The sequence below is a fragment of the Sesamum indicum genome, linkage group LG9 (genome assembly GCF_026168435.1).
Source record: "Sesamum indicum cultivar Baizhima isolate 11 linkage group LG9, ASM2616843v1, whole genome shotgun sequence".
In the NCBI taxonomy this organism is placed as follows: domain Eukaryota; kingdom Viridiplantae; phylum Streptophyta; class Magnoliopsida; order Lamiales; family Pedaliaceae; genus Sesamum; species Sesamum indicum.
This window is the reverse complement of record NC_142665.1, coordinates 13,887,964-13,960,052: the sequence shown is the minus strand read 5'-3', so window position 1 is coordinate 13,960,052 and position 72,089 is coordinate 13,887,964. Positions and strand designations below refer to the sequence as shown.

Here is a 72,089-nt window from a genome sequence, read left to right as displayed (position 1 = left end):
CAACTGAAGAAGAATATAGGAGTATGGGGACAACCACATGTGAGCTCATATTGATTTTCAATTTGTTGAAGGATTTTAAGATCATTGCTGCTACACCTATCAAATTTCATTGTGACAATCAGATTGCTTCTAAAATTTAGCCGGCAGATGTATTTACAAAGACCTTACCAGGGCCCAGATTTATGTTCCTAATCTCCAAGTTGAGTCTTGTTAATATCACAACAAGCTCCACTTGAGGAGGGGATGTTAAAATGCATCAAGAAGATGAAGATGCTGACAACAGTTGCAGAACAAAGCTGAACAAGCAGGAGACTTGCAGCTGTGAAGAAGAAACGTAATGAGCAGATAGCAATTTTATTAGTTATTTCACGACTTTATTTTCTGCAACAGTGAAGAAATAGCATTTGTGCTTTATGTCGCTATAGCACTTTATTGGTGAGGTAGTTGTATCAATTAAGAGCCTGAAGCTCTATATATATGTGTACACTGGTTTGTTTACAAAACAACCAAGAAACAGAACTCATAAGCTCTGCAATACATTCAGTTTTTGCTTCAAGAATTTGTTTTCATTATTCAGTGAAAGTTTCTTTGTTTCTTCTATTCCAAATTTCACAACAAACCTGTATAAATCGGACTCCGAGTCTAATTTTTCCTCCAACTAGTTCTTTGACGTATATAGGACCATTCTTCATACTCAAGACGTTTGTAGGACACAGGTTTGCCAATCCATATCAAATATGGTGTCTGGATCACGACTTAAAGAAAACAACATATTTTACAACTTGACGGTTTTTCGAAAGTCCACATCTAGAAGGACCAACTAATTCAATGAAGTACCGATCGAACCATGTCCAATCAAGGTTCGATTTCTTCCTTACCAGAGACATTTCAACATCGTCTCTTTTAGAGGAATTTCACTGAATGAGAATTCTATTCACATTTCCGGATGTTTCAAGAACTTCTCACTAAATACGCACTACCTCAATCCCATCGAGGAATTTATCTCCATAACCAGTTTTGTTCTCCACCACAAAGTCTAATTTCTCCGAACTTTCCAGAAGTCCTTAGACTTGTGAATCCTCTACTAGTATTTATGTATTTAGTAACTTATAGATTTCTATTTTTGGAACCATTCCAATAGATCGGTTTTGACAAGCATTCTTTGCCCCACAAAGTGCTTTCATGGCTTTCTTCCTTCTTAGAAAGGATTCATAAGTTAGTAAACTCAAATCATCTGATGCTAGACTTTTTGAATCTACCAACCTACTCATCCTAACTAGAGTGATATTGCCTAGCTCATGCATGCCATTTTCTGTAAGCTATGTTCTTGACCATTCATTTAGTCATTTGTTTTGAGCATGCATAATCCAATTATGCAGTACGAAAATTTAATAACTCAACAGATTCAAAAGAATCTTTTATTGATCAAGTTTAGTGTCTAATTTGTCCAACAATTGACTAACAACTTGATCATGTTGGGTTACATAATCGTATACTATTTCAACATGAATACTATTAGCTAAGTTGATTTCGTCTTATTGCTTTTAATGGTCTAGCCATTCCTTAGCTTTGAGACTATTTTTCGTAGCGTTCTATTTCTCTTCATTTCAGCAAACCATTTGTAGAAATGCGTTTTGAGAGCAATTGTCCAACACTTGGGAATATGAATAGTAATCATGTTTTAGTTTGGGTGAAGGGGAGTTCACGATACTCCCTCTTGTAATTCCTTTCGGCAATTTTATGCAAACATCATAAGTAAATTTTGACTGCCGAACCATTATTCTATTTTTCCTTTCATCTTCGTCCATCAAGGCGATAGGAGCGCTCGGGGCGATTGCAACAACTAACTTTGCTTCATCATTCTTTCTCATTCGGCGTCTGGTTCCATTGCCTTTCGCCTTTGAGGTCAAAGCCTCCAAATCCAAGACCGACGGTGCAGATTCTTCAATCGTTGTCTCGTATAGGTCCAACCATTTTATCAACTTATGAAATGGTCTTCTCAAGCCCATTTAGAGTTTATGATAAGTAGGTCAAAGGAGGAATGAAGAGACCTGAAGGATTACGTCAATATACATCTTCCCTAAAGATCGACATTAAGGTCTTAGAGCTTCTCCATAGGGGATTGCGTCTTAGCCCAATGTTTGTGTACTAACGATCTTCAGTTTAAAAATGCTTTTGTCGCGGCATATCCAATATGCCGGTTCGATGCCGCATAAATTGATTTATGTGGAGCATTTATTGAACCAACAACGTCCAGCCTGTCATACCGTTCACGGGTGATAGAAGCAGGTATGACGTTGTGCTTGCTATTGTCCTTATGCTTTTTACCCCGAACTTCAAGCATTCCTTAAGCAAGGACTCCTTTCAAAAGACCAGTGGAAATGGTCTTTTAATGACATAAGCCTAAGTTCGAAAATCGAGGACAATCCTCCGATTTTTACAGTCAATTTTAATTGATTGTGTTCCATTAAATAAATCTCAAAATAAGAAAAATTAGAAAACAACATCCTAAACATAATTCAGACAATGTTTTAAGTATTTTTATCGAATTAATTTACAGCTTTGTTTTCATAGATCTAATTTGAAAATCTAATCAACTCTTAGACTTAATTAATTATTTCAATGAACTGGAAAGAAATTCGACTTAGTGGAAAAGATAATTCATGGTGTGAATTGAAGGATATGTAGGCAAACATAGAGTTGATTCATCTGATTACATATGTTTTTCACAAATCTTAATGCATTATTGTCACGAGTTTTAGATTGGAGAAATTCACTATTTTCTTGATAATAATAGATTTGATATAACTCGAGAGAGTATATTGAATTAACTTGCAAGAAACCTCAGTGTATGAAAGCATTGCTTGCTAGATTAATTTGTGAATTCTGCATTCATTGCATTTATTAGGTGGACCATTAACCTTAGCATCTTTTCTTATCTTTGAATATTCTCCAACACATTCGTTTCCTTTATTTTAGTTAATAATTGTTTTAGTAGTAGTAGTAGTTAACCTATCGCTTGTTTTACGTTCATCCAAATAATGGTAGATTAGTTATAGTTTTGGTAATTATTGCATTTAAATCCTCATGGGAATGATATCTATTATGTTACTTGATAGCTAGTGTACTTACTAGTGGTCTATTCATATTTTAACAGTCAGAGACAGATAGCCAGAGGCTGCATAATTAGCTTGTAATTAAGGGGGAAAATAAAGAAGAACTCTACCACTATGTTTGGAGTAATGTTTTGGATGTTTTTATTTTGGTGTTTTGGAGATAGAGAGAGAAAAATAAAGATAAGTAAGTATGTATTTTGATATAATATAAAATAATGTAAAATAAGTGGTGTAGGTTTGATGTTGGGATTTGGGAGACAGAAGTTACTGTTCATTGTCAAATCATGTCTTTTAATATATATATTTAGTAATATATATGTGTATGTATATATAGTATTTTGTTTGTTAGTAAAATATAACATATATATTTATGATAAGAGAAGAATAAAAAATAATAAAAAAAGTAATAAAAAAAAGTTAAATTACAATTGCAAACACCTAGTGAAGGTGTGCAAAACACAAAAACAAACAAGGTTTTGTGTTTTGGCCCATCTCTAAAATAGGCCAAAACACAAAACCAAACATTGTGTACATGTTCAAATAACTATGTGAAAAATCTATCTCTATGTTCAAATACACATCCTATAAAATAAGAACAATTCAAAGAAATCTATTTCAGATTTTGGAATACCTAAACATATAACTTATTTAATAAGGATTAAATGTGTATAATTTTAAAATGACAATAACTTACATTACCTCACCTTTTTTCTATTTTTCAAAACTTATGTCTTTTTTGTTAGCATAATTCTTCAAGTTTTTTGAATTTTCAACAAAACATCAGTAGCACAAAAAGTTCGATTCTTAAGCTGTTTTGTTTTGTTTTTGTTTTTTACAAAAACATTGATTACATATTAAGTCAATGTCAATAAACTGACAAATATATAGATTCAATCAATAAACTCATAGTATAATAAACTCACATTAAGTAAGACAAACATATACACATCTGGTAGGACTCGAATCCATAGCCGCCAATAATCTATTTTTATACTAATTTTCTATAGAACCTAATAATTTAGTAGTTAAGAAAAGGTCTCAGAGAATATTTTTAGGCCATTACTAGTTTGAGTTTAACTTGCTTCCACTTGTAGTTGGTCCCTTTGCCAGTGCCCTAGTCTATGAGTCCTTTATCTGTGTTTCTGTGTGTTAAACATGAAAGGTGTTTGTGTATAGTTATTTTGCTTCAGTTCAAGAAACTCTGCTTTAATTCATTTTCAGATCTTTGTTAACAGTTTTATGCTTGCAAGACTGCTCTTTCCAGGATGTTGATATGAATTTATTAGAATACATATGCATATGAGAAGGTATGAAATTTCTTGATTTTGCATTTTGTAACGCAGGGAAAAGTGGAGAAATTTTATGTCCTTGCAAGCAATGTGTTCATTGATTTTAATACAATGTGAATTGGAAGAGAAAACATAAATGAGAGGTTGTCTTAAACAATAGAGATAGATTTATATTTTGTGGGTTTTGTAGTAACATCAATTTTATGTGATCATTTGGTTTAGTTGAAGAAAAATGTTGATCATGTAAGAAAAGAACTCTATGGCGTTTGAAATGAATGATTTTCATTATCTTTTTAAGCCACAGGCTAATGATGAATTGCTCATTGAATTGCTTAAGAAGGGTCAGTGACAGGAGAAATGAAGGAAATTGAGAAGGAGGATCGGGATGAAATAAGAGAGCTGCAAGAGGATGTGAAGAGGATTACTCCATGTACGAGGAATGGTTGCAAGTTTACTAATTGGAATCATGTGTGATAGTAATGAAGCTCAATCTTACAATTGATCTTGTCCCAAACATAAATGTGCCAGCTGCTCTTCTTGCTTTTGTGTTTATTAGAACATGAACAAAGCTTCTCTAAAATACCAAGTTCATGACGACTCTATTTACGAGATAGGAAAATACAATTATTGAGACTTGTCCAGTTGCTTGCTATAGCATTGCTCTGGGAGGTTAGGAAAGTCGAAATGTTGAACCTACATTGTATGTGGGCTCTATTTTATTGAATATCACTTCTTGTGCAATTAGTTGTTGATTCCCATAATTTACTTAGTTTTCTTGGCTGACATGGTATTCTCAGGTGGTGCTGGGTCTTATCTTTTGGAATTGAATAAGAGGACATATGAAAAGGCAGGAGTTGACACAGAAGAGAATTCAACTAGGAGTTATAAAGAACTTGGGCTTGATTGGATGATTGACTTTCTTTTTGGAGTTAGCTTTATTGTCTTGTTAGCTCTGATTTCTCTCATAAAGTTAGCTTCATCAGGATATCCTTTCTTCATGAATATCTATGTCAGAAACTCTTAGTTCTAGTTCCTGTATTTCTTATCTTTTTGGCAGATTATAATCATAGATTATAAATTATGTTATCCAAGTGGAGTTGCAACTACTGTTCTGGTCAATAGGTTTCACACTATACCGAAGGAGAAAAGATGGAAAAGTAGGCACTTTTTAGTTTTTGTTATTACAAGTTGAATTCTTTCATAACTTTTAGTAGAATGACTAAGTTTGTTGTACACTTTAAACTTAAGGTAACAAGTTCGTTGATTCAGTCGCTCTTAAAAGAACATTGCCTATGAACGCAAGATCTGTATTTATTAATTTATGTGGTGTCATCAAGGAATTGTGCTCCAAGGATTCAGTGATTATTGTGAAGTGTTTGGTTTAGTTTGGTTTTTCTAACTAAATTCGGAGCTGATTACATTCTTTCAAGTAGTAAAGTTGAATATTGTATCTCGTTGTGAAGTGGTTTTGGGAATTAAGCTTTATCGTAAAGCTTGGTTTTTTAATTTTTATCATGGACTAAACTAGCTTTTTAAATTTTAAGTAGCAATAAAGAAAACAGAGTAAGAAATATAAACAATAATAGGAGTCTAATACACAGCAGATTCTAGCAATTTAATAAAGTTCGATATCATAATACAATATATCATTTGTATTATAGAAAAAATTATGAAAACTGACTTATATTCTTTTTGCAATTAGCATTTGTTAATCTTCAAGTGATCCGATCCAATTAGAATTGGTTATGCATCTTTGCGTGGATTCTCTTCTAACAAGTTGTTCGTTAAATACTTATTTTTGTTGTTCTTTTGAGTTGAGAAGATTTCAGTTCTTTTGTATATACTTATTCACTAGCCAGATTGTTGAGATCAATAAATCTTGGAATTAGCGGGCTTGGAAACATAGCAGTTGAGCCCTCCAAGTTCTTGCACTTCCCCTGCTCCATAGTTTGGGCTGAGAGTTGGGGGATTAGAACATCACTGGTTGCTTGATGACATTAGATTCCTGGAGAAATGAAGACCAAATCAATGGAAGATTTAAAAGGGACACACATAGATATGTGTCTCACTATTTTGTGAGGAGTTTTCCAGACAGCAACATAATATTAATTACTGCAATTATGTGTGTGGATGGAATAATGGAAACTTGACATAAGCTCAAACTTTAAAGTAGTGAAACACTAGTAGAAAGCACAAAAAGAACTTGCTATAACTTCAGGACAAAGTTCAACCTCCACCTTTGTACATGTACAAATTATCATAGCTAAGAACCCAAAACTAAAAGAGCCAAATGATATAGAAAAATTTTCAAATAATATACCTTCAAGTATTTTTTTTTCTACCTCAATTGATAGGGAAAATTCTTTTCCAAAAAATAGATAAATAGTGAATTGGTTTTGTTTGCTTGGTTTTTTCTAGCACCTCAATTTCGTAAGTTTTAATTCAATAAAGTTGGCCATTTTTTTTGTACTTTGATTTTCGAAATTACTAATTTGTTACTTTATAACATAACTCCAAATATTCTAGACAGAGAGGCCGCATCTAGTAATCCATGCTGAATTTAGCTATATGGAATGTACGGGGACTCAACAAGCGAGACCACCAACTTGCAGTCTCTACCCTGGTTGAGGATTATCACTTACACTTTCTCGGCTTCTTGGAAACATGGGTCCAAGCGACAAACGCGGTACGTATTCAACTTGCTACACTTCCTCGTTGGAAGTGATTTACTGATTATGTGAGTTTTGGGAATCGAATATGGCTTGCATGGAATGATGAATTACTTAATGTCCTTGTTATGGATATTGGTGCACAATATATCCACTGTCGTGTCCGTATGAGGAATGTGCATAATGTCTATACTATTACGATTGTCTATGGAGCGAACGATATTAATGCCCGCCGAGAGCTTTGGCAGGCACTTATTACACTTGTAGGGCACTGTTTTGAGGAAATGTGGTTGGTAGGAGGTGATTTCAATGTGGTGCGCGATTCTAGCAAAGTATGTGGCCAGGCGAGTGACAACCGACTAGCTAGTGATAAGTTTAATGATTGTATCGTGTATACTGGCTTGCTCTCTTTGCCTATGCAAGGGGAATGGCTTACGTGGCCCAATTGTAGTACTGATTCCCGTAGTTTATGGAAGCGATTGGACCGAATGCTAGTGAATGACATATGAGTGATGAGATTGCCGATGGCTTCCTACATAAGCCTCACACCACGTACTTTCGATCATTCCCCCCTTGTTCTTAGAGGGGACACCCAACAACAGTTGGGAGGTATGTTTCGTTTTGATAACTATCTTGCTTTATCCTCCCAATTTATTCCTAGTGTGCAGAATATTTGGCGGCACCATATTGTGGGAATTCCAATGTACTCGGTTATGCGTAAACTCAAAGCACTAAAGCCCGTGTTTCGACAACAGCGAAGGAATAAGGGGGATTTGTCACGTAATGTGCAGTTGGCCAAGGACTTTCATGATACGGCTCAACGGTTACTCAGCATGGATCGACATAATTCTCTGCTCTTGTCACTTGAGCATTATTGCAGATTGATATATGCACGAGCAGTGCAGCTTGAGCATGTTGTGCTTCAGCAGCGTGCCAAGATGCAATGGATGAAAAGAGGAGATCAATGCTCGCAAGTTTTTTTTCCAAAAAATTGCGCAACAGCGTACAAAACGACGAATTTTTCAAATTGATGATGAGCTTGGCCATACTCGTACGGATTACCAAGAGGTGATCCAAGAGTTTATTGGGTTCTATGGAAACTTGCTCGGGGGCGAGCGGAGTAGAAGGTTTCTAGACCTTCGGTACCTATGTCCGTGGGTACTCCACATTGTGACCAATGAAGAGGCTCGAGTGATGATGCATCGGTGTCAGATGATGAGGTTAAATTGGCTATATTTGATATTGCAGCTGATAAAGCCCTTGGGCCAGATGGGTATACCTCGGGATTTTATCAAACCGCATGGCCTATTATAGGTGCTGAAGTGACGCAGGCTTTTCGGGATTTCTTCACCACTGGCAGACTCTTGAGACAAGTGAATGCTACGGTTCTGGCACTCATCCCCAAGGAATTCAATCCTACAAGTGTATCTGACTTTAGACCGATTGCTTGTTGTAATGTTTTGTATAAAGTCATTACTAAAATCATTGTGCAAAGAATGAGTTTGGTGATGGATAAACTTATTAGTCCAGCGCAGACAGTTTTTGTTCCAGTTCGCTCTATTAGTGATAATATACTACTGGTGCATGAGCTTTTTACAGGGTATAATCAACAGCGCTTGCCACCTCACTATGCCCTTAAGGTAGATATACGTAAGGCATATGATACAGTTAAATGGGATTTCCTCATTGCTACCTTGCAGCTCTTTGGATTTCCTAACAGGCTTATTCATTGGGTGGAAGAATATATTACTACTACCTTGTTCTCTGTTGGATTAATAGAAAACCATATGATTTCTTTGCTGGTGCTCGGGGTCTTCGCTAAGGAGACCCCATGTCCCCATATTTATTTGTCTTGATTATGAAAGTTTTGAATCTTATTTTGCAGCAATTAATTAATCAAGACAGGAGGTTTGTTTTTCATTGGAAATGCGAGCCGTTGAGATTGGTTCAGCTTGGATTTGCTGATGACCTATAACTGTTCTATCGGGCTAAGCTAGAGTCCGTAAGAATGCTCAAGCAGGGACTTGACTTATTTGGGGATTTGTCCGGCCTTTGGATCAGGGCCCAAAAGAGTAACTTTATTATGTAACGGTCAGCTATGGGGATTCGGGATTTGCTTATTGACCAACTCCACTTCCAAGAGGGACTTCTGCCAATGAAGTATCTGGGACTTCCTCTTATCTCATCACGACTCACTATTTTGAATTGCCGGCCCTTACAGTTAAAACTGGATCAGCATATTAAAGGATGGGAGGGCACAACTTTATCTTATGCAGGACGAGTACAGATTATTAAATCTATTCTTACTGCCCTTAGTACCAATTGGGCGTATGCTTTTATTCTACCCAAAGGCATCATTCGAGATATAGAAAAAGGGTTGAGGACCTTCTTATGGAAGGGATCATCTGCTCGAGGTATGCAAAGGTGGCATGGGATTGCATATGTCGTCCTATTGATGAAGGTGGTCAAGGGATTCAAGATAATACTACTCTTAACCATGCACTTATGGGACTCAAATTGTGGCAGATTATCCGCGGCAACCGAGCTTCTATTTGGGTTGATTGGATACATCATACACGCTTGAGAAAGGTTACTATATGGACGGTCCCTGAGTGAGGGGGTTCTTGGGTTTGGAGGAAACTCCTTCGCTTACTGCCACTTCTCCGGCCTTTTATTCATTATTTCGTAGGGGATGGAACTACTTTTTTGCTATGGCACAATCCTTGACATGATCTAGGTACACTCATCCAGCAGTTTCCGCAGGGCCCTCGACTTACAAATACTATGGAGACGGACAAGGTTGCGGTTTTCCTTTTAGATGGGCAATGGTTTTGGCCCTCTATCATTAACACTCACTCCCTACAGCTCTTGCAGTCTCTTTCACCCATCCATGGAGGGGTTGATCGTATCCTTTAGCGATCAAGAGATACACAACTAACAGTTGCTATGATGATTCATTCACTACGGGTGAAGGGCCCAAGGTAGGCTGGTCTTCACTATTGATGGGCCGCTTCAAAACTCCTAGACATAATTTTGTATTATGGCTGGCAATCCTTGGTAGACTCTCTACTATGAATAAGCTTTGGTTGGCTCATATTAATAGTTCCTGTGTACTTTGTTCTGATGGTGCTGATGAGACCCATGATCATCTTTTTTTCGCTATACTTATTCAGGGTGGCTGCTTGATGGTGATTCGACGTACACTTCGATTTGATTGGCCCAACCGAGTTTGGATCGTTGACGTCTTATGGGCTGCTAGCATATGGAGAGGCAAACACTATGTTTCTACGGCCTACCGCGCTCTTTTGGCCTCGTGCGTGTACCATATCTGGCATGAGCGCAACATTAGGCGATTTGATGGAGTACGTAGAGATACGTGAACTGTGGGTGCGGATGGTTCGAGATGTGCAGCAGAGGATTCTTAGTGTAGAATTACCTACTGCTATTAGCACTTGTGCGCTTTACCGCTTATGTCGGATTCCTTGGCCTGTCGAGCAAACCGCTTAGATTAAGCAAGATGTATTGTACTATTATACTTTTTTTATTTAATGAAATTTACCTTTACCAAAAAAAATATTCTAGACATGAGTCTGTAAGCATCTACCAAATTCTTGCTACTAGAAAAGACCCGATTAATTAACAAAAAAAATGAATGTTGTGACTAGTACAACTAAAAGAATCCATTCCCAATGAGAAGGAAATCAAAAGTAAAACATCAATATTTAACGCACTTGATCTTGAGTGGTTTAAAATTTCAAGTAAAATTGATAATAAACATGGGCAGTATTCGAGAAGATGAAGGAAATAGTAAGCTATAAGTAAAAAAGATAACATTAAAATTCAAATTCCAAGTAATAGGGAGATAATTAATAAAATTTTATCGAGAGCTTCTAGGAAGTAAATGAAACCAAGCAAGAAGATTTATCCTACCAACAAGAAAATGAACGAAACTATATGTTTACACAGCAACCCATTTAGTTATATTGTTATTTAGCTTTTAAATTTTTCATTAAATAGAAAGCTTATACAATAATTTTAAAAAGTTCGAAATCATTAAGTTTAATAATAAATATGATCATTTTATTTATAAAATACTTATTAAATTGTAAAATAATATTTGAAATACTTTATATTTTTACTTAATTAAATTATTAAATAACATAATTATTTTAGCAAGGTAATAAAAGAAATTAAGAAAGAAACTTAATGCTGCAACTTAACTTATTGCAGTAAAAGATTGTGAGTCTAATCCTCATTATTCTTGCTTTGAGAGGTTCCCACAAAGTCAATAAAGCATTAAAAATTGCCAAAGGAACTTAATTTATTAGGAACCACTCCATAATATCTGCATTGCATAAGCCCATGCTCCAATTTATTTTTGCAATAAAAAGAAGGCACCTTTGTCACTCCTTTGTACATTTTAATCTATCAATATGAATTAACAAGTTGCTTTAGAATCATCAATCAGTAGAAGTTAACTTTCAGCAGCCTTTAGTTATGTAACCAAATTCTGTTAAACCCACTGATCGAAATTGAGAGAAAAATTAAAAGATTGACTTTAGGGTTTAGGGGTGTCTTTCGAAAAAAATTGTCGGGATACCCTATCTCTTCTAATATAAAAATAAAACATGTACAATTCAGCCCAATCCAAGAAAATTGATATAACAAATTGTTGTCCAAAGATAAATAAAATTCAAACAAAACCCTTAAGACTCAAATAAATAAAAAATCTTAGTCCAAAAAATAAAATCCACAATCAAAAAAAGAAATTAATAAAAAAATGAGCCCACAACTGATCAGCCCAAGCAAAAAATCAAAATGAACATATGGATAAAAACAAAAATAAAAACAAAAATTCAAACTCAACATAAAAAAGTAAAAATTCAATACAAGCATTCTCTTCTTTTACTCACTTCATTTCTCTCTTTTTCCTTCTTTGTTCACAGATGCAAGAAGGGGTTTTCTTGGTCGTCTTTCTCTCTCGCAAGAACCACCGATCCTCTCTTCCAGCCACTATGGCAATTGACCACCGCCGGCAACCATCTTCTGACATTCCGGCCACCGTTTGCTGTCCAACCCGTCATCTTCCGACGACCCACGCCCCCCCACGTGCGTCTTCAGCCTGCTTTGCAAACCCCCTTTTTTTCTCCCATTTGCTCACTTTCTCTCTGTCCTTCGCCGTCGCCGACGACCAGCGCCGACGTCGAACTGCCCTCACCCCCATGATTCTTTTCTAACCATCCCTCGGTCTTCGACCAGTCCCCATTTTTTTTCCTTTTGTCGATCTATACTCTTCTCTCCCCGATCTACCAATCTGCCGGTGCCGGTATTTTTTCAAGTCCTCTCTCACAGCCAATCATTTCCCCCTTATCAAGTTTCCGGATTACCAGGCCCTCTCAAAATGGGTTCCATCTTTTATGTTTCCTCACCGCGATGGGGAGCGTAATTTCATTGAGATGGGAAGCACCAGAGCCCTCATCTGCGATCCACACCCCAAGAATACCGTCCCTTGCTGCAAATGCTTAAACACAAAAGGGCGAACAAGGGCAATCCAAACTATTGATCGAAGAAGATCCAAGTTACTGGGCCTCTCAAAGGAAATACATTTCAAGAAATTCAGCAGAACAGTTTGCTCAGCAGTTGAGGATGTCGAAATCATTGGTGGCAGCTTAAATGGAGCTGTCTCACCTGTTCGTGATGGACTTGGTAAAGTAAAACCATTTTCTCAATTGATTTTGTTCGAGAAATATTTATGGCTTTCATCCTCTTTGTTTTGCTTGATCTTAGAGTAGATTTCTGGTTTTTTGGAAAAAGTTGGTAGTTAATTGCTGATACTGAGTGTAACTTAAGCTGTTGCCTGGTCATAAACATGAGTTTTTCATGTTTGTTTTTGTTAATAGTGAATTTGGTCATATATTTTGGTGTGTCGAGGATTCTGCCTTTCATCTATTTGTTGAAGATAAACACGGATATAGTAGTTTTATGATTGTGGTGGTGTTTTGTGGTATCCAGAGGTAAATGTAATGTTTGTTTTAGGTGGAAATAGTAAGTAAAGTTTGTGCAATGAAAAATGAAGCATAAACATTGAGTACATGCTAATTTTGAAGCTTGCGGGTAAATGCTTTGCTAAGCATAGTTGCAAATCTTATTTGATTTCGAAGAGAGATTTTCTTATTATGATAATTACAGTAGTTGAGCTCCAGCTTGGACTAAAAAACAAATATTTTTCAATAGCTCCTTTTTACTTGCTGGTGGTTAAGTATTTCCTTATTGATTTATGTTAAATGAACTGATTTTTTTTTTTTACTTTATTGTAGGCTTCTTATTGATAAACTTCACTGATTTTCTTCTTGTCCCCCAAGACCAATTTCCAGTGTTTCCTTATGTTCTTTTTAACTTATACAAGAGGAAATGTTTATTGCATTATGGTAATTGATCTTCCCCTATTGGTGAATGTTTTTATTAAGATTTTCTATGTTCTCATTCATTCAATTACCATGAATGCTATTTTAATACCACTTTGCACACATATGGTGTATAAATATGTGAATTAACTAGAATTGTTCCTCTTATCTCTGTTTTCCGATTTCTCTTAAAAGTAATAGTTTTTTGGCTCTTGTATCTAGTCCTGACAGTCTGAATCCTAGTTGTGTCTACTATTATCTTTTGATGTCGAATGACAAAGGATAAAGGGGAAGAACTCATTTAAGGCTCGTTTGGTTCCCGAAAAATTGGGCAGGAGAAAGAGGATGTGGGAGTGCATTTTCAGTGTTACCTGAAAAAATAGTTCTGTTTCCAAGGAAATACGTAAGTCACTAGGATTAGATAACAAATTAATGTAATTGTGCAGCTCTAGCTTAAGTAAGAGTTAACGTAGATTACGTGTTGAACCTCATGCATCGATTGTGCAACTCACATTCCATATTTCCAACTTTTTTGGGTAAATGAATTGCAGACTTCAATATGTTTAAATGGATTATTCTGCATAATTGATTTCTGTTGCTGCTGAAAGTCATTCTACAGAATTAGTGCACAAAAAATGTGCAGCAGAATCAAGTGAAATGCTGTAGTTTGCCTGTTTCGTTTGCTCCATACAATTTCTGCTACAGCAACGATTTTTTATAAGTGATAGGTTGTCTTACACTGACCTCTCTACTTTTCTCGTATTTTTTCAACAGATTTCTGAAGATGCCTTGGAGACAAGCACAAGAGAACTAGGAAGCAAATGAGGAAAAACAATATGGACAAAAGAAGAAAAAAGAAACGGAGAAAAAAAGAATATATGCGGAAAAAAAAAAGAAAGAGAAAAAAGCAATATACAGAAAAGAAAGAAGAAGAAAAAGAAACAGAAGAAAAAGGGAATATCCGCAAAAAAAAAAAGAAAAAGAAACAGAAAAAAAGCAATATATTCAAAAAAAAAAAGAGAAGCAAAAGAAACAAAAAAAAAAAAGCAACATCCACTCGCCAACTTGCAGTTGTTGCTGTTGATGCACATACAATTGAGTGCTTGGAAGACAATTTTTGGTGCTCGCAAGATGAAGACACAACTGCTACTGCATGCAAGGTACTTGGTTTGTAGTTTGCTGTTTAAGTGAGATGGCTCTTAGTTAATTTATTTTGGTTATAACAAGTAGTTTCCATTAATAATATGGGAAGTGGCTTGCATAGTTGTTGGTAGTCGTTTATCACCTCCACAAAGTTACTCATAATGCTTGAACAAACTAGATTTTCAAGCAAAAATAGAATCACTTTCTGTGTTTGAGCGGTTGGAACACCCCGAACACTTGTTCATGGAAACTAGTCTTATAATAACAGCGTTGCAATTGAGCACATCACAGCTGGAATTGCGTATAGTAGGCCATTTAGGCCAAAATGGAATGGAAAAGCTCGACTTATTTTTCTGTAATTCTCCACAGATATGTATTGCTTCCTAGGCTTCGAGTTTGTGTAATGCCTGGTGTAGAAACATTATTATTTACTTTATCACACGTGGAAATTATATAAATCTAAAGAGTCTCGTGCTAGTATTTCTTGAAATTCTGTTTGATAAGGATTTTATAGTATATGAAAGTTATGAGAATATGTGTTCTCCGTATGCTCGTTATTCCAATAATTGAGAGAATTCATTACCTCGTAGTCGTATTGTTTTGGAGGTTGCCCTAGAAGCTTCCATTCTAGGAGATTGGCTACGTCACGAAAACATTGCTGCCATCTTTTCAGTGACCATACTGAAATATGTGAGTAGTGGTGACATATTGATGGCAGCTAGGATATTTTTGGATCCTTTTGTATTCATTTGACATGCCTGTGACTCGTTTCTTTTTGTGCTATCCAAGAGAGAGAATTTTCATTGATAGGGCTTGACGCCATCTTATCACCTACCATACTAAAATATGTGAATTAATGTAAATTTATCCATTGTTTATTTTATAATCCTATTTAAATTGCTGAATTGATGATTCCTTAGGCATGTGAATACAAAGCCTGTACAATGGATTCTGTGGGTTAAATCGTCAGTCGACAAGAGAGAGATGGATGCTATACAAAAGAGAAAAAGAAGGCATATGAAACAATGAAACCAAAGAGAATATCAAAGGAGGAGATACTTCGTCTAATGGAGGAAAAGAAACAACTCAAAGAAGTAAGTCATTACTCAAAAACTGCATACTTCAGCTATATGAGTTGTTTGGCTTGTCATGTTTTTGCTCAAATGCAAGTTTTCATGATTAGCAAAAAAAGATTGCTAATTGTGTGTTATGATCTTTGTCATGAAAAATTAATATTGTAATGTTAATTTCATTATTGTAGCAAGTGGCAACTGAAGAAAAAACATATCTGTCGCGCTCGCTGGCATCTTTCAATTTCTTAAGAAAAAGTTCCATACAATAGAATCTTTCATGTTTGAACGGGCTTAGGCTTTGACTTTGGCCGTGGATGTTTAGGTTCCTTCTCTATGATTATGTATTCTCTATGTCGACAACAAGGTTTGTTGCTATTATTTAATAGACCGCGCAATTATATGTGCCTAGGCAAGTGATGCAGCATCATTTTTTAGGGTATTAGTGATATACTGGTGGTTGAGGCTTTTTCTTGATATGAAGGTGGTTGTCAATGATGAATAGGGAGCTATTCTAAGCAGGATGAAATCTGAACGCTTGATTGAAGACACAGCTTGATACTCAATAGAGTTCCTGCACAGTTTCTTGTAGAGAATTAGAAGGTAAAGGAATTACTCATAATATTCTTTGGGCATCACACATTCACAGGAAGTAATATGCGAAACTTAGTTAATGATCTCTAAAGCAAAGAAGGATTAGACTTTTATAATGAGCAAAAGAGAAAGCTGATTGAAAAAATGAGAGAGATAGCTGAAAAGTTGTGTCGAGAATCGAGATTGTTTCTGTAATTCTTTATTTTCCTAAAAATTCAGATATTTACAGGAGGAAGTGAGGGCATACATTATAGATGAAACCTACATTATAGTGAGCTGAAGTTGAAATGTTGTGGGAGTTTTCACTCTGATTCCATCAGTTTGGTGGGTTGAAGTGGGAAAGTCAAGGGGATAACGACCTGATACAAATTCAATTTACTCGATGAACTGGCTTAGTTGTGTTTTAACTTCCTTCACTATAAGATTTGTACAGCTTAAAAAGACTTGAAGTCGCAAATTATAACAGCAAATTATGGTTGAAGCCTCATTGGACAAGTTCCCTATGTGTAGTTACTACATGTTTCAACTCTACCACATCTTTGTGGCTGTTACTTAAATTGCCAATGCTTGGATAAAGTGTCCTCTGGATGGATCAAAGTTCTGAAGTATTTGTGTCTACAAATGAAGTAAATATAACTAATATTGGAGTCAATTAGGCTACTTCAGAAACCAATGTTCTTAACTGTAGCAGTTTTTCATGTCCTGCCAGTCCCCTTTATACTTGTTATAGTGCTTAAGTGCTTGGCCTATGTCTGACTTGTCTCCATATTTTGGTATCTCAATTTTTGAAGGAGTAAAAGGGGAGAAGGCAAGGGAAAATGCAGTCTTTTAGTCTTCTACTTTTCTGGTTGATTGTCTTCTTTCTTAATTTTCTTTTACGTTGCTCTTCTTTTCTTTTGCTGGTTTATTTACTCTGATAACTAGCTATCAATTTGCCTCACCAGTCCATCAGTTTCAGTTGTCGTAACTTAGAGTCATGCTGATCTGTGCACAAGAACTGTGATGAACATGATCTCATCTATCTTTGTCATTACTTCAGGTGACATTCACGGCCAATATAGTGATCTTTTAAGGCTTTTTTAGTATGGAGGTTTCCCTCGAATATGTTTATATATGGATGTGCTTGCATGTTTTTCATTCATCTCACACATTACTTAATCTACTTGATTCTTCTAAAATAGCAAGAGAAGAATTGATGTGTGAATTAATGTAGGTTGATACATTGTTTCTTATATAACCCTATTTAAATTGCTGTATTGATGATTCCTTAGGCATGTGAAGACAAAGCCTGTACAATGGATTCTGTGGGTCAAATCCTGAGTCGACAAGATAAAGATGGATGGTGTACTGAATAGAAAAAGAAGGCATATGAAACAATGAAACCAAAGAGAATATGAATCCTCACTTCGTCTTATGGAAGAAAAGAAACAACTGAAAGAAGTAAGTCATTACTTAAAAACTGCATATGAATATGTTTATATGTGGATGTGCTTGCATGTTTTTCATTTATCTAACACATTACTTTATCTACTTGATTTTTTCTAAAATAGCAAGGGAAGCTGTTTACAGCTGTTTCAAAAGCCGAAGGTGCTGAGATGAAAAAATATAAGAAGGAGATGAGAAGTGGGAAATGGGGAAATATACTCTAAAATCCATTGTAGGTGAAATTGACAAAAAAGTGGTTGAATTGGGATCAATTGGAGGTAGGATCTTTCGTTATTTGTGTTTCTTTCTTTCTTCTTCCTTTGGAATCCACTCACCGCCTTCAAGGCGCCTAAGCTAATTTTTCGCTTTCGTAGCTTAGGACATCTGGTCACAAGGTTTGCAGAAAAAGGGGTTACATATTGCACAACGTCAAACCCCATGGAAAGAACTATTGTATGGACTACGGTAGTTCCTAAAGAAACTTATGTGGTAATTGATCTTCCCCTATTGGTGAACGTTTTTGTGAAGATTCTCTATGTTCTCATTCATTCAATTACCATGAATGCTACTTTAATACCACTTTGCACACATATGGTGTATAAATATGTGAATTAACTAGAATTGTTCCTCTTATCTCTGCTTTCCGATTTCTCTTAAAAGTAATAGTTTTTTGGCTCTTGTATCTAGTCCTGACAGTCTGAATCCTAGTTGTGTCTACTATTATCTTTTGATGTCGAATGACAAAGGATAAAGGGGAAGAACTCATTTAAGGCTCGTTTGGTTCCCGAAAAATTGGGCAGGAGAAAGAGGATGTGGGAGTGCATTTTCAGTGTTACTTGAAAAAATAGTTCTGTTTCCAAGGAAATACGTAAGTCACTAGGATTAGATAACAGATTAATGTAATTGTGCAGCTCTAGCTTAAGTAAGAGTTAACGTAGATTACGTGTTGAACCTCATGCATCGATTGTGCAACTCACATTCCATATTTCCAACTTTTTTGGGTAAATGAATTGCAGACTTCAATATGTTTAAATGGATTATTCTGCATAATTGATTTATGTTGCTGCTGAAAGTCATTCTACAGAATTAGTGCACAAAAAATGTGCAGCAGAATCAAGTGAAATGCTGTAGTTTGCCTGTTTCGTTTGCTCCATACAATTTCTGCTACAGCAACGATTTTTTATAAGTGATAGGTTGTCTTACACTGACCTCTCTACTTTTCTCGTATTTTTTCAACAGATTTCTGAAGATGCCTTGGAGACAAGCACAAGAGAACTAGGAAGCAAATGAGGAAAAACAATATGGACAAAAGAAGAAAAAAGAAACGGAGAAAAAAAGAATATATGCGGAAAAAAAAAAGAAAGAGAAAAAAGCAATATACAGAAAAGAAAGAAGAAGAAAAAGAAACAGAAGAAAAAGGGAATATCCGCAAAAAAAAAAAAGAAAAAGAAACAGAAAAAAAGCAATATATTCCAAAAAAAAAAAGAGAAGCAAAAGAAACAAAAAAAAAAAAGCAACATCCACTCGCCAACTTGCAGTTGTTGCTGTTGATGCACATACAATTGAGTGCTTGGAAGACAATTTTTGGTGCTCGCAAGATGAAGACACAACTTCTACTGCGTGCAAGGTACTTGGTTTGTAGTTTGCTGTTTAAGTGAGATGGCTCTTAGTTAATTTATTTTGGTTATAACAAGTAGTTTCCATTAATAATATGGGAAGTGGCTTGCATAGTTATTGGTAGTCGTTTATCACCTCCACAAAGTTACTCATAATGCTTGAACAAACTAGATTTTCAAGCAAAAATAGAATCACTTTCTGTGTTTGAGCGGTTGGAACACCCCGAACACTTGTTCATGGAAACTAGTCTTATAATAACAGCGTTGCAATTGAGCACATCACAGCTGGAATTGCGTATAGTAGGCCATTTAGGCCAAAATGGAATGGAAAAGCTCGACTTATTTTTCTGTAATTCTCCACAGATATGTATTGCTTCCTAGGCTTCGAGTTTGTGTAATGCCTGGTGTAGAAACATTATTATTTACTTTATCACACGTGGAAATTATATAAATCTAAAGAGTCTCGTGCTAGTATTTCTTGAAATTCTGTTTGATAAGGATTTTATAGTATATGAAAGTTATGAGAATATGTGTTCTCCGTATGCTCGTTATTCCAATAATTGAGAGAATTCATTACCTCGTAGTCGTATTTTGTTTTGGAGGTTGCCCTAGAAGCTTCCATTCTAGGAGATTGGCTACGTCACGAAAACATTGCTGCCATCTTTTCAGTGACCATACTGAAATATGTGAGTAGTGGTGACATATTGATGGCAGCTAGGATATTTTTGGATCCTTTTGTATTCATTTGACATGCCTGTGACTCGTTTCTTTTTGTGCTATCCAAGAGAGAGAATTTTCATTGATAGGGCTTGACGCCATCTTATCACCTACCATACAAAAATATGTGAATTAATGTAAATTTATCCATTGTTTATTTTATAATCCTATTTAAATTGCTGAATTGATGATTCCTTAGGCATGTGAATACAAAGCCTGTACAATGGATTCTGTGGGTTAAATCGTCAGTCGACAAGAGAGAGATGGATGCTATACAAAAGAGAAAAAGAAGGCATATGAAACAATGAAACCAAAGAGAATATCAAAGGAGGAGATACTTCGTCTAATGGAGGAAAAGAAACAACTCAAAGAAGTAAGTCATTACTCAAAAACTGCATACTTCAGCTATATGAGTTGTTTGGCTTGTCATGTTTTTGCTCAAATGCAAGTTTTCATGATTAGCAAAAAAAGATTGCTAATTGTGTGTTATGATCTTTGTCATGAAAAATTAATATTGTAATGTTAATTTCATTATTGTGGCAAGTGGCAACTCAAGAAAAAACATATCTGTAGCGCTCGCTGGCATCTTTCAATTTCTTAAGAAAAAGTTCCATACAATAGAATCTTTCATGTTTGAACGGGCTTAGGCTTTGACTTTGGCCGTGGATGTTTAGGTTCCTTCTCTATGATTATGTATTCTCTATGTCGACAACAAGGTTTGTTGCTATTATTTAATAGACCGCGCAATTATATGTGCCTAGGCAAGTGATGCAGCATCATTTTAGGGTATTAGTGATATACTGGTGGTTGAGGCTTTTTCTTGATATGAAGGTGGTTGTCAATGATGAATAGGGAGCTATTCTAAGCAGGATGAAATCTAAACGCTTGATTGAAGACACAGCTTGATACTCAATAAAGTTCCTGCACAGTTTCTTGTAGAGAATTAGAAGGTAAAGGAATTACTCATAATATTCTTTGGGCATCACACATTCACAGGAAGTAATATGCGAAACTTAGTTAATGATCTCTAAAGCAAAGAAGGATTAGACTTTTATAATGAGCAAAAGAGAAAGCTGATTGAAAAAATGAGAGAGATAGCTGAAAAGTTGTGTCGAGAATCGAGATTGTTTCTGTAATTCTTTATTTTCCTAAAAATTCAGATATTTACAGGAGGAAGTGAGGGCATACATTATAGATGAAACCTACATTATAGTGAGCTGAAGTTGAAATGTTGTGGGAGTTTTCACTCTGATTCCATCAGTTTGGTGGGTTGAAGTGGGAAAGTCAAGGGGATAACGACCTGATACAAATTCAATTTACTCGATGAACTGGCTTAGTTGTGTTTTAACTTCCTTCACTATAAGATTTGTACAGCTTAAAAAGACTTGAAGTCGCAAATTATAACAGCAAATTATGGTTGAAGCCTCATTGGACAAGTTCCCTATGTGTAGTTACTACATGTTTCAACTCTACCACATCTTTGTGGCTGTTACTTAAATTGCCAATGCTTGGATAAAGTGTCCTCTGGATGGATCAAAGTTCTGAAGTATTTGTGTCTACAAATGAAGTAAATATAACTAATATTGGAGTCAATTAGGCTACTTCAGAAACCAATGTTCTTAACTGTAGCAGTTTTTCATGTCCTGCCAGTCCCCTTTATACTTGTTACAGTGCTTAAGTGCTTGGCCTATGTCTGACTTGTCTCCATATTTTGGTATCTCAATTTTTGAAGGAGTAAAAGGGGAGAAGGCAAGGGAAAATGCAGTCTTTTAGTCTTCTACTTTTCTGGTTGATTGTCTTCTTTCTTAATTTTCTTTTACGTTGCTCTTCTTTTCTTTTGCTGGTTTATTTACTCTGATAACTAGCTATCAATTTGCCTCACCAGTCCATCAGTTTCAGTTGTCGTAACTTAGAGTCATGCTGATCTGTGCACAAGAACTGTGATGAACATGATCTTATCTATCTTTGTCATTACTTCAGGTGACATTCACGGCCAATATAGTGATCTTTTAAGGCTTTTTTAGTATGGAGGTTTCCCTCGAATATGTTTATATATGGATGTGCTTGCATGTTTTCATTCATCTCACACATTACTTAATCTACTTGATTCTTCTAAAATAGCAAGAGAAGAATTAATGTGTGAATTAATGTAGGTTGATACATTGTTTATTATATAACTCTATTTAAATTGCTGTATTGATAATTTCTTAGGCATGTGAAGACAAAGCCTGTACAATGGATTCTGTGGGTCAAATCCTGAGTCGACAAGATAAAGATGGATGGTGTACTGAATAGAAAAAGAAGGCATATGAAACAATGAAACCAAAGAGAATATGAATCCTCACTTCGTCTTATGGAAGAAAAGAAACAACTGAAAGAAGTAAGTCATTACTTAAAAACTGCATATGAATATGTTTATATGTGGATGTGCTTGCATGTTTTTCATTTATCTAACACATTACTTTATCTACTTGATTTTTTCTAAAATAGCAAGGGAAGCTGTTTACAGCTGTTTCAAAAGCCGAAGGTGCTGAGATGAAAAAATATAAGCAGGAGATGAGAAGTGGGAAATGGGGAAATATACTCTAAAATCCATTGTAGGTGAAATTGACAAAAAAGTGGTTAATTGGGATCAATTGCATGTAGGATCTTTCGTTATTTGTGTTGCTTTCTTTCTTCTTCCTTTGGAATCCACTCACCGCCTTCAAGGCGCCTAAGCTAATTTTTCGCTTTCGTAGCTTAGGACATCTGGTCACAAGGTTTGCAGAAAAAGGGGTTACATATTGCACAACGTCAAACCCCATGGAAAGAACTATTGTATGGACTACGGTAGTTCCTAAAGAAACTTATGTGGTAATTGATCTTCCCCTATTGGTGAACGTTTTTGTGAAGATTCTCTATGTTCTCATTCATTCAATTACCATGAATGCTACTTTAATACCACTTTGCACACATATGGTGTATAAATATGTGAATTAACTAGAATTGTTCCTCTTATCTCTGTTTTCCGATTTCTCTTAAAAGTAATAGTTTTTTGGCTCTTGTATCTAGTCCTGACAGTCTGAATACTAGTTGTGTCTACTATTATCTTTTGATGTCGAATGACAAAGGATAAAGGGGAAGAACTCATTTAAGGCTCGTTTGGTTCCCGAAAAATTGGGCAGGAGAAAGAGGATGTGGGAGTGCATTTTCAGTGTTACTTGAAAAAATAGTTCTGTTTCCAAGGAAATACGTAAGTCACTAGGATTAGATAACAGATTAATGTAATTGTGCAGCTCTAGCTTAAGTAAGAGTTAACGTAGATTACGTGTTGAACCTCATGCATCGATTGTGCAACTCACATTCCATATTTCCAACTTTTTTGGGTAAATGAATTGCAGACTTCAATATGTTTAAATGGATTATTCTGCATAATTGATTTCTGTTGCTGCTGAAAGTCATTCTACAGAATTAGTGCACAAAAAATGTGCAGCAGAATCAAGTGAAATGCTGTAGTTTGCCTGTTTCGTTTGCTCCATACAATTTCTGCTACAGCAACGATTTTTTATAAGTGATAGGTTGTCTTACACTGACCTCTCTACTTTTCTCGTATTTTTTCAACAGATTTCTGAAGATGCCTTGGAGACAAGCACAAGAGAACTAGGAAGCAAATGAGGAAAAACAATATGGACAAAAGAAGAAAAAAGAAACGGAGAAAAAAAGAATATATGCGGAAAAAAAAAAGAAAGAGAAAAAAGCAATATACAGAAAAGAAAGAAGAAGAAAAAGAAACAGAAGAAAAAGGGAATATCCGCAAAAAAAAAAAAGAAAAAGAAACAGAAAAAAAGCAATATATTCCAAAAAAAAAAAGAGAAGCAAAAGAAACAAAAAAAAAAAAGCAACATCCACTCGCCAACTTGCAGTTGTTGCTGTTGATGCACATACAATTGAGTGCTTGGAAGACAATTTTTGGTGCTCGCAAGATGAAGACACAACTTCTACTGCGTGCAAGGTACTTGGTTTGTAGTTTGCTGTTTAAGTGAGATGGCTCTTAGTTAATTTATTTTGGTTATAACAAGTAGTTTCCATTAATAATATGGGAAGTGGCTTGCATAGTTATTGGTAGTCGTTTATCACCTCCACAAAGTTACTCATAATGCTTGAACAAACTAGATTTTCAAGCAAAAATAGAATCACTTTCTGTGTTTGAGCGGTTGGAACACCCCGAACACTTGTTCATGGAAACTAGTCTTATAATAACAGCGTTGCAATTGAGCACATCACAGCTGGAATTGCGTATAGTAGGCCATTTAGGCCAAAATGGAATGGAAAAGCTCGACTTATTTTTCTGTAATTCTCCACAGATATGTATTGCTTCCTAGGCTTCGAGTTTGTGTAATGCCTGGTGTAGAAACATTATTATTTACTTTATCACACGTGGAAATTATATAAATCTAAAGAGTCTCGTGCTAGTATTTCTTGAAATTCTGTTTGATAAGGATTTTATAGTATATGAAAGTTATGAGAATATGTGTTCTCCGTATGCTCGTTATTCCAATAATTGAGAGAATTCATTACCTCGTAGTCGTATTTTGTTTTGGAGGTTGCCCTAGAAGCTTCCATTCTAGGAGATTGGCTACGTCACGAAAACATTGCTGCCATCTTTTCAGTGACCATACTGAAATATGTGAGTAGTGGTGACATATTGATGGCAGCTAGGATATTTTTGGATCCTTTTGTATTCATTTGACATGCCTGTGACTCGTTTCTTTTTGTGCTATCCAAGAGAGAGAATTTTCATTGATAGGGCTTGACGCCATCTTATCACCTACCATACTAAAATATGTGAATTAATGTAAATTTATCCATTGTTTATTTTATAATCCTATTTAAATTGCTGAATTGATGATTCCTTAGGCATGTGAATACAAAGCCTGTACAATGGATTCTGTGGGTTAAATCGTCAGTCGACAAGAGAGAGATGGATGCTATACAAAAGAGAAAAAGAAGGCATATGAAACAATGAAACCAAAGAGAATATCAAAGGAGGAGATACTTCGTCTAATGGAGGAAAAGAAACAACTCAAAGAAGTAAGTCATTACTCAAAAACTGCATACTTCAGCTATATGAGTTGTTTGGCTTGTCATGTTTTTGCTCAAATGCAAGTTTTCATGATTAGCAAAAAAAGATTGCTAATTGTGTGTTATGATCTTTGTCATGAAAAATTAATATTGTAATGTTAATTTCATTATTGTGGCAAGTGGCAACTCAAGAAAAAACATATCTGTAGCGCTCGCTGGCATCTTTCAATTTCTTAAGAAAAAGTTCCATACAATAGAATCTTTCATGTTTGAACGGGCTTAGGCTTTGACTTTGGCCGTGGATGTTTAGGTTCCTTCTCTATGATTATGTATTCTCTATGTCGACAACAAGGTTTGTTGCTATTATTTAATAGACCGCGCAATTATATGTGCCTAGGCAAGTGATGCAGCATCATTTTTTAGGGTATTAGTGATATACTGGTGGTTGAGGCTTTTTCTTGATATGAAGGTGGTTGTCAATGATGAATAGGGAGCTATTCTAAGCAGGATGAAATCTGAACGCTTGATTGAAGACACAGCTTGATACTCAATAGAGTTCCTGCACAGTTTCTTGTAGAGAATTAGAAGGTAAAGGAATTACTCATAATATTCTTTGGGCATCACACATTCACAGGAAGTAATATGCGAAACTTAGTTAATGATCTCTAAAGCAAAGAAGGATTAGACTTTTATAATGAGCAAAAGAGAAAGCTGATTGAAAAAATGAGAGAGATAGCTGAAAAGTTGTGTCGAGAATCGAGATTGTTTCTGTAATTCTTTATTTTCCTAAAAATTCAGATATTTACAGGAGGAAGTGAGGGCATACATTATAGATGAAACCTACATTATAGTGAGCTGAAGTTGAAATGTTGTGGGAGTTTTCACTCTGATTCCATCAGTTTGGTGGGTTGAAGTGGGAAAGTCAAGGGGATAACGACCTGATACAAATTCAATTTACTCGATGAACTGGCTTAGTTGTGTTTTAACTTCCTTCACTATAAGATTTGTACAGCTTAAAAAGACTTGAAGTCGCAAATTATAACAGCAAATTATGGTTGAAGCCTCATTGGACAAGTTCCCTATGTGTAGTTACTACATGTTTCAACTCTACCACATCTTTGTGGCTGTTACTTAAATTGCCAATGCTTGGATAAAGTGTCCTCTGGATGGATCAAAGTTCTGAAGTATTTGTGTCTACAAATGAAGTAAATATAACTAATATTGGAGTCAATTAGGCTACTTCAGAAACCAATGTTCTTAACTGTAGCAGTTTTTCATGTCCTGCCAGTCCCCTTTATACTTGTTACAGTGCTTAAGTGCTTGGCCTATGTCTGACTTGTCTCCATATTTTGGTATCTCAATTTTTGAAGGAGTAAAAGGGGAGAAGGCAAGGGAAAATGCAGTCTTTTAGTCTTCTACTTTTCTGGTTGATTGTCTTCTTTCTTAATTTTCTTTTACGTTGCTCTTCTTTTCTTTTGCTGGTTTATTTACTCTGATAACTAGCTATCAATTTGCCTCACCAGTCCATCAGTTTCAGTTGTCGTAACTTAGAGTCATGCTGATCTGTGCACAAGAACTGTGATGAACATGATCTTATCTATCTTTGTCATTACTTCAGGTGACATTCACGGCCAATATAGTGATCTTTTAAGGCTTTTTTAGTATGGAGGTTTCCCTCGAATATGTTTATATATGGATGTGCTTGCATGTTTTTCATTCATCTCACACATTACTTAATCTACTTGATTCTTCTAAAATAGCAAGAGAAGAATTGATGTGTGAATTAATGTAGGTTGATACATTGTTTCTTATATAACCCTATTTAAATTGCTGTATTGATGATTCCTTAGGCATGTGAAGACAAAGCCTGTACAATGGATTCTGTGGGTCAAATCCTGAGTCGACAAGATAAAGATGGATGGTGTACTGAATAGAAAATGAAGGCATATGAAACAATGAAACCAAAGAGAATATGAATCCTCACTTCGTCTTATGGAAGAAAAGAAACAACTGAAAGAAGTAAGTCATTACTTAAAAACTGCATATGAATATGTTTATATGTGGATGTGCTTGCATGTTTTTCATTTATCTAACACATTACTTTATCTACTTGATTTTTTCTAAAATAGCAAGGGAAGCTGTTTACAGCTGTTTCAAAAGCCGAAGGTGCTGAGATGAAAAAATATAAGAAGGAGATGAGAAGTGGGAAATGGGGAAATATACTCTAAAATCCATTGTAGGTGAAATTGACAAAAAAGTGGTTGAATTGGGATCAATTGGAGGTAGGATCTTTCGTTATTTGTGTTTCTTTCTTTCTTCTTCCTTTGGAATCCACTCACCGCCTTCAAGGCGCCTAAGCTAATTTTTCGCTTTCGTAGCTTAGGACATCTGGTCACAAGGTTTGCAGAAAAAGGGGTTACATATTGCACAACGTCAAACCCCATGGAAAGAACTATTGTATGGACTACGGTAGTTCCTAAAGAAACTTATGTGGTAATTGATCTTCCCCTATTGGTGAACGTTTTTGTGAAGATTCTCTATGTTCTCATTCATTCAATTACCATGAATGCTACTTTAATACCACTTTGCACACATATGGTGTATAAATATGTGAATTAACTAGAATTGTTCCTCTTATCTCTGTTTTCCGATTTCTCTTAAAAGTAATAGTTTTTTGGCTCTTGTATCTAGTCCTGACAGTCTGAATACTAGTTGTGTCTACTATTATCTTTTGATGTCGAATGACAAAGGATAAAGGGGAAGAACTCATTTAAGGCTCGTTTGGTTCCCGAAAAATTGGGCAGGAGAAAGAGGATGTGGGAGTGCATTTTCAGTGTTACTTGAAAAAATAGTTCTGTTTCCAAGGAAATACGTAAGTCACTAGGATTAGATAACAAATTAATGTAATTGTGCAGCTCTAGCTTAAGTAAGAGTTAACGTAGATTACGTGTTGAACCTCATGCATCGATTGTGCAACTCACATTCCATATTTCCAACTTTTTTGGGTAAATGAATTGCAGACTTCAATATGTTTAAATGGATTATTCTGCATAATTGATTTCTGTTGCTGCTGAAAGTCATTCTACAGAATTAGTGCACAAAAAATGTGCAGCAGAATCAAGTGAAATGCTGTAGTTTGCCTGTTTCGTTTGCTCCATACAATTTCTGCTACAGCAACGATTTTTTATAAGTGATAGGTTGTCTTACACTGACCTCTCTACTTTTCTCGTATTTTTTCAACAGATTTCTGAAGATGCCTTGGAGACAAGCACAAGAGAACTAGGAAGCAAATGAGGAAAAACAATATGGACAAAAGAAGAAAAAAGAAACGGAGAAAAAAAGAATATATGCGGAAAAAAAAAAGAAAGAGAGAAAAGCAATATACAGAAAAGAAAGAAGAAGAAAAAGAAACAGAAGAAAAAGGGAATATCCGCAAAAAAAAAGAAAAAGAAACAGAAAAAAAGCAATATATTCAAAAAAAAAAAAAAGAGAAGCAAAAGAAACAAAAAAAATAAAGCAACATCCACTCGCCAACTTGCAGTTGTTGCTGTTGATGCACATACAATTGAGTGCTTGGAAGACAATTTTTGGTGCTCGCAAGATGAAGACACAACTGCTACTGCATGCAAGGTACTTGGTTTGTAGTTTGCTGTTTAAGTGAGATGGCTCTTAGTTAATTTATTTTGGTTATAACAAGTAGTTTCCATTAATAATATGGGAAGTGGCTTGCATAGTTGTTGGTAGTCGTTTATCACCTCCACAAAGTTACTCATAATGCTTGAACAAACTAGATTTTCAAGCAAAAATAGAATCACTTTCTGTGTTTGAGGGGTTGGAACACCCCGAACACTTGTTCATGGAAACTAGTCTTATAATAACAGCGTTGCAATTGAGCACATCACAGCTGGAATTGCGTATAGTAGGCCATTTAGGCCAAAATGGAATGGAAAAGCTCGACTTATTTTTCTGTAATTCTCCACAGATATGTATTGCTTCCTAGGCTTCGAGTTTGTGTAATGCCTGGTGTAGAAACATTATTATTTACTTTATCACACGTGGAAATTATATAAATCTAAAGAGTCTCGTGCTAGTATTTCTTGAAATTCTGTTTGATAAGGATTTTATAGTATATGAAAGCTATGAGAATATGTGTTCTCCGTATGCTCGTTATTCCAATAATTGAGAGAATTCATTACCTCGTAGTCGTATTTTGTTTTGGAGGTTGCCCTAGAAGCTTCCATTCTAGGAGATTGGCTACGTCACGAAAACATTGCTGCCATCTTTTCAGTGACCATACTGAAATATGTGAGTAGTGGTGACATATTGATGGCAGCTAGGATATTTTTGGATCCTTTTGTATTCATTTGACATGCCTGTGACTCGTTTCTTTTTGTGCTATCCAAGAGAGAGAATTTTCAGTGATAGGGCTTGACGCCATCTTATCACCTACCATACTAAAATATGTGAATTAATGTAAATTTATCCATTGTTTATTTTATAATCCTATTTAAATTGCTGAATTGATGATTCCTTAGGCATGTGAATACAAAGCCTGTACAATGGATTCTGTGGGTTAAATCGTCAGTCGACAAGAGAAAGATGGATGCTATACAAAAGAGAAAAAGAAGGCATATGAAACAATGAAACCAAAGAGAATATCAAAGGAGGAGATACTTCGTCTAATGGAGGAAAAGAAACAACTCAAAGAAGTAAGTAATTACTCAAAAACTGCATACTTCAGCTATATGAGTTGTTTGGCTTGTCATGTTTTTGCTCAAATGCAAGTTTTCATGATTAGCAAAAAAAGATTGCTAATTGTGTGTTATGATCTTTGTCATGAAAAATTAATATTGTAATGTTAATTTCATTATTGTGGCAAGTGGCAACTCAAGAAAAAACATATCTGTAGCGCTCGCTGGCATCTTTCAATTTCTTAAGAAAAAGTTCCATACAATAGAATCTTTCATGTTTGAACGGGCTTAGGCTTTGACTTTGGCCGTGGATGTTTAGGTTCCTTCTCTATGATTATGTATTCTCTATGTCGACAACAAGGTTTGTTGCTATTATTTAATAGACCGCGCAATTATATGTGCCTAGGCAAGTGATGCAGCATCATTTTAGGGTATTAGTGATATACTGGTGGTTGAGGCTTTTTCTTGATATGAAGGTGGTTGTCAATGATGAATAGGGAGCTATTCTAAGCAGGATGAAATCTGAACGCTTGATTGAAGACACAGCTTGATACTCAATAGAGTTCCTGCACAGTTTCTTGTAGAGAATTAGAAGGTAAAGGAATTACTCATAATATTCTTTGGGCATCACACATTCACAGGAAGTAATATGCGAAACTTAGTTAATGATCTCTAAAGCAAAGAAGGATTAGACTTTTATAATGAGCAAAAGAGAAAGCTGATTGAAAAAATGAGAGAGATAGCTGAAAAGTTGTGTCGAGAATCGAGATTGTTTCTGTAATTCTTTATTTTCCTAAAAATTCAGATATTTACAGGAGGAAGTGAGGGCATACATTATAGATGAAACCTACATTATAGTGAGCTGAAGTTGAAATGTTGTGGGAGTTTTCACTCTGATTCCATCAGTTTGGTGGGTTGAAGTGGGAAAGTCAAGGGGATAACGACCTGATACAAATTCAATTTACTCGATGAACTGGCTTAGTTGTGTTTTAACTTCCTTCACTATAAGATTTGTACAGCTTAAAAAGACTTGAAGTCGCAAATTATAACAGCAAATTATGGTTGAAGCCTCATTGGACAAGTTCCCTATGTGTAGTTACTACATGTTTCAACTCTACCACATCTTTGTGGCTGTTACTTAAATTGCCAATGCTTGGATAAAGTGTCCTCTGGATGGATCAAAGTTCTGAAGTATTTGTGTCTACAAATGAAGTAAATATAACTAATATTGGAGTCAATTAGGCTACTTCAGAAACCAATGTTCTTAACTGTAGCAGTTTTTCATGTCCTGCCAGTCCCCTTTATACTTGTTACAGTGCTTAAGTGCTTGGCCTATGTCTGACTTGTCTCCATATTTTGGTATCTCAATTTTTGAAGGAGTAAAAGGGGAGAAGGCAAGGGAAAATGCAGTCTTTTAGTCTTCTACTTTTCTGGTTGATTGTCTTCTTTCTTAATTTTCTTTTACGTTGCTCTTCTTTTCTTTTGCTGGTTTATTTACTCTGATAACTAGCTATCAATTTGCCTCACCAGTCCATCAGTTTCAGTTGTCGTAACTTAGAGTCATGCTGATCTGTGCACAAGAACTGTGATGAACATGATCTTATCTATCTTTGTCATTACTTCAGGTGACATTCACGGCCAATATAGTGATCTTTTAAGGCTTTTTTAGTATGGAGGTTTCCCTCGAATATGTTTATATATGGATGTGCTTGCATGTTTTTCATTCATCTCACACATTACTTAATCTACTTGATTCTTCTAAAATAGCAAGAGAAGAATTGATGTGTGAATTAATGTAGGTTGATACATTGTTTCTTATATAACCCTATTTAAATTGCTGTATTGATGATTCCTTAGGCATGTGAAGACAAAGCCTGTACAATGGATTCTGTGGGTCAAATCCTGAGTCGACAAGATAAAGATGGATGGTGTACTGAATAGAAAATGAAGGCATATGAAACAATGAAACCAAAGAGAATATGAATCCTCACTTCGTCTTATGGAAGAAAAGAAACAACTGAAAGAAGTAAGTCATTACTTAAAAACTGCATATGAATATGTTTATATGTGGATGTGCTTGCATGTTTTTCATTTATCTAACACATTACTTTATCTACTTGATTTTTTCTAAAATAGCAAGGGAAGCTGTTTACAGCTGTTTCAAAAGCCGAAGGTGCTGAGATGAAAAAATATAAGAAGGAGATGAGAAGTGGGAAATGGGGAAATATACTCTAAAATCCATTGTAGGTGAAATTGACAAAAAAGTGGTTGAATTGGGATCAATTGGAGGTAGGATCTTTCGTTATTTGTGTTTCTTTCTTTCTTCTTCCTTTGGAATCCACTCACCGCCTTCAAGGCGCCTAAGCTAATTTTTCGCTTTCGTAGCTTAGGACATCTGGTCACAAGGTTTGCAGAAAAAGGGGTTACATATTGCACAACGTCAAACCCCATGGAAAGAACTATTGTATGGACTACGGTAGTTCCTAAAGAAACTTATGTGGTAATTGATCTTCCCCTATTGGTGAACGTTTTTGTGAAGATTCTCTATGTTCTCATTCATTCAATTACCATGAATGCTACTTTAATACCACTTTGCACACATATGGTGTATAAATATGTGAATTAACTAGAATTGTTCCTCTTATCTCTGTTTTCCGATTTCTCTTAAAAGTAATAGTTTTTTGGCTCTTGTATCTAGTCCTGACAGTCTGAATACTAGTTGTGTCTACTATTATCTTTTGATGTCGAATGACAAAGGATAAAGGGGAAGAACTCATTTAAGGCTCGTTTGGTTCCCGAAAAATTGGGCAGGAGAAAGAGGATGTGGGAGTGCATTTTCAGTGTTACTTGAAAAAATAGTTCTGTTTCCAAGGAAATACGTAAGTCACTAGGATTAGATAACAAATTAATGTAATTGTGCAGCTCTAGCTTAAGTAAGAGTTAACGTAGATTACGTGTTGAACCTCATGCATCGATTGTGCAACTCACATTCCATATTTCCAACTTTTTTGGGTAAATGAATTGCAGACTTCAATATGTTTAAATGGATTATTCTGCATAATTGATTTCTGTTGCTGCTGAAAGTCATTCTACAGAATTAGTGCACAAAAAATGTGCAGCAGAATCAAGTGAAATGCTGTAGTTTGCCTGTTTCGTTTGCTCCATACAATTTCTGCTACAGCAACGATTTTTTATAAGTGATAGGTTGTCTTACACTGACCTCTCTACTTTTCTCGTATTTTTTCAACAGATTTCTGAAGATGCCTTGGAGACAAGCACAAGAGAACTAGGAAGCAAATGAGGAAAAACAATATGGACAAAAGAAGAAAAAAGAAACGGAGAAAAAAAGAATATATGCGGAAAAAAAAAAGAAAGAGAGAAAAGCAATATACAGAAAAGAAAGAAGAAGAAAAAGAAACAGAAGAAAAAGGGAATATCCGCAAAAAAAAAGAAAAAGAAACAGAAAAAAAGCAATATATTCAAAAAAAAAAAAAAGAGAAGCAAAAGAAACAAAAAAAATAAAGCAACATCCACTCGCCAACTTGCAGTTGTTGCTGTTGATGCACATACAATTGAGTGCTTGGAAGACAATTTTTGGTGCTCGCAAGATGAAGACACAACTGCTACTGCATGCAAGGTACTTGGTTTGTAGTTTGCTGTTTAAGTGAGATGGCTCTTAGTTAATTTATTTTGGTTATAACAAGTAGTTTCCATTAATAATATGGGAAGTGGCTTGCATAGTTGTTGGTAGTCGTTTATCACCTCCACAAAGTTACTCATAATGCTTGAACAAACTAGATTTTCAAGCAAAAATAGAATCACTTTCTGTGTTTGAGGGGTTGGAACACCCCGAACACTTGTTCATGGAAACTAGTCTTATAATAACAGCGTTGCAATTGAGCACATCACAGCTGGAATTGCGTATAGTAGGCCATTTAGGCCAAAATGGAATGGAAAAGCTCGACTTATTTTTCTGTAATTCTCCACAGATATGTATTGCTTCCTAGGCTTCGAGTTTGTGTAATGCCTGGTGTAGAAACATTATTATTTACTTTATCACACGTGGAAATTATATAAATCTAAAGAGTCTCGTGCTAGTATTTCTTGAAATTCTGTTTGATAAGGATTTTATAGTATATGAAAGCTATGAGAATATGTGTTCTCCGTATGCTCGTTATTCCAATAATTGAGAGAATTCATTACCTCGTAGTCGTATTTTGTTTTGGAGGTTGCCCTAGAAGCTTCCATTCTAGGAGATTGGCTACGTCACGAAAACATTGCTGCCATCTTTTCAGTGACCATACTGAAATATGTGAGTAGTGGTGACATATTGATGGCAGCTAGGATATTTTTGGATCCTTTTGTATTCATTTGACATGCCTGTGACTCGTTTCTTTTTGTGCTATCCAAGAGAGAGAATTTTCAGTGATAGGGCTTGACGCCATCTTATCACCTACCATACTAAAATATGTGAATTAATGTAAATTTATCCATTGTTTATTTTATAATCCTATTTAAATTGCTGAATTGATGATTCCTTAGGCATGTGAATACAAAGCCTGTACAATGGATTCTGTGGGTTAAATCGTCAGTCGACAAGAGAAAGATGGATGCTATACAAAAGAGAAAAAGAAGGCATATGAAACAATGAAACCAAAGAGAATATCAAAGGAGGAGATACTTCGTCTAATGGAGGAAAAGAAACAACTCAAAGAAGTAAGTCATTACTCAAAAACTGCATACTTCAGCTATATGAGTTGTTTGGCTTGTCATGTTTTTGCTCAAATGCAAGTTTTCATGATTAGCAAAAAAAAATTGCTAATTGTGTGTTATGATCTTTGTCATGAAAAATTAATATTGTAATGTTAATTTCATTATTGTGGCAAGTGGCAACTCAAGAAAAAACATATCTGTAGCGCTCGCTGGCATCTTTCAATTTCTTAAGAAAAAGTTCCATACAATAGAATCTTTCATGTTTGAACGGGCTTAGGCTTTGACTTTGGCCGTGGATGTTTAGGTTCCTTCTCTATGATTATGTATTCTCTATGTCGACAACAAGGTTTGTTGCTATTATTTAATAGACCGCGCAATTATATGTGCCTAGGCAAGTGATGCAGCATCATTTTAGGGTATTAGTGATATACTGGTGGTTGAGGCTTTTTCTTGATATGAAGGTGGTTGTCAATGATGAATAGGGAGCTATTCTAAGCAGGATGAAATCTGAACGCTTGATTGAAGACACAGCTTGATACTCAATAGAGTTCCTGCACAGTTTCTTGTAGAGAATTAGAAGGTAAAGGAATTACTCATAATATTCTTTGGGCATCACACATTCACAGGAAGTAATATGCGAAACTTAGTTAATGATCTCTAAAGCAAAGAAGGATTAGACTTTTATAATGAGCAAAAGAGAAAGCTGATTGAAAAAATGAGAGAGATAGCTGAAAAGTTGTGTCGAGAATCGAGATTGTTTCTGTAATTCTTTATTTTCCTAAAAATTCAGATATTTACAGGAGGAAGTGAGGGCATACATTATAGATGAAACCTACATTATAGTGAGCTGAAGTTGAAATGTTGTGGGAGTTTTCACTCTGATTCCATCAGTTTGGTGGGTTGAAGTGGGAAAGTCAAGGGGATAACGACCTGATACAAATTCAATTTACTCGATGAACTGGCTTAGTTGTGTTTTAACTTCCTTCACTATAAGATTTGTACAGCTTAAAAAGACTTGAAGTCGCAAATTATAACAGCAAATTATGGTTGAAGCCTCATTGGACAAGTTCCCTATGTGTAGTTACTACATGTTTCAACTCTACCACATCTTTGTGGCTGTTACTTAAATTGCCAATGCTTGGATAAAGTGTCCTCTGGATGGATCAAAGTTCTGAAGTATTTGTGTCTACAAATGAAGTAAATATAACTAATATTGGAGTCAATTAGGCTACTTCAGAAACCAATGTTCTTAACTGTAGCAGTTTTTCATGTCCTGCCAGTCCCCTTTATACTTGTTACAGTGCTTAAGTGCTTGGCCTATGTCTGACTTGTCTCCATATTTTGGTATCTCAATTTTTGAAGGAGTAAAAGGGGAGAAGGCAAGGGAAAATGCAGTCTTTTAGTCTTCTACTTTTCTGGTTGATTGTCTTCTTTCTTAATTTTCTTTTACGTTGCTCTTCTTTTCTTTTGCTGGTTTATTTACTCTGATAACTAGCTATCAATTTGCCTCACCAGTCCATCAGTTTCAGTTGTCGTAACTTAGAGTCATGCTGATCTGTGCACAAGAACTGTGATGAACATGATCTTATCTATCTTTGTCATTACTTCAGGTGACATTCACGGCCAATATAGTGATCTTTTAAGGCTTTTTTAGTATGGAGGTTTCCCTCGAATATGTTTATATATGGATGTGCTTGCATGTTTTTCATTCATCTCACACATTACTTAATCTACTTGATTCTTCTAAAATAGCAAGAGAAGAATTGATGTGTGAATTAATGTAGGTTGATACATTGTTTCTTATATAACCCTATTTAAATTGCTGTATTGATGATTCCTTAGGCATGTGAAGACAAAGCCTGTACAATGGATTCTGTGGGTCAAATCCTGAGTCGACAAGATAAAGATGGATGGTGTACTGAATAGAAAAAGAAGGCATATGAAACAATGAAACCAAAGAGAATATGAATCCTCACTTCGTCTTATGGAAGAAAAGAAACAACTGAAAGAAGTAAGTCATTACTTAAAAACTGCATATGAATATGTTTATATGTGGATGTGCTTGCATGTTTTTCATTTATCTAACACATTACTTTATCTACTTGATTTTTTCTAAAATAGCAAGGGAAGCTGTTTACAGCTGTTTCAAAAGCCGAAGGTGCTGAGATGAAAAAATATAAGAAGGAGATGAGAAGTGGGAAATGGGGAAATATACTCTAAAATCCATTGTAGGTGAAATTGACAAAAAAGTGGTTGAATTGGGATCAATTGGAGGTAGGATCTTTCGTTATTTGTGTTTCTTTCTTTCTTCTTCCTTTGGAATCCACTCACCGCCTTCAAGGCGCCTAAGCTAATTTTTCGCTTTCGTAGCTTAGGACATCTGGTCACAAGGTTTGCAGAAAAAGGGGTTACATATTGCACAACGTCAAACCCCATGGAAAGAACTATTGTATGGACTACGGTAGTTCCTAAAGAAACTTATGTGGTAATTGATCTTCCCCTATTGGTGAACGTTTTTGTGAAGATTCTCTATGTTCTCATTCATTCAATTACCATGAATGCTACTTTAATACCACTTTGCACACATATGGTGTATAAATATGTGAATTAACTAGAATTGTTCCTCTTATCTCTGTTTTCCGATTTCTCTTAAAAGTAATAGTTTTTTGGCTCTTGTATCTAGTCCTGACAGTCTGAATACTAGTTGTGTCTACTATTATCTTTTGATGTCGAATGACAAAGGATAAAGGGGAAGAACTCATTTAAGGCTCGTTTGGTTCCCGAAAAATTGGGCAGGAGAAAGAGGATGTGGGAGTGCATTTTCAGTGTTACTTGAAAAAATAGTTCTGTTTCCAAGGAAATACGTAAGTCACTAGGATTAGATAACAAATTAATGTAATTGTGCAGCTCTAGCTTAAGTAAGAGTTAACGTAGATTACGTGTTGAACCTCATGCATCGATTGTGCAACTCACATTCCATATTTCCAACTTTTTTGGGTAAATGAATTGCAGACTTCAATATGTTTAAATGGATTATTCTGCATAATTGATTTCTGTTGCTGCTGAAAGTCATTCTACAGAATTAGTGCACAAAAAATGTGCAGCAGAATCAAGTGAAATGCTGTAGTTTGCCTGTTTCGTTTGCTCCATACAATTTCTGCTACAGCAACGATTTTTTATAAGTGATAGGTTGTCTTACACTGACCTCTCTACTTTTCTCGTATTTTTTCAACAGATTTCTGAAGATGCCTTGGAGACAAGCACAAGAGAACTAGGAAGCAAATGAGGAAAAACAATATGGACAAAAGAAGAAAAAAGAAACGGAGAAAAAAAGAATATATGCGGAAAAAAAAAAGAAAGAGAAAAAAGCAATATACAGAAAAGAAAGAAGAAGAAAAAGAAACAGAAGAAAAAGGGAATATCCGCAAAAAAAAAAAGAAAAAGAAACAAAAAAAAAGCAATATATTCAAAAAAAAAAAGAGAAGCAAAAGAAACAAAAAAAAAAAAGCAACATCCACTCGCCAACTTGCAGTTGTTGCTGTTGATGCACATACAATTGAGTGCTTGGAAGACAATTTTTGGTGCTCGCAAGATGAAGACACAACTGCTACTGCATGCAAGGTACTTGGTTTGTAGTTTGCTGTTTAAGTGAGATGGCTCTTAGTTAATTTATTTTGGTTATAACAAGTAGTTTCCATTAATAATATGGGAAGTGGCTTGCATAGTTGTTGGTAGTCATTTATCACCTCCACAAAGTTACTCATAATGCTTGAACAAACTAGATTTTCAAGCAAAAATAGAATCACTTTCTGTGTTTGAGGGGTTGGAACACCCCGAACACTTGTTCATGGAAACTAGTCTTATAATAACAGCGTTGCAATTGAGCACATCACAGCTGGAATTGCGTATAGTAGGCCATTTAGGCCAAAATGGAATGGAAAAGCTCGACTTATTTTTCTGTAATTCTCCACAGATATGTATTGCTTCCTAGGCTTCGAGTTTGTGTAATGCCTGGTGTAGAAACATTATTATTTACTTTATCACACGTGGAAATTATATAAATCTAAAGAGTCTCGTGCTAGTATTTCTTGAAATTCTGTTTGATAAGGATTTTATAGTATATGAAAGCTATGAGAATATGTGTTCTCCGTATGCTCGTTATTCCAATAATTGAGAGAATTCATTACCTCGTAGTCGTATTTTGTTTTGGAGGTTGCCCTAGAAGCTTCCATTCTAGGAGATTGGCTACGTCACGAAAACATTGCTGCCATCTTTTCAGTGACCATACTGAAATATGTGAGTAGTGGTGACATATTGATGGCAGCTAGGATATTTTTGGATCCTTTTGTATTCATTTGACATGCCTGTGACTCGTTTCTTTTTGTGCTATCCAAGAGAGAGAATTTTCATTATTAGGGCTTGACGCCATCTTATCACCTACCATACTAAAATATGTGAATTAATGTAAATTTATCCATTGTTTATTTTATAATCCTATTTAAATTGCTGAATTGATGATTCCTTAGGCATGTGAATACAAAGCCTGTACAATGGATTCTGTGGGTTAAATCGTCAGTCGACAAGAGAAAGATGGATGCTATACAAAAGAGAAAAAGAAGGCATATGAAACAATGAAACCAAAGAGAATATCAAAGGAGGAGATACTTCGTCTAATGGAGGAAAAGAAACAACTCAAAGAAGTAAGTCATTACTCAAAAACTGCATACTTCAGCTATATGAGTTGTTTGGCTTGTCATGTTTTTGCTCAAATGCAAGTTTTCATGATTAGCAAAAAAAGATTGCTAATTGTGTGTTATGATCTTTGTCATGAAAAATTAATATTGTAATGTTAATTTCATTATTGTGGCAAGTGGCAACTCAAGAAAAAACATATCTGTAGCGCTCGCTGGCATCTTTCAATTTCTTAAGAAAAAGTTCCATACAATAGAATCTTTCATGTTTGAACGGGCTTAGGCTTTGACTTTGGCCGTGGATGTTTAGGTTCCTTCTCTATGATTATGTATTCTCTATGTCGACAACAAGGTTTGTTGCTATTATTTAATAGACCGCGCAATTATATGTGCCTAGGCAAGTGATGCAGCATCATTTTAGGGTATTAGTGATATACTGGTGGTTGAGGCTTTTTCTTGATATGAAGGTGGTTGTCAATGATGAATAGGGAGCTATTCTAAGCAGGATGAAATCTGAACGCTTGATTGAAGACACAGCTTGATACTCAATAGAGTTCCTGCACAGTTTCTTGTAGAGAATTAGAAGGTAAAGGAATTACTCATAATATTCTTTGGGCATCACACATTCACAGGAAGTAATATGCGAAACTTAGTTAATGATCTCTAAAGCAAAGAAGGATTAGACTTTTATAATGAGCAAAAGAGAAAGCTGATTGAAAAAATGAGAGAGATAGCTGAAAAGTTGTGTCGAGAATCGAGATTGTTTCTGTAATTCTTTATTTTCCTAAAAATTCAGATATTTACAGGAGGAAGTGAGGGCATACATTATAGATGAAACCTACATTATAGTGAGCTGAAGTTGAAATGTTGTGGGAGTTTTCACTCTGATTCCATCAGTTTGGTGGGTTGAAGTGGGAAAGTCAAGGGGATAACGACCTGATACAAATTCAATTTACTCGATGAACTGGCTTAGTTGTGTTTTAACTTCCTTCACTATAAGATTTGTACAGCTTAAAAAGACTTGAAGTCGCAAATTATAACAGCAAATTATGGTTGAAGCCTCATTGGACAAGTTCCCTATGTGTAGTTACTACATGTTTCAACTCTACCACATCTTTGTGGCTGTTACTTAAATTGCCAATGCTTGGATAAAGTGTCCTCTGGATGGATCAAAGTTCTGAAGTATTTGTGTCTACAAATGAAGTAAATATAACTAATATTGGAGTCAATTAGGCTACTTCAGAAACCAATGTTCTTAACTGTAGCAGTTTTTCATGTCCTGCCAGTCCCCTTTATACTTGTTACAGTGCTTAAGTGCTTGGCCTATGTCTGACTTGTCTCCATATTTTGGTATCTCAATTTTTGAAGGAGTAAAAGGGGAGAAGGCAAGGGAAAATGCAGTCTTTTAGTCTTCTACTTTTCTGGTTGATTGTCTTCTTTCTTAATTTTCTTTTACGTTGCTCTTCTTTTCTTTTGCTGGTTTATTTACTCTGATAACTAGCTATCAATTTGCCTCACCAGTCCATCAGTTTCAGTTGTCGTAACTTAGAGTCATGCTGATCTGTGCACAAGAACTGTGATGAACATGATCTTATCTATCTTTGTCATTACTTCAGGTGACATTCACGGCCAATATAGTGATCTTTTAAGGCTTTTTTAGTATGGAGGTTTCCCTCGAATACGTTTATATATGGATGTGCTTGCATGTTTTTCATTCATCTCACACATTACTTAATCTACTTGATTCTTCTAAAATAGCAAGAGAAGAATTGATGTGTGAATTAATGTAGGTTGATACATTGTTTCTTATATAACCCTATTTAAATTGCTGTATTGATGATTCCTTAGGCATGTGAAGACAAAGCCTGTACAATGGATTCTGTGGGTCAAATCCTGAGTCGACAAGATAAAGATGGATGGTGTACTGAATAGAAAAAGAAGGCATATGAAACAATGAAACCAAAGAGAATATGAATCCTCACTTCGTCTTATGGAAGAAAAGAAACAACTGAAAGAAGTAAGTCATTACTTAAAAACTGCATATGAATATGTTTATATGTGGATGTGCTTGCATGTTTTTCATTTATCTAACACATTACTTTATCTACTTGATTTTTTCTAAAATAGCAAGGGAAGCTGTTTACAGCTGTTTCAAAAGCCGAAGGTGCTGAGATGAAAAAATATAAGAAGGAGATGAGAAGTGGGAAATGGGGAAATATACTCTAAAATCCATTGTAGGTGAAATTGACAAAAAAGTGGTTGAATTGGGATCAATTGGAGGTAGGATCTTTCGTTATTTGTGTTTCTTTCTTTCTTCTTCCTTTGGAATCCACTCACCGCCTTCAAGGCGCCTAAGCTAATTTTTCGCTTTCGTAGCTTAGGACATCTGGTCACAAGGTTTGCAGAAAAAGGGGTTACATATTGCACAACGTCAAACCCCATGGAAAGAACTATTGTATGGACTACGGTAGTTCCTAAAGAAACTTATGTGGTAATTGATCTTCCCCTATTGGTGAACGTTTTTGTGAAGATTCTCTATGTTCTCATTCATTCAATTACCATGAATGCTACTTTAATACCACTTTGCACACATATGGTGTATAAATATGTGAATTAACTAGAATTGTTCCTCTTATCTCTGTTTTCCGATTTCTCTTAAAAGTAATAGTTTTTTGGCTCTTGTATCTAGTCCTGACAGTCTGAATACTAGTTGTGTCTACTATTATCTTTTGATGTCGAATGACAAAGGATAAAGGGGAAGAACTCATTTAAGGCTCGTTTGGTTCCCGAAAAATTGGGCAGGAGAAAGAGGATGTGGGAGTGCATTTTCAGTGTTACTTGAAAAAATAGTTCTGTTTCCAAGGAAATACGTAAGTCACTAGGATTAGATAACAAATTAATGTAATTGTGCAGCTCTAGCTTAAGTAAGAGTTAACGTAGATTACGTGTTGAACCTCATGCATCGATTGTGCAACTCACATTCCATATTTCCAACTTTTTTGGGTAAATGAATTGCAGACTTCAATATGTTTAAATGGATTATTCTGCATAATTGATTTCTGTTGCTGCTGAAAGTCATTCTACAGAATTAGTGCACAAAAAATGTGCAGCAGAATCAAGTGAAATGCTGTAGTTTGCCTGTTTCGTTTGCTCCATACAATTTCTGCTACAGCAACGATTTTTTATAAGTGATAGGTTGTCTTACACTGACCTCTCTACTTTTCTCGTATTTTTTCAACAGATTTCTGAAGATGCCTTGGAGACAAGCACAAGAGAACTAGGAAGCAAATGAGGAAAAACAATATGGACAAAAGAAGAAAAAAGAAACGGAGAAAAAAAGAATATATGCGGAAAAAAAAAAGAAAGAGAAAAAAGCAATATACAGAAAAGAAAGAAGAAGAAAAAGAAACAGAAGAAAAAGGGAATATCCGCAAAAAAAAAAAGAAAAAGAAACAAAAAAAAAGCAATATATTCAAAAAAAAAAAGAGAAGCAAAAGAAACAAAAAAAAAAAAGCAACATCCACTCGCCAACTTGCAGTTGTTGCTGTTGATGCACATACAATTGAGTGCTTGGAAGACAATTTTTGGTGCTCGCAAGATGAAGACACAACTGCTACTGCATGCAAGGTACTTGGTTTGTAGTTTGCTGTTTAAGTGAGATGGCTCTTAGTTAATTTATTTTGGTTATAACAAGTAGTTTCCATTAATAATATGGGAAGTGGCTTGCATAGTTGTTGGTAGTCATTTATCACCTCCACAAAGTTACTCATAATGCTTGAACAAACTAGATTTTCAAGCAAAAATAGAATCACTTTCTGTGTTTGAGGGGTTGGAACACCCCGAACACTTGTTCATGGAAACTAGTCTTATAATAACAGCGTTGCAATTGAGCACATCACAGCTGGAATTGCGTATAGTAGGCCATTTAGGCCAAAATGGAATGGAAAAGCTCGACTTATTTTTCTGTAATTCTCCACAGATATGTATTGCTTCCTAGGCTTCGAGTTTGTGTAATGCCTGGTGTAGAAACATTATTATTTACTTTATCACACGTGGAAATTATATAAATCTAAAGAGTCTCGTGCTAGTACTTCTTGAAATTCTGTTTGATAAGGATTTTATAGTATATGAAAGCTATGAGAATATGTGTTCTCCGTATGCTCGTTATTCCAATAATTGAGAGAATTCATTACCTCGTAGTCGTATTTTGTTTTGGAGGTTGCCCTAGAAGCTTCCATTCTAGGAGATTGGCTACGTCACGAAAACATTGCTGCCATCTTTTCAGTGACCATACTGAAATATGTGAGTAGTGGTGACATATTGATGGCAGCTAGGATATTTTTGGATCCTTTTGTATTCATTTGACATGCCTGTGACTCGTTTCTTTTTGTGCTATCCAAGAGAGAGAATTTTCATTATTAGGGCTTGACGCCATCTTATCACCTACCATACTAAAATATGTGAATTAATGTAAATTTATCCATTGTTTATTTTATAATCCTATTTAAATTGCTGAATTGATGATTCCTTAGGCATGTGAATACAAAGCCTGTACAATGGATTCTGTGGGTTAAATCGTCAGTCGACAAGAGAAAGATGGATGCTATACAAAAGAGAAAAAGAAGGCATATGAAACAATGAAACCAAAGAGAATATCAAAGGAGGAGATACTTCGTCTAATGGAGGAAAAGAAACAACTCAAAGAAGTAAGTAATTACTCAAAAACTGCATACTTCAGCTATATGAGTTGTTTGGCTTGTCATGTTTTTGCTCAAATGCAAGTTTTCATGATTAGCAAAAAAAGATTGCTAATTGTGTGTTATGATCTTTGTCATGAAAAATTAATATTGTAATGTTAATTTCATTATTGTGGCAAGTGGCAACTCAAGAAAAAACATATCTATAGCGCTCGCTGGCATCTTTCAATTTCTTAAGAAAAAGTTCCATACAATAGAATCTTTCATGTTTGAACGGGCTTAGGCTTTGACTTTGGCCGTGGATGTTTAGGTTCCTTCTCTATGATTATGTATTCTCTATGTCGACAACAAGGTTTGTTGCTATTATTTAATAGACCGCGCAATTATATGTGCCTAGGCAAGTGATGCAGCATCATTTTAGGGTATTAGTGATATACTGGTGGTTGAGGCTTTTTCTTGATATGAAGGTGGTTGTCAATGATGAATAGGGAGCTATTCTAAGCAGGATGAAATCTGAACGCTTGATTGAAGACACAGCTTGATACTCAATAGAGTTCCTGCACAGTTTCTTGTAGAGAATTAGAAGGTAAAGGAATTACTCATAATATTCTTTGGGCATCACACATTCACAGGAAGTAATATGCGAAACTTAGTTAATGATCTCTAAAGCAAAGAAGGATTAGACTTTTATAATGAGCAAAAGAGAAAGCTGATTGAAAAAATGAGAGAGATAGCTGAAAAGTTGTGTCGAGAATCGAGATTGTTTCTGTAATTCTTTATTTTCCTAAAAATTCAGATATTTACAGGAGGAAGTGAGGGCATACATTATAGATGAAACCTACATTATAGTGAGCTGAAGTTGAAATGTTGTGGGAGTTTTCACTCTGATTCCATCAGTTTGGTGGGTTGAAGTGGGAAAGTCAAGGGGATAACGACCTGATACAAATTCAATTTACTCGATGAACTGGCTTAGTTGTGTTTTAACTTCCTTCACTATAAGATTTGTACAGCTTAAAAAGACTTGAAGTCGCAAATTATAACAGCAAATTATGGTTGAAGCCTCATTGGACAAGTTCCCTATGTGTAGTTACTACATGTTTCAACTCTACCACATCTTTGTGGCTGTTACTTAAATTGCCAATGCTTGGATAAAGTGTCCTCTGGATGGATCAAAGTTCTGAAGTATTTGTGTCTACAAATGAAGTAAATATAACTAATATTGGAGTCAATTAGGCTACTTCAGAAACCAATGTTCTTAACTGTAGCAGTTTTTCATGTCCTGCCAGTCCCCTTTATACTTGTTACAGTGCTTAAGTGCTTGGCCTATGTCTGACTTGTCTCCATATTTTGGTATCTCAATTTTTGAAGGAGTAAAAGGGGAGAAGGCAAGGGAAAATGCAGTCTTTTAGTCTTCTACTTTTCTGGTTGATTGTCTTCTTTCTTAATTTTCTTTTACGTTGCTCTTCTTTTCTTTTGCTGGTTTATTTACTCTGATAACTAGCTATCAATTTGCCTCACCAGTCCATCAGTTTCAGTTGTCGTAACTTAGAGTCATGCTGATCTGTGCACAAGAACTGTGATGAACATGATCTTATCTATCTTTGTCATTACTTCAGGTGACATTCACGGCCAATATAGTGATCTTTTAAGGCTTTTTTAGTATGGAGGTTTCCCTCGAATATGTTTATATATGGATGTGCTTGCATGTTTTTCATTCATCTCACACATTACTTAATCTACTTGATTCTTCTAAAATAGCAAGAGAAGAATTGATGTGTGAATTAATGTAGGTTGATACATTGTTTCTTATATAACCCTATTTAAATTGCTGTATTGATGATTCCTTAGGCATGTGAAGACAAAGCCTGTACAATGGATTCTGTGGGTCAAATCCTGAGTCGACAAGATAAAGATGGATGGTGTACTGAATAGAAAAAGAAGGCATATGAAACAATGAAACCAAAGAGAATATGAATCCTCACTTCGTCTTATGGAAGAAAAGAAACAACTGAAAGAAGTAAGTCATTACTTAAAAACTGCATATGAATATGTTTATATGTGGATGTGCTTGCATGTTTTTCATTTATCTAACACATTACTTTATCTACTTGATTTTTTCTAAAATAGCAAGGGAAGCTGTTTACAGCTGTTTCAAAAGCCGAAGGTGCTGAGATGAAAAAATATAAGAAGGAGATGAGAAGTGGGAAATGGGGAAATATACTCTAAAATCCATTGTAGGTGAAATTGACAAAAAAGTGGTTGAATTGGGATCAATTGGAGGTAGGATCTTTCGTTATTTGTGTTTCTTTCTTTCTTCTTCCTTTGGAATCCACTCACCGCCTTCAAGGCGCCTAAGCTAATTTTTCGCTTTCGTAGCTTAGGACATCTGGTCACAAGGTTTGCAGAAAAAGGGGTTACATATTGCACAACGTCAAACCCCATGGAAAGAACTATTGTATGGACTACGGTAGTTCCTAAAGAAACTTATGTGGTAATTGATCTTCCCCTATTGGTGAACGTTTTTGTGAAGATTCTCTATGTTCTCATTCATTCAATTACCATGAATGCTACTTTAATACCACTTTGCACACATATGGTGTATAAATATGTGAATTAACTAGAATTGTTCCTCTTATCTCTGTTTTCCGATTTCTCTTAAAAGTAATAGTTTTTTGGCTCTTGTATCTAGTCCTGACAGTCTGAATACTAGTTGTGTCTACTATTATCTTTTGATGTCGAATGACAAAGGATAAAGGGGAAGAACTCATTTAAGGCTCGTTTGGTTCCCGAAAAATTGGGCAGGAGAAAGAGGATGTGGGAGTGCATTTTCAGTGTTACTTGAAAAAATAGTTCTGTTTCCAAGGAAATACGTAAGTCACTAGGATTAGATAACAAATTAATGTAATTGTGCAGCTCTAGCTTAAGTAAGAGTTAACGTAGATTACGTGTTGAACCTCATGCATCGATTGTGCAACTCACATTCCATATTTCCAACTTTTTTGGGTAAATGAATTGCAGACTTCAATATGTTTAAATGGATTATTCTGCATAATTGATTTCTGTTGCTGCTGAAAGTCATTCTACAGAATTAGTGCACAAAAAATGTGCAGCAGAATCAAGTGAAATGCTGTAGTTTGCCTGTTTCGTTTGCTCCATACAATTTCTGCTACAGCAACGATTTTTTATAAGTGATAGGTTGTCTTACACTGACCTCTCTACTTTTCTCGTATTTTTTCAACAGATTTCTGAAGATGCCTTGGAGACAAGCACAAGAGAACTAGGAAGCAAATGAGGAAAAACAATATGGACAAAAGAAGAAAAAAGAAACGGAGAAAAAAAGAATATATGCGGAAAAAAAAAAGAAAGAGAGAAAAGCAATATACAGAAAAGAAAGAAGAAGAAAAAGAAACAGAAGAAAAAGGGAATATCCGCAAAAAAAAAGAAAAAGAAACAGAAAAAAAGCAATATATTCAAAAAAAAAAAAAGAGAAGCAAAAGAAACAAAAAAAATAAAGCAACATCCACTCGCCAACTTGCAGTTGTTGCTGTTGATGCACATACAATTGAGTGCTTGGAAGACAATTTTTGGTGCTCGCAAGATGAAGACACAACTGCTACTGCATGCAAGGTACTTGGTTTGTAGTTTGCTGTTTAAGTGAGATGGCTCTTAGTTAATTTATTTTGGTTATAACAAGTAGTTTCCATTAATAATATGGGAAGTGGCTTGCATAGTTGTTGGTAGTCGTTTATCACCTCCACAAAGTTACTCATAATGCTTGAACAAACTAGATTTTCAAACAAAAATAGAATCACTTTCTGTGTTTGAGGGGTTGGAACACCCCGAACACTTGTTCATGGAAACTAGTCTTATAATAACAGCGTTGCAATTGAGCACATCACAGCTGGAATTGCGTATAGTAGGCCATTTAGGCCAAAATGGAATGGAAAAGCTCGACTTATTTTTCTGTAATTCTCCACAGATATGTATTGCTTCCTAGGCTTCGAGTTTGTGTAATGCCTGGTGTAGAAACATTATTATTTACTTTATCACACGTGGAAATTATATAAATCTAAAGAGTCTCGTGCTAGTATTTCTTGAAATTCTGTTTGATAAGGATTTTATAGTATATGAAAGCTATGAGAATATGTGTTCTCCGTATGCTCGTTATTCCAATAATTGAGAGAATTCATTACCTCGTAGTCGTATTTTGTTTTGGAGGTTGCCCTAGAAGCTTCCATTCTAGGAGATTGGCTACGTCACGAAAACATTGCTGCCATCTTTTCAGTGACCATACTGAAATATGTGAGTAGTGGTGACATATTGATGGCAGCTAGGATATTTTTGGATCCTTTTGTATTCATTTGACATGCCTGTGACTCGTTTCTTTTTGTGCTATCCAAGAGAGAGAATTTTCATTGATAGGGCTTTTGATGCCATCTTATCACCTACCATATTAAAATATGTGAATTAATGTAAATTGATCCATTGTTTATTTTATAATCCTATTTAAATTGCTGAATTGATGATTCCTTAGGCATGTGAATACAAAGCCTGTACAATGGATTCTGTGGGTTAAATCGTCAGTCGACAAGAGAAAGATGGATGCTATACAAAAGAGAAAAAGAAGGCATATGAAACAATGAAACCAAAGAAAATATCAAAGGAGGAGATACTTCGTCTAATGGAGGAAAAGAAACAACTCAAAGAAGTAAGTCATTACTCAAAAACTGCATATGAATATGTTTATATGTGGATGTGCTTGCATGTTTTTCATTTATTTGACACATTATTTAATCTACTTCATTCTTCTAAATTAGCAAGAGAAGCTTCTTACAGCTGCTTCAAAAGCCGAAGGTGCTGAGATGAAAAAATATAAGGAGATGCAGTAGTGGGAAATGGGGAAGTATACTCTAAAATCCATTGTAGGTGAAATTGACAAAAAAGTGGTCGAATTGGGATCAATTGGAGGTATGATCTTTCTTGATTTGTGTTTCTTTCTTTCTTCTTCCTTTGGAATCCACTCACCGCCTTCAAGGCGCATAAGTTATTTTTTTGCTTTTGTAGCTTAGGATTTTTGCTACAGCAACGATTTTTTATAAGTGATCGGTTATCTTACACTGACCTCTCTACTTCTCTGGTATTTTTTCAACAGATTTCTCAAGATGCATTTGGAAACGAGCAGAAGAAACAATGAAATAAAGGAATATCCCCAAAAAAAGAAAAGAAAAACAAACTCAAGAAAGCTATATATACCAAAAAAAAAAAAAAGAAGAAGAAAAAAAGAAAAAAATGCAATATCTACAAGAGATAAGAAAAAGAAAAAAGCAATATCCACTCGCTATCTGGAGTTGTTGTTCTGGATACAGAGACAATGGAGTGCTTGGAAAACATTTTTTGCTGCTCGTAAGATGAAGACACAACCTACGATGTTGCTGCATGCAAAGTTACTTGGTTTGTGGTTTGTTGTTTAAGTGAGATGGCTATTGGTTAATTTAATTTTGGTTATAGCATGTAGTTTCCATCAATAATCTAGAAAGTGGCTTGCGTAGTTGTTGGTAGTCGTCTATCATGTCCACAAAGTTACTCATAGTAAGTCATAATGCTTGAATCAAACTAGCTTTTCAAATAAAAATGGAATCACTTTCTCTGCTTGTGCGGTTGGAACACCACGAACACTTGTTTATGGAAACCAGTCGTATAATAACAGCCTTGCAATTGAGCACATACACCTGGAATTGAGTATAGTAGGCCATTTAGGCCAAAATGGAACAGAATAATTGGCTTATTTTTCTTTAGTTCTCCACAGATATCTATTGCTTCCTAGAATTCCAATTTTTGTAATGCCTGGTGTAGAAGCATTATTATTTACTTTATCACACGTGGAAATTATATAAATTTAAAGAGGCTTGTGCCAGTATTTCAGGAAATTCTGTTTGCTAAGGATTTTATAGTATATGAAAGTCATGAGAATATGTGCTTCCATACGCTCATTATTCCAATAATTGTGTTAATTTATTCCCTCGTAGCTATAGTGTTGTTTTGGAGCTTGCTCAAGAAGCTTCCCATCTAGCAGATTGGGTACCTCATGAAAACATTGCTGCCATCTTTCCCTGACCATACTGAAATATGTGAGTGGGTGACATGTTGATGGCAGTTAGGATATTTCAAAATATTTTTTGATCCTTAGTATTCGTTTGACATGCCTGTGAGAAGTTTCTTTCAATTAGGGATTGATGCCAATATGTGGATTAATGTAAATTGATCCATTGTTTATTTTATAATCCTATTTAAATTGTGTATTGATGATTCCTTAGGCATGTGAAGACAAAGCCTGTACAATGGATTTTGTGGGTCAAATCCTGAGACGACAAGATAAAAATGGATGTTGTACAAAAGAGAAAAAGAAAGCATATCGTAGAATGAATTTTGTATCTATTTCCTTACTATTTATATCCTGCCAAATTTATTAAAATATTTTCAAATCAAATAATAAGTCAAATTTTATGTGAGGAGCTCAACAACTTAGTTTAAGTATGATCTAAAATTAAATTTATTCTTTATGTAAAGTATTTGGTAATATAAGTAATTTACTTTGTAAAATATATTTTTATATATTGAGCTTGTAAATTGGATGATTTATGAAAGGTTATCTCACACATTATTTAATCTACTTGATTCTTCTAAAATAGCAAGAGAAGAATTAATGTAGATTGATCCATTGTTCTCATTCATTTAATTACCATGAATGCTATTTTAATACCACTCTTCAGACATATGGTGTATAAATATGTGAATTAACTAGAATGTTCCTCTTATCTCTGTTTTCCAATTTCCCTTAAAAATGATCGTTTTTGTGCTCTTGTTTCTAGTTGTTACATTCTGAATTCTGTCTATTATTATCTTTTGATGTCGAATGACAAAGGAATAGGGGATCAATTAAGGCTCTTTTGGTTCCCTAAAAATTGGGCAGGAGAAAGAGGATGAGGGAATGCATTTTCAGTGTTACTTAGATAACAAATTAATGTAATTGTGCTCCTCTAGCTTAAGTAAGAATTAACGTAGGTTACGTGTTAAACCTGATGCATCGATCCTGCTACTCACATCTCATATTTCCCACTTATTGTAGGTAGAGTTCTCTGAGTTAACATATGTGAATATTGCAACTTTTTAGTTTCAGGGTTCCATCGCGTAAAAGCTATTGATGAAGAGAAATAACTTATAGAAAGAGGAGATATTGAATTTTATTGCTCTAAATCTATTTGTGGTGTTGCAAGGAATCAATAGAGGTTCTTTCTCTTGTATTTTGTTGTATGTATACTCTGTCCATTTTTAATTTATCATATTTAAGTGGGAGTAACTCTTCATTCGATGGACTCGAAATCTTTGTCCAAAAGCAGTAAGTTCTGCGATCATTTTGTGGCTTTACTTAAAATATATTGCATTTTCATGTTATCATTTTTTCTTGGGAAGGTTGGTAAATTTTTTATGGCTTTACTTAAAATGTATTACATTTTCCTTCCAGACAAACGAGTAACTTTACCGTAGTGTTTTGTGGGGAAAGTATTTGGCCAATAATTCTAGTAATTCGTTTTAATCTATTACTTTTTAATAGTTTTGTGTATTCAAGGGGATGTGATCATATAATATGCTTGAAGATAACACTTCCATGCATGCTCTTTCTCTCTTGTACCTTGTCCGTCTTGTGACCATAGTACACAGTTTCTTTTTATTTGCATATATGAGTGAAAACGTGGAACTTAGTTTACAAATATAGTCTAAAATGATTGTCGGAAATTTTTTAGCTTCTACTCTGCCATGTGAATCCTTTTGTCAAGTTATTGTGACCTAAATTTGGAGAGTTCTTCGAATGATTGTTAGTTGCTTATCATACCTCATTTGCTTGTTGTGAATGGTGGTACTATGGTTGTGATTCTTCACTCAAATGTGTACTTCTGAGTATTATCTACCCTATTAAAAAACTAAACCTACTTGCCAACTTTATCAATAGTTTTAAATTTCTTTCTTTGAACAACAATGAAGGTGAAGGTTAAGTTTAAAGACATAATGTAATGAAATAGGTAGAGTTAAGTATCTTTGTCCTTGTTCTGATATTGTTGGTAGAGTTATAGCTTTTTTGTTTGTGGGTTTCACCTCGTAAAGTCTTGAAGAAAAAAAATAACGGTAGCTGTAGAAAGAGGAGATATTGAATGTTAATGCTCTAAATTTATTTGGAAACTATCCCCAATAGAGGTTCTTTTGTTTACTTTGTTGTATGACTAATTGTTGCAAACTTGTATTTGATTGGGAGTACATCTTCTGTTGGTGGACATGCAATCTTCCAAAAGCACCAGACACAAGTTCTGCGATCATTTTATCTTGGTAAGGTCAGTAAATATTTTTAGTGGCTTTAGTTAAAATATATTTACTTATTCATGCTATCATTTTCTCTTGGGGAGGTTGGTAAATTTTTGTCGGCTTTACTTAAAATGTATTATATTTTATTTATATTTTTTCTTGACAAATGAGTAACTGATTTTTGTTTTCTACTAGTGTTTTGGGATAGTTCAGGGATGTGATCAAATGAAGGTTTTTAAAATGCCTTATAAGGTATTGATTTATTCTGTTTATTCATAATTATTGTGTGGTTAGTGACTAGTTAATTTTATTTAATAATAATTATCCCTTATTATTTATACCTTTTTTAAGAATTGCATAAGGAAATTTAAAAATATAATGTGAAGTGCTCAACTAATAGTTTATTATTTGTGTAAATAAATATCTATTAATCTAATAAAGTGTTTTCTAGAACTTTCTCGATTTGAAAAGTACTTATTTCAATTTTATTTTATTATTAACTAGTAATTATTTTTTACATATTACAATATCGAAAATTGAAAGGACAGTCCAATTCTATACCTATTAGGGAGATCATGAAATGGATAATATTGTTTTTTTGTTTGCATTCACACGGTATAATTTTGGTCAAGTATTTACATATATTTTGTAAAATATTGACCTTGTAGAAATTTTATTGAATAAAACAAACTTTAGGGTGCAAGAAAAGTGGAGGGGAATTTCATACTTATTTTTCTTCATTCACTGTAAACCAAATGTGAGGAGAGCTTAACTAATTTAAAATTAATTTATTATTTATGTGAAATAGAGTTGTGGTAGCAAATTGGGTAACTCTATAGTATACTTGTTATTTTAGTGTACAAATGTAAAATTATATTTTTTACCTAAAAATATTTAAAATTATACTTAGGTCCTCCTTTTCATTTAAAATTATACTTATGTCCATCCTCTCTCAAGATTCTTTCTTTTTCTTTAATTACGCTTGATTTTCTTTCTTTAGACTTGGTTTTGTGTTTTGCTCAATTTGGTATTTCCATGAGCTCCTTCTTAGGTTAGTGAATGTGGTTTCATTATCCCTATTTTATTTAATACAGGTATTGTTAATTTATAATTATCATGTGGTTAATTTTAGGGATAAATTAGTTTTTTTTAATTTTATTATTAGTTTTAATTTGCAAAAAAATTATTTGAAAGGATTCACCATCTTATATTGCTACGAAGAAATCAAATGTAAGTGTAAAATATGTGGTAAATGTTTATTAGTATATTTTAAATAAATTTATTGTTAATTTTAAACAGAAATAAAGATAATAGTTCTCAATTTTGTTAATAAATTTCTCTTTATATTGGAAGGACTTGCCATTTATATTTGGTTTCCTCATCATACCCTGTTATATTGTGTTACTTAACAGTTATTTATTAATTATTAATATAGTTGATTGTATAATTTATCTGGTTAATATACCAGGAGATGGATAAATGTGTTCTTTCTATTTTGTGAAATCTATCAAAATTATTTTCCGATCAAATAATAAGTCTAAAAACAAATTTCTAGTAATTTGTTTATTAAAATCCATTATAATTTAAAATTTTAATTTTATTATTTAAATTTCACTATTTAAAAAATAAAGTTTATTTATTATTATAATTTGTTGTCAAAGTTTATTTATTAATTGACGCATCATTTTTTATAAATAATATTTTATATTTTAAAATGAAACTAAATCAAATGAAATTTATAGTTAATTTTAATTCTTTATGTAATTTTTTCAAATTTTTGTAAAATAAATTTGATTTATTATGATGTATGGGCGAAGTTTATTAATATACTAAATTATTATTTAAATTCAGAAAATAATAAATAGGTATAAATTTATTAAATACAAATACTATATTATAATTTAAAATTAATTTATTAATAGATAATTTTATTTTTCTACTATTATTTTCTCTTACGAAGGCTGTAAACTTTTGGTGGCTTTATTTAAAATGTAATTATATTTTTGACAAATGAGTAAGCGATTTAAGGCTTTAATTTATTACTTTTTAATAGTTGAGTGTACCAAGGGGACATCATCATATGAGGGTTTTTTAATTCATCATTTTTCTCTCCAATACAAGAATAATTTACGCTGGTTACCAATAATTAAAAATAAAAGTTGAAAATTGAATTTTAATTTTAATGAAAAGCATGTACTAAATTATTTATAAACTCGATGTTATAAATTAAGTGATCGAAGGTGAACCATATTACATTTGTATTTGTGTTTATGCTTTTATATTATTGTGATGAGTATTTATGTTATAGAGTAAATTTGGTTCTTAAATTATTTAAGCTTATTTTATAAGACACAGAAAACATCTGATTAGCATAAGTAAAAGTAAATTATTTAATCAAATTAATTATTTTGTATTGGCATAAATTATTAATAAAACAATAATTTACTATAGTTAGAATAAAATTTAATTGCAAAACTTTATTTAATTAGTGGATAAGTTATTGAATTAATCCACATTTAAGACCAACCGTAATTTATTATATTATCTGCTTTGGTCATCTCGTTTATGGATTAATTCAATAATTAAAATATGCATTTAATATTATGTATATATTTATAGTTTAAGTATGATAAAAAATTAAATTTGTTCTTAATGTAATTTACTTTGTAACATATATTTTCAGATAAGTAAATTGCATAATTTATGAAAGGTTAGAAAAATAAGTGAGATGGGATTTAGTGCTATTGTAATTTAAAAGTGTCAAGTTTAAAAATATAATGCGAAGGCCTCAATTTAAGTATAATTTAAAATTAATTTATTACTTATGTAAAATAAATTTCTAATAATCTGTGATAAATGTTTATTAAAATATTCCCGGAAAATAATTTATTCTTTAAAGTTTCTCTCGAATAAACTTACGTTGAAAGAAGAAATGTTTATAAATTAAATTTTTGTATTATTATGTTGAGTGTTTATATTATAGAATAAATTTTGGAACCACTTGTAAATTATTTAGCAGATTTAATATATATTTAGTTAATGATATTGATTTGTAGGTGTTATTATTTATCTTATTGGTAATAGGTATAGTTTCAATTTGGTTCTTTAGTTCTTATGTTTGGATCAATTTTGGTCCTGAATAGTTGGAAATTGAAAATTTTCTGCCTGTGAAAGAGAGAATTTTGATTATTTGTTAAAAATAAATACATGGATCAATTTTGGTCCTGAATAGTTGGAAATTGAAAATTTTCTGCCTGTGACAGAGAGAATTTTGATTATTTGTTAAAAATAAATATTATGTATTATGTATTTTTTAAAAAAAATACAAAATTAATTATTTTGTATTTGCATAAATTATTAATAAAACAATAATTTTCATCCATTTCCAAATTATACAGAAAAAATTTTTAAAATAAGGGAATTGTAGAGATCCCGGCGCTTATAGATATCATCAGGAATGTACATAATATTTCTTGGCAGCCAGAGGAAAGTTAAATTTCAATTCCAAAATGGATGAGGCGGCCCAAGTTACTGAAATTAATTTATTTTTCTACTATTATTTTCTCTTAAGAAGGCGGGTAAACTTTTGGTGGCTTTATTTAAAATATAATTATATTTTTCGTACATTTTTTCTTGACAAATGAATAAGCGATTTAGGGCTTTAATTTAATACTTTTTAATAGTTATTTATAAGAATAGTTTCAATTCTTATGTTTGGGCTTCAAAATTGGCTGCCAGTGAGAGTGAAGAGCCGTCTTTTCAAATTTACTAAATTAAATGATCGAAATTGAATCGTATTACCATGGCCACGATCGAAGGTCATGGGGGATCGAAGAAAATAATAAAAATTTAAATCCGGCCATGAGGCGGTAGGAAGAACCGACCATGTAGGCGGAATGCACAACAGTAAAAAGGTAAATCCGACCATGTAGGCGGAGTGTACAAAAATAAAAAGGTAAATCCGACCATGTAGGCAGAATGCAAGAAAGAATATTTTTGATTACGATAAATATAAAGAGAAACGAGTACCATAAAGAAAGACTAAGTTTCCAACAACAGTAAAAAGGTAAATCCGACCATGTAGGCGGAGTGTACAAAAATAAAAAGGTAAATCCGACCATGTAGGCGGAATGCAAGAAAGAATATTTTTGATTACGATAAATATAAAGAGAAACGAGTACCATAAAGAAAGACTAAGTTGGGAACCTTTTACGTAGGTTTAAACTAATAGGTATGAATTTTGGTCAGAAAATACCACACTAAAGCCCAAAATCAACGCCAAAAATTGGCAAAATCGGGCAGCAATGGCAAGGCTGACCTCATTCATACCTATAATTTAAACCGACGACCCAGAGAGCCTTATCATTAAGTTCCCTCAATTTCTCCTTATGTTTATCAGTAATGAAAAATACTCTTTGTTTTTTCTTTTTTTTTTTTCTTCTTATGCCAAATGAAAGTTTTTATAACTAAGGGAAAAGAAAGAAATTACAAGTGGAAATGCCTCAGCTTCAACACATGAAGGCTTCCGAGGGCTTACAAAAAAAGGGGGGAGAAGGTTCTATTTATAACCAGTGGGTTCGGACTTAAAATCAATTCTTCACGTCCGCATGGCCTCCATCTGCCAAGTGTCCTCTCATTTTCGATACGTGTCATTCGGTCAATTTTTGTTGACTTGCCATGCTGTCAGTTCATTTCTTCATGAGTCTGGAGAAGCTACTTCCTTTCGACTCTGATCCCGACTGCTTGTGATCTTCTTTGTCTTCAGATGATTCTGAAATGTCCATTTTTTATTTTCCTTTTAGTGTCTCCCGGATTCCTTTAAAAAGATTGTCAAGGAATTCTTCTTGAGAAGATTTTTCAAATGGATTTTGAGCTTCCCCAGCGAGACAAGAAAATTTATTTTTCCCATTTTTGCTTGAGGTCTCCATGGGAGAAGCAATTCCCGAAAGATTCTTTTTCAAATCATTTTCCATTTGTTTGAGGTATTCCTCAATCATCTGATTTTTAGTGATTACCCCCTTCTTATTCAGAATTCTCTGGGAGATATGCTCAAAAGGATTGGGTCCCTGATTTTCTTCCTTTTCTGCAAGAACTTTATATTCTTGTAATTTTTCCTCCATCTCATTGATGATCTCTTGACCATAGTATTTCTTGGTCTCGGGATCAATTTGCATTAGCTTGTTCCATAATTTCGAACAAAACCTCCTTTTTATGCAAGGGATTTTCTGTAGGGTAATTCCTACCTCTGGCAGCCATTTCCAGATCCATGGGATAGAGAATTCAGTGAAGCCATTCCTTCTATCCATTTCCTTAATTTTTCTGCTTGTATTATTTTTGGCGAATAATTTAGCCATTCTGTATAATATTCCTGGAAGATTTCAGGAAGAATAGTAATTGATGGGCCGAAGCTTATCCATCATTGGTATACCCAATTTGGTATCTCTTGTTGAAAAATTAGTGGACAAATTTTGAAAAACCATGTATGTTTTCTTTTATAATTTTCATAAAGAAAAGCCTTATTGAACGCCTCAACATAATCCCAGTAGTTAAATTTTATTGTATTTTTTAACTCTGAGTGAAAGTATTCTTTTTCCCCTAATAGGTTAATTCCCCATTCAACAGCAGTGATGAATTTTTTAATTACTGCTTTGGAATAATTGAACTCCTTCCCATTGCTAGAAAATGTGTGATTAATTTCAACACTTTGAGTAGCCTTAAGGATATATTCGTAATGTGCCCTAGGCTTATATGACCCTGTTGGAAAAGATGCAATATTAAGATACCTTTTCATTAGATACCATGGGTCATTTTCCCACCTCAAGTCATCATTCTCAAGGAGTATAATTATCTCGTGGTGTTCGCTAAATTTGTAATTAACCAATTCATCTTCATCTTCCTGCAACATTTTTGCATAAGAGGCTGATGATTCATCAGTCGTTAATTTCTTACGTTCCTTTTTAAATTCAAGGAACTGTTTGAAGAGTTCATTCTCATTCTCTTCTTCAGGATGTTATTAAATTTTCCTATTCCTGAAATATTTTCTCTTAATAAGGCTCTATTCCCATGCCTGACAATATCACCGGCTCGGAACCTACCTCCTCTCTGATTAGAGGAGGAATTTCTTCCTCTTCCCCTTTAGGGGAGCATTCCTGAAAAACAAAGATGATTCATTAGGCCGCATAAAGACCAGCAATTTGCTGATGGTATAGCAAATTTGCTATCCAAAGTTGTTTCATACGATTTTCTGCAGTGACATTTGCATCTGGAAATTGTATGAGAATGTCAGAAATTACTTCCTTGACTTTATCAATTCGTTTTCTGATTATTTTTTGAATTCTTTTTAATCTTGTCTTATATTCAATTGGTTCGTCCCAAAATTTCCAATGGTAAATAGGCCAATGAACTCCATTCATAAAATATCTTTCTCTTATGACCATTTCTTCAATCCAACCATTTGGAATTGTTGAGGAAATATTCATTCCTCTAAATATTTCATTATCAAATTCATCCAGATTTATTTCCATCAATATATTCTCTTGAAAGGAAATCAGGGAGACTATTTGTCTCTCCTTTAATATATTCAATGGAGAAATTAAATGGGGCAAGATGTGCTTGCCATCTAGCAAACATTTGTTTAGAAACATCATGTTTAAAATCTTTATTAAACATAAATTTAGCAGCAGAACAATCTGTCCTAATGGTGAATTCTTGATTAAGTAAATCATCTTGAAATTTTAAAATACATTTAACAATTGCAAGAACTTCTTTAGCAACCGTAGCATAATTTCTTTAGGCTGCTTTCCATTTCCCTGAATGGAATCTAACTAAGAATTCTTGTTTATTTTCATCAATTTGTTTTAGTATTCCTCCAAATCCAATATCAGAGGCATCTGTTTCAATAATTTTCTTCCAATTTGGATTAGCAAGAGTTAAACATGGTAATGATTTTACCTTTTGTTTAATTAACCTAACTGCTCTTGTATCTTCATTAGTCCATTCTGATGGATTCTTCTTAAGCCTATCATACAATATTGTTGTATCTTGGGCAAGGTTCTTATAGTCGGGGGCTATATAATTTAGACTGCCTAGAAATCTTTGTAGTTGAGTTTTGTCAGTAATTTTATCAGGAAATTTATCAGCGAATTCAATACTTCTATTGATGGGTATAATCTCTCCCTTTTCAATATGATGGCCAAGAAATCTGACTTTTGTTTGAAAAATGCTCATTTTTTATTTTGATAAAACCAAACCATTTTGGATAACTAAGGTTTTAAACATTTCTAAATGCTTAAAATGGTCCTCAATACTATTTGAGAACACTAAGATATCATCAATATAAACAATGATAAAATTAGAGAATTGATTAAAAATATCATTCATAATATTTTGGAATTCTGAAGGAGAATTTTTTAGTCCAAATGGCATAACATTCCATTCATAATGTCCAAATGGGATTGTGAATGCTGTTTTGTATCTATCTAATTCATTTATTTGAATTTGCCAATATCCTGATTTCAAGTCAAATTTTGAGAAAATTATTGCCCTATGTAACCTGTCTAACAAGTCCTTTTTATTAGGAATCGGATACCTTATCCATTTTAAGACTTTATTAAGAGGTTTATAATTTATTACGAGTCTAGGTTTTCCTCTTTCTTTTTCTGCATGTTTGTTAACATAAAATGCAGTACATGACCATGGTGACTTTGAAGATCTAATTAGTTTTTTCTCAATTAAAGAATTAATTTCATTTTTACATAATTCTAAGTATTCACTATTCATTTGGCATGGTCTTGTCTTAGTGGGGATGTTTGCTTCTGAAAATTCACTTTCATAAGGAAGGTTAACAATATATTTTTTTCTATGCCAAAATGCATTGGGATGTTCATCACATATTTCTAGTTCAAATTTATTTTGGATCATTTTAATCTTCCCTTGTAATTTAGGATTTTTAAGTAATTCATTTATCTGTATTGAATTTATTTCTTCCTTAATAAAGCATATTTGGTTAGTTTTAGATATTATTAAATCTTTTATTTCATTTATAACCCTGTCTATTGGTTGGGTGATGAATTCAAATTTTATTATTTCATTATCATAGGTTCCTATTATACCCTTTTCATTAATATTTTTTATCGGACAAATCTTTTTAAGGAAAGGTGTTCCAAGGATAATTTCATTTGTTAAATCTTTTATTAGCAAGAAGCTTGTTGGAATACATTTTTTATTATTACATATGTAAGCTTTTGGAATTTTAAAGCTTATATTTAGTTTTTGGCCATTGGCAGATGATAAAGAGTGGGTCGTTTTTTCAAAATACCTACTAGGTATAAGGCCTTCTTTAATACAGTTAATATCTGCTCCACTGTCAATAAGAGCCGTAAATGTTTTCCTAAAATTGTTATTTATTAAGAGATCAATTTTGACATTCCATTTTTGACTAGTGACTATTTCTAAAGTGGATAAAAATTCTTCCTCGTATTTTTCTTCTTCTATTTCCTTATTCTTATTTTCTTCTTCTATTTCTTTATTCTTACTAATTTCAATCCTTTCAAGTCTGTTTGTAAGAGACTGGTTGTATTTTTTAATATTCTTTATTTCTTATTTTAACTTTTCGACTTCAATTTTGAGATCCTCTATAGTAGAAGGGTTATCTCTAATGGAATATTTTTCATTAAGTAATTTCTTGACCTCAGCTATTGTATATGGTTCAAAGGCTTTATTAATAGTCCTATCATGAAATGGGATAGGCTCAGATGTGGAGGCATTATTACTATCAATCTTGCTTAGGATAATGTCCCTAACTTCAGGATCCTTTATTTCCCTAAGTAATTCAATAATATGATTATCTGTGAGAACATTTATTTTTCCCATTTCTTTAAATTTTGCCATTAATTCATAAAATTCTTGATGTGAATTTTCTTCCTGCCTACATGAGCAAGATGGCTCTTCTTCTTCAGATTCAGAAGTGGTTGATGAATATTCAAAATTCTCTTCGATATTTTTAAGTTCATTTTGCTTTTCCGATTCTTCTAATTCAGAGGATTCTTCTTTTTCCGAAAATATTACATTGAGTATTTCTTGTTTTTCTTCTTCTTGTAAATTAAGATTATTTATTTTCTTTTTCAGCCTTCTAGCTTTTTTGTTTCTGCATCTATTAGCAAGATGATCTGTTTCTCCACAAATATAGCATCTTCTTATTTTCTTTGTGGTATTATTCTTAGCCTTCCATTCATTTTTTCTAGCTAAGTCTTTTTCTTTATTTATTTCTTTTCTAAATTTTCTCTTTTTGTACCTTTTTTCCTTAAACCTCGAAGTTCTATTCCTAGAGATCATTGCAAAGTACGCAATGCCCAAGGTGGGATAACCATGGTTTATCCGTTGTGGCCAGCTTCTCCAGAATCGCAAGCCACAGGATGAACATATGACGAGGAATCTTCAGAGGGCCTGAAAGTAGTGAAGTCCAGTCTACTTTCGGTCCCGGTGGCATCATAAGCCGATAGAGCTCCTGAGTGGTGGGGCTCCCATTCATAAATCTCTAAATAATCCGATCTGATCCTCCATAGATACGAGGCAGTGTGTGAGTAATCTCTAAGCACTCCATGTCCGTAATCAATGGCCACTGCCATTGATTCTCGTGGATAACTGAATTCAATGTAGCATTCTCGTGCATACCCAATCTGGAAGGCCCTCGTGGGAATCTGTCTATGAGTGGTCCAAGGGTGTGCCATGGATCCTTCCATAAATAAAATTCACTCCCCTCACCAATGCGGTATTCAACGATAGATCGTATCCAAGTACGCAAACGCAAGAGTTTCCTCCATCCCCATGGCCCCTTATGATCCGGTATAGTCCAGATTGAACTATCCCGTAAGCGTCCACTAATCAACCAATCCACCTATATCGACGTCCTGTCACATCGGATGACCTCGCATAGTTTTTTGCACATAAGAGCACGGTTTTATTAAAACAAGTTTGTTTCACTTTTATACTAGCTTGTAGTTATTCTTACGCTTAGCAAATGCATAACACAGTTGCTTGGGTCTAGATCTACGTTTGGGTCAAGTCTCGTCGGATTGTGAGAACGATCAAAATTCAGTTCTTTTGCGCGGTTTATTAAAGCAAGTTTGTATCCCTTTTATACTAACTTGTAGATATTATTACGCTTAGCAAATGTATAACACAAATGTGTCTACCGTACACTACAAATGTATAAATTTTGCAGTTCTTACCGTACACTACTTGCAGCATGTGTCTACCACATATGGAGGGAAAGGAATTTGAGGAGATTTGAACACACTGAGAGGACACCAGCCACTTTGAGCATCCTGTTCACTGATGATGTCAAACACAGAATTCTTAGTGTCAATTTACCTTCAACAATCAGTACACGAGCATTGTATAGACTATAGCGTATCCCTTGGGTTGAGGGAGAAACCAATTGAAGAACACATGTTGTACTGTACCATTACTTATATTAATGAAATTTACATTTACCAAAAAAATGTATGACACAAATGCTTGGGTGTAGATCTACGTTTGGGTCAAGTTTCGTCGAATTTTGAGAATGTTCAAAATTTAGCTGTTTAGCACAGTTTTATTAAAACAAGTTTGTTTCCCTTTTATACTAACTTGTAGTTATTATTACGCTTAGCAAATGTATAATACAAATGCTTGGGTCTAGATTTACGTTTGGGTCAAGTTTCGTCGAATTTTGAGAACGTTCAAAATTTAGCTGTTTAGCACAGTTTTATTAAACCAAGTCTGTTTCCCTTTTATACTAACTTGTAGTTATTATTACGCTTAGCAAATTTACAACACAAATGCTTTGATCTAGACCAACGTTTGTTTCAAGTTTCCTCGAATTCTGAGAACATTCAAAAGTTACCTGTTTTGCACGGTTTTATTAAAGCATGTTTGTTTCCCTTTTATACTAACTTGTAGTTATTATTACGCTTAGCAAATTTACAACACAAATGATTTGATCTAGACCAACGTTTGGGTCAAGTTTCGTCGAATTCTGAGAACGTTCAAAATTTAGCTGTTTTGCACGGTTTTATTAAAGCAAGTTTGTTTTCGTTTTATACTCACTTGTAGTCATTATTTTGCTTAGGAAAATTTAAAACACAAATTCTTGGGTCTAGACCTACGTTTGGGTCAAGTTTCGTCGAATTCTGAGAACGCTCAAAATTTAGCTGTTTTCCACGGTTTTACTAAAACAAGATTTTTTCCCTTTTATACTAACTTCTAGTTATTACTATTGCTTAACAAATTTACAATACAAATGCTTGGGTCTAGACCAACGTTTGGGTCAAGCTTCGTCGAATTCTAAGAACGATAAAAGATTAGCTGTTTTGCACGATTTTTTTGGTAAAATGTAATTTTCATTAATGAAGGAAAAAAATATTACAACAATGCCCCTCGTCAGGTGTCTCCCTCGACAGGCCAAGGTATCCACCATAGTCTGTATAATGCACGTGTGCTAACAGAGCTAGGGAGTTCTAGACTAATTATGCGCTGGCGCATATCTTCCATAATCAGGTTTGCTACCATGCTAGGAGGGTTCTCAACTTGCTCAAATCTTCTAGTGTTCCTCTCCTTCCAAATATGATAAACACACGATCCTAATAGTGCACGGTATGCATTGTTGATGATATGTTTCCCACGCCATTTTCGTGCCCCCTATACAATATCTTGTGTCCATTCCCGATTACGCCACTGAAATCGTACCATGCTTCGTATAGTGCTGATGCATCTTCTACTAAATCTTCAGTGGAAGAACAAGTGGTCGTGTGATTCGACCATGTCTCCAGAATCGCAAGCCACAGGATGAACATATGACGAGGAATCTTCAGAGGGCCTGAAAGTAGTGAAGTCCAGTCTACTTTCGGTCCCGGTGGCATCATAAGCCGATAGAGCTCCTGAGTGGTGGGGCTCCCATTCATAAATCTCTAAATAATCCGATCTGATCCTCCATAGATACGAGGCAGTGTGTGAGTAATCTCTAAGCACTCCATGTCCGTAATCAATGGCCACTGCCATTGATTCTCGTGGATAACTGAATTCAATGTAGCATTCTCGTGCATACCCAATCTGGAAGGCCCTCGTGGGAATCTGTCTATGAGTGGTCCAAGGGTGTGCCATGGATCCTTCCATAAATAAAATTCACTCCCCTCACCAATGCGGTATTCAACGATAGATCGTATCCAAGTACGCAAACGCAAGAGTTTCCTCCATCCCCATGGCCACTTATGATCCGGTATAGTCCAGATTGAACTATCCCGTAAGCGTCCACTAATCAACCAATCCACCTATATCGACGTCCTGTCACATCGGATGACCTCGCATTGTTTTTTGCACATAAGAGCACGGTTTTATTAAAACAAGTTTGTTTCCCTTTTATACTAACTTGTAGTTATTATTACGCTTAGCAAATGCATAACACAGTTGCTTGGGTCTAGATCTACGTTTGGGTCAAGTCTCGTCGGATTGTGAGAACGATCAAAATTCAGTTCTTTTGCACGGTTTATTAAAGCAAGTTTGTATCCCTTTTATACTAACTTGTAGTTATTATTACGCTTAGCAAATGTATAACACAAATGTGTCTACCGTACACTACAAATGTATAACTTTTGCAGTTCTTACCGTACACTACTTGCAGCATGTGTCTACCACATATGGAGGGAAAGGAATTTGAGGAGATTTGAACACACTGAGAGGACACCAGCCACTTTGAGCATCCTGATCACTGATGATGTCAAACACAGAATTCTTAGTGTCAATTTACCTTCAACAATCAGTACACGAGCATTGTATAGATTATGGCGTATCCCTTGGGTTGAGGGAGAAACCAATTGAAGAACACATGTCGTACTGTACCATTACTTATATTAATGAAATTTACATTTACCAAAAAAATGTATGACACAAATGTTTGGGTGTAGATCTACGTTTGGGTCAAGTTTCGTCGAATTTTGAGAATGTTCAAAATTTAGCTGTTTAGCACAGTTTTATTAAAGCAAGTTTGTTTCCCTTTTATACTAACTTGTAGTTATTATTACGCTTAGCAAATGTATAATACAAATGCTTGGGTCTAGATTTACGTTTGGGTCAAGTTTCGTCGAATTTTGAGAACGTTCAAAATTTAGCTGTTTAGCACAGTTTTATTAAACCAAGTCTGTTTCCCTTTTATACTAACTTGTAGTTATTATTACGATTAGCAAATTTACAACACAAATGCTTTGATCTAGACCAACGTTTGGTTCAAGTTTCCTCGAATTCTGAGAACATTCAAAAGTTACCTGTTTTGCACGGTTTTATTAAAGCATGTTTGTTTCCCTTTTATACTAACTTGTAGTTATTATTACGCTTAGCAAATTTACAACACAAATGCTTTGATCTAGACCAACGTTTGGGTCAAGTTTCGTCGAATTCTGAGAACGTTCAAAATTTAGTTGTTTTGCACGGTTTTATTAAAGCAAGTTTGTTTTCGTTTTATACTAACTTGTAGTCATTATTTTGCTTAGGAAAATTTAAAACACAAATTCTTGGGTCTAGACCTACGTTTGGGTCAAGTTTCGTCGAATTCTGAGAACGCTCAAAATTTAGCTGTTTTCCACGATTTTACTAAAACAAGATTTTTTCCCTTTTATACTAACTTCTAGTTATTACTATTACTTAACAAATTTACAATACAAATGCTTGGGTCTAGACCAACGTTTGGGTCAAGCTTCGTCGAATTCTAAGAACGATAAAAGATTAGCTGTTTTGCACGATTTTTTTGGTAAAATGTAATTTTCATTAATGAAGGAAAAAAATATTACAACAATGCCCCTCGTCAGGTATCTCCCTCGACAGGCCAAGGTATCCACCATAGTCTATATAATGCACGTGTGCTAACAGAGCTAGGGAGTTCTAGACTAATTATGCGCTGGCGCATATCTTCCATAATCAGGTTTGCTACCATGCTGGGAGGGTTCTCAACTTGCTCAAATCTTCTAGTGTTCCTCTCCTTCCAAATATGATAAACACACGATCCTAATAGTGCACGGTATGCATTGTTGATGATATGTTTCCCACGCCATTTTCGTGCCCCCCCATACAATATCTTGTGTCCATTCCCGATTACGCCACTGAAATCGTACCATGCTTCGTATAGTGCTGATGCATCGTCTACTAAATCTTCAGTGGAAGAACAAGTGGTCGTGTGATTCGACCATGTCATCATTGCAAAGTACGCAATGCCCAAGGTGGGATAACCATGGTTTATCCGTTGTTGCCAGCTTCTCCAGAATCGCAAGCCACAGGATGAACATATGACGAGGAATCTTCAGAGGGCCTGAAAGTAGTGAAGTCCAGTCTACTTTCGGTCCCGGTGGCATCATAAGCCGATAGAGCTCCTGAGTGGTGGGGCTCCCATTCATAAATCTCTAAATAATCTGATCTGATCCTCCATAGATACGAGGCAGTGTGTGAGTAATCTCTAAGCACTCCATGTCCGTAATCAATGGCCACTGCCATTGATTCTCGTGGATAACTGAATTCAATGTAGCATTCTCGTGCATACCCAATCTGGAAGGCCCTCGTGGGAATCTGTCTATGAGTGGTCCAAGGGTGTGCCATGGATCCTTCCATAAATAAAATTCACTCCCCTCACCAATGCGGTATTCAACGATAGATCGTATCCAAATACGCAAACGCAAGAGTTTCCTCCATCCCCATGGCCCCTTATGATCCGGTATAGTCCAGATTGAACTATCCCGTAAGCGTCCACTAATCAATCAATCCACCTATATCGACGTCCTGTCACATCGGATGACCTCGCATTGTTTTTTGCACATAAGAGCACGGTTTTATTAAAACAAGTTTGTTTCCCTTTTATACTAACTTGTAGTTATTATTACGCTTAGCAAATGCATAACACAGTTGCTTGGGTCTAGATCTACGTTTGGGTCAAGTCTCGTCGGATTGTGAGAACGATCAAAATTCAGTTCTTTTGCACGGTTTATTAAAGCAAGTTTGTATCCCTTTTATACTAACTTGTAGTTATTATTACGCTTAGCAAATGTATAACACAAATGTGTCTACCGTACACTACAAATGTATAACTTTTGCAGTTCTTACCGTACACTACTTGCAGCATGTGTCTACCACATATGGAGGGAAAGGAATTTGAGGAGATTTGAACACACTGAGAGGACACCAGCCACTTTGAGCATCCTGTTCACTGATGATGTCAAACACAGAATTCTTAGTGTCAATTTACCTTCAACAATCAGTACACGAGCATTGTATAGATTATGGCGTATCCCTTGGGTTGAGGGAGAAACCAATTGAAGAACACATGTCGTACTGTACCATTACTTATATTAATGAAATTTACATTTACCAAAAAAATGTATGACACAAATGCTTGGGTGTAGATCTACGTTTGGATCAAGTTTCGTCGAATTTTGAGAATGTTCAAAATTTAGCTGTTTAGCACAGTTTTATTAAAGCAAGTTTGTTTCCCTTTTATACTAACTTGTAGTTATTATTACGCTTAGCAAATGTATAATACAAATGCTTGGGTCTAGATTTACGTTTGGGTCAAGTTTCGTCGAATTTTGAGAACGTTCAAAATTTAGCTGTTTAGCACAGTTTTATTAAACCAAGTCTGTTTCCCTTTTATACTAACTTGTAGTTATTATTACGCTTAGCAAATTTACAACACAAATGCTTTGATCTAGACCAACGTTTGGTTCAAGTTTCCTCGAATTCTGAGAACATTCAAAAGTTACCTGTTTTGCACGGTTTTATTAAAGCATGTTTGTTTCCCTTTTATACTAACTTGTAGTTATTATTACGCTTAGCAAATTTACAACACAAATGCTTTGATCTAGACCAACGTTTGGGTCAAGTTTCGTCGAATTCTGAGAACGTTCAAAATTTAGCTGTTTTGCACGGTTTTATTAAAGCAAGTTTGTTTTCGTTTTATACTAACTTGTAGTCATTATTTTGCTTAGGAAAATTTAAAACACAAATTCTTGGGTCTAGACCTACGTTTGGGTCAAGTTTCGTCGAATTCTGAGAACGCTCAAAATTTAGCTGTTTTCCACGGTTTTACTAAAACAAGATTTTTTCCCTTTTATACTAACTTCTAGTTATTACTATTGCTTAACAAATTTACAATACAAATGCTTGGGTCTAGACCAACGTTTGGGTCAAGCTTCGTCGAATTCTAAGAACGATAAAAGATTAGCTGTTTTGCACGATTTTTTTGGTAAAATGTAATTTTCATTAATGAAGGAAAAAAATATTACAACAATGCCCCTCGTCAGGTGTCTCCCTCGACAGGCCAAGGTATCCACCATAGTCTATATAATGCACGTGTGCTAACAGAGCTAGGGAGTTCTAGACTAATTATGCGCTGGCGCATATCTTCCATAATCAGGTTTGCTACCATGCTAGGAGGGTTCTCAACTTGCTCAAATCTTCTAGTGTTCCTCTCCTTCCAAATATGATAAACACACGATCCTAATAGTGCACGGTATGCATTGTTGATGATATGTTTCCCACGCCATTTTCGTACCCCCCATACAATATCTTGTGTCCATTCCCGATTACGCCACTGAAATCGTACCATGCTTCGTATAGTGCTGATGCATCGTCTACTAAATCTTCAGTGGAAGAACAAGTGGTCGTGTGATTCGACCATGTCATCATTGCAAAGTACGCAATGCCCAAGGTGGGATAACCATGGTTTATCCGTTGTGGCCAGCTTCTCCAGAATCGCAAGCCACAGGATGAACATATGACGAGGAATCTTCAGAGGGCCTGAAAGTAGTGAAGTCCAGTCTACTTTCGGTCCCGGTGGCATCATAAGCCGATAGAGCTCCTGAGTGGTGGGGCTCCCATTCATAAATCTCTAAATAATCCGATCTGATCCTCCATAGATACGAGGCAGTGTGTGAGTAATCTCTAAGCACTCCATGTCCGTAATCAATGGCCACTGCCATTGATTCTCGTGGATAACTGAATTCAATGTAGCATTCTCGTGCATACCCAATCTGGAAGGCCCTCGTGGGAATCTGTCTATGAGTGGTCCAAGGGTGTGCCATGGATCCTTCCATAAATAAAATTCACTCCCCTCACCAATGCGGTATTCAACGATAGATCGTATCCAAGTACGCAAACGCAAGAGTTTCCTCCATCCCCATGGCCCCTTATGATCCGGTATAGTCCAGATTGAACTATCCCGTAAGCGTCCACTAATCAATCAATCCACCTATATCGACGTCCTGTCACATCGGATGACCTCGCATTGTTTTTTGCACATAAGAGCACGGTTTTATTAAAACAAGTTTGTTTCCCTTTTATACTAACTTGTAGTTATTATTACGCTTAGCAAATGCATAACACAGTTGCTTGGGTCTAGATCTACGTTTGGGTCAAGTCTCGTCGGATTGTGAGAACGATCAAAATTCAGTTCTTTTGCACGGTTTATTAAAGCAAGTTTGTATCCCTTTTATACTAACTTGTAGTTATTATTACGCTTAGCAAATGTATAACACAAATGTGTCTACCGTACACTACAAATGTATAACTTTTGCAGTTCTTACCGTACACTACTTGCAGCATGTGTCTACCACATATGGAGGGAAAGGAATTTGAGGAGATTTGAACACACTGAGAGGACACCAGCCACTTTGAGCATCCTGTTCACTGATGATGTCAAACACAGAATTCTTAGTGTCAATTTACCTTCAACAATCAGTACACGAGCATTGTATAGATTATGGCGTATCCCTTGGGTTGAGGGAGAAACCAATTGAAGAACACATGTCGTACTGTACCATTACTTATATTAATGAAATTTACATTTACCAAAAAAATGTATGACACAAATGCTTGGGTGTAGATCTACGTTTGGATCAAGTTTCGTCGAATTTTGAGAATGTTCAAAATTTAGCTGTTTAGCACAGTTTTATTAAAGCAAGTTTGTTTCCCTTTTATACTAACTTGTAGTTATTATTACGCTTAGCAAATGTATAATACAAATGCTTGGGTCTAGATTTACGTTTGGGTCAAGTTTCGTCGAATTTTGAGAACGTTCAAAATTTAGCTGTTTAGCACAGTTTTATTAAACCAAGTCTGTTTCCCTTTTATACTAACTTGTAGTTATTATTACGCTTAGCAAATTTACAACACAAATGCTTTGATCTAGACCAACGTTTGGTTCAAGTTTCCTCGAATTCTGAGAACATTCAAAAGTTACCTGTTTTGCACGGTTTTATTAAAGCATGTTTGTTTCCCTTTTATACTAACTTGTAGTTATTATTACGCTTAGCAAATTTACAACACAAATGCTTTGATCTAGACCAACGTTTGGGTCAAGTTTCGTCGAATTCTGAGAACGTTCAAAATTTAGCTGTTTTGCACGGTTTTATTAAAGCAAGTTTGTTTTCGTTTTATACTAACTTGTAGTCATTATTTTGCTTAGGAAAATTTAAAACACAAATTCTTGGGTCTAGACCTACGTTTGGGTCAAGTTTCGTCGAATTCTGAGAACGCTCAAAATTTAGCTGTTTTCCACGGTTTTACTAAAACAAGATTTTTTCCCTTTTATACTAACTTCTAGTTATTACTATTGCTTAACAAATTTACAATACAAATGCTTGGGTCTAGACCAACGTTTGGGTCAAGCTTCGTCGAATTCTAAGAACGATAAAAGATTAGCTGTTTTGCACGATTTTTTTTGTAAAATGTAATTTTCATTAATGAAGGAAAAAAATATTACAACAATGCCCCTCGTCAGGTGTCTCCGTCGACAGGCCAAGGTATCCACCATAGTCTATATAATGCACGTGTGCTAACAGAGCTAGGGAGTTCTAGACTAATTATGCGCTGGCGCATATCTTCCATAATCAGGTTTGCTACCATGCTAGGAGGGTTCTCAACTTGCTCAAATCTTCTAGTGTTCCTCTCCTTCCAAATATGATAAACACACGATCCTAATAGTGCACGGTATGCATTGTTGATGATATGTTTCCCACGCCATTTTCGTGCCCCCCATACAATATCTTGTGTCCATTCCCGATTACGCCACTGAAATCGTACCATGCTTCGTATAGTGCTGATGCATCGTCTACTAAATCTTCAGTGGAAGAACAAGTGGTCGTGTGATTCGACCATGTCATCATTGCAAAGTACGCAATGCCCAAGGTGGGATAACCATGGTTTATCCATTGTGGCCAGCTTCTCCAGAATCGCAAGCCACAGGATGAACATATGACGAGGAATCTTCAGAGGGCCTGAAAGTAGTGAAGTCCAGTCTACTTTCGGTCCCGGTGGCATCATAAGCCGATAGAGCTCCTGAGTGGTGGGGCTCCCATTCATAAATCTCTAAATAATCCGATCTGATCCTCCATAGATACGAGGCAGTGTGTGAGTAATCTCTAAGCACTCCATGTCCGTAATCAATGGCCACTGCCATTGATTCTCGTGGATAACTGAATTCAATGTAGCATTCTCGTGCATACCCAATCTGGAAGGCCCTCGTGGGAATCTGTCTATGAGTGGTCCAAGGGTGTGCCATGGATCCTTCCATAAATAAAATTCACTCCCCTCATCAATGCGGTATTCAACGATAGATCGTATCCAAGTACGCAAACGCAAGAGTTTCCTCCATCCCCATGGCCCCTTATGATCCGGTATAGTCCAGATTGAACTATCCCGTAAGCGTCCACTAATCAATCAATCCACCTATATCGACGTCCTGTCACATCGGATGACCTCGCATTGTTTTTTGCACATAAGAGCACGGTTTTATTAAAACAAGTTTGTTTCCCTTTTATACTAAC

At 34.9% G+C, this 72,089-nt stretch overlaps 1 long non-coding RNA gene across 35 annotated transcripts; it reads left to right on the top strand.

The window, feature by feature from the left end:
- The first annotated feature begins 11,966 nt into the window (after positions 1-11,966).
- LOC105180252 (uncharacterized) lies at positions 11,967-62,511 on the top strand. Of its 35 annotated transcripts, none has more exons than XR_016067130.1 (42): positions 11,968-12,780; positions 14,253-14,638; positions 15,542-15,715; positions 17,557-17,725; positions 17,836-17,988; positions 18,085-18,199; positions 18,950-19,337; positions 20,243-20,416; positions 22,255-22,423; positions 22,534-22,685; positions 22,782-22,896; positions 23,647-24,034; positions 24,940-25,113; positions 26,955-27,123; positions 27,234-27,386; positions 27,483-27,597; positions 28,348-28,734; positions 29,640-29,813; positions 31,653-31,821; positions 31,932-32,084; positions 32,181-32,295; positions 33,046-33,432; positions 34,338-34,511; positions 36,351-36,519; positions 36,630-36,782; positions 36,879-36,993; positions 37,744-38,129; positions 39,035-39,208; positions 41,048-41,216; positions 41,327-41,479; positions 41,576-41,690; positions 42,441-42,826; positions 43,732-43,905; positions 45,745-45,913; positions 46,024-46,176; positions 46,273-46,387; positions 47,138-47,523; positions 48,431-48,604; positions 48,714-48,864; positions 49,049-52,275; positions 52,447-52,503; positions 62,497-62,511. It is a non-coding gene; the product is annotated as an uncharacterized LOC105180252 (long non-coding RNA). The 35 variants fall into 35 exon arrangements; XR_016067129.1 differs by having other exon boundaries at positions 49,049-52,280; XR_016067128.1 differs by having other exon boundaries at positions 11,967-12,780; positions 49,049-52,503.
- The last annotated feature ends 9,578 nt before the right edge of the window (positions 62,512-72,089 follow it).